General features: G+C 38.6%; 1 protein-coding gene, 1 long non-coding RNA gene and 1 pseudogene across 3 annotated transcripts; 2 read left to right on the forward strand and 1 right to left on the reverse strand.

Moving 5' to 3' along the window:
- The first annotated feature begins 3944 nt into the window (after positions 1-3944).
- LOC132008030 (uncharacterized) lies at positions 3945-27401 on the forward strand. 2 transcript variants are annotated; one of them, XR_009401529.1, is made up of 4 exons: positions 3945-4260; positions 11769-11832; positions 16216-16288; positions 26908-27401. It is a non-coding gene; the product is annotated as an uncharacterized LOC132008030 (long non-coding RNA). The 2 variants fall into 2 exon arrangements; XR_009401530.1 differs by lacking the exon at positions 16216-16288.
- Positions 20266-25674, forward strand: LOC132008031 (eukaryotic translation initiation factor 4B-like; annotated as a pseudogene).
- Positions 27402-33418: 6017 nt separating the features above from the next.
- On the reverse strand, positions 33419-35530 carry LOC132008041 (thymosin beta-4). Its single transcript, XM_059386445.1, has 3 exons — positions 35422-35530; positions 34237-34350; positions 33419-33825 (listed from the first exon to the last, which is right to left on the reverse strand). Exons 2-3 carry the CDS (start codon positions 34334-34336, stop codon positions 33791-33793), a joined length of 135 nt encoding a protein of 44 aa, XP_059242428.1. The 5' UTR covers positions 34337-34350; positions 35422-35530; the 3' UTR covers positions 33419-33790.
- Between the last annotated feature and the right edge of the window lie 36559 nt (positions 35531-72089).

Consider the following 72089-nt stretch of genomic DNA (forward strand, 5'->3'; position numbering starts at 1 on the left):
ATGATATGGAAGAAAGGAGATTAAGGAGTCAATTCCATTTACAATTTCACCCAAAACTGTAAGATATCCAGAAATAAACTTAACTAAAGAGGTATAGGACCTGTTCTCTGAAAACAATAGAACACTCATGAAAGGAATTGAGGAAGACATAAAGAAATAGGAAAACATTCCATGCTTATGGATTGGAAGAACAGATATTGTTAAAAATGTCTATGCTACTCAGAGCAATCTGCACATTCAGTGGAACCCCTATCAGAATACCATCAACATTTTTCACAGAGCTGAAACAAATAATCCTGCATTTTGAATGGAACTGGGAAAGATCTCAAATAGCCAAAGGAACATTGGAAAATAAAACCAAAGTGGGTGGCAACACAATTCTGGACTTCAAGCTATATTACTAAGCTGTTATCATCAAGACAACATGGTACTGGCATGGTCAACTAATCTTTGACAAAGCAGGAAAGACTATCCAATGGAAAAAAGAGAATCTCTTCAACAAATGGTGTGGGAAAATTCAACAACCACGTGCAGAAGAATGAAACTAGACCACTTATTATACCATACACAGAAATATATTTAAAATAGATGAAAGATCTAAATGTGAGGAAAGAATCCATCAAAATCCGTGGGGAGAACACAGGCAGCAACCTCTTGACCTCTGCTGCAGCAACTTCTTGCTAAAAACATCTCCAACATAAGGAGAAAAAGGCAAAAATGAACTATTGGGACTTCATCAATTTAAAATCCTTCTGCACAGCAAAGGAAATAGACTGCGGATAGAGTGAGATAAAATTTTTGCAAATGTCTTGTGAGATTAATCTCTACTATCCAAAATCTATAAAGAAATTCTCAAACTCAACATCCAAAAAACAAATAATCTAGTCAAGAAATGGGCAGAAGACTTGAAAAGATATTTCTCCAAGGAGACATACGAAGGCCAACTGACACATGAAGAAATGCTCAACATCACTAGGCATCAGGGAAATACAAATCAAAGCCACAATGAGATACCATGCCACACCACTCAATATGGCTAAAATTATCAAGTTATGAAATAACAAATATTGTAGTGGTTGTGGAAAAAGGGCAACATTCTTACACTGTAGGTGGGAAAGCAAGCTGGTGCAGCTACTCTGGAGAACAGTGTGCAGGTGCCTCAAAAAGTTAGAAATAGAGCTACCCAGAAATTGCACTCCTAGGTACTTACTCAGAAGATACAAACACAGTGATCTGAAGGGACACATGCACCCCAATGTTTATAGCAGCAATGTCTGCAATAGCCAAACTATGGAAAGAGCTCAGATATCAGTCAACAGATGAATAGATATAGATGTTGAATAGATAAAGACAGATAGACAAACAGTGAAATATTACTCAGCCACCAAAAAATGAAATCTTGGGGCACCTGGGTGGCTCAGTGGGTTAAAGCCTTTGCCTTCAGCTCAGGTCATGATCTCGGAGGTCCTGGGATCGAGCCCCGCACCGGGCTCTCTGCTCAGTGGGGAGTATGCTTCCTCCTCTCTCTCTCTGCCTGCTCTCTGCCTACTCGTGATCTCTGTCTGTCAAATAAATAAAAATCCTTAAAAAAAAAAAAAAAAGAAATCTTACCATCTGCCATGATGTGGATGGAACTAGAGGGTATTATGGGAAGCAAAATAAGTCTATCAGAGAAAGACACATATGATTTCATTGATATGTGGAATTTAAGAAACAAAACAGAATAACAGGGGAGTGAAGTAAAAAAAAAAAAGATGAAATCAGAGAGGTAGACAAACCATAAAAGACTCTTAATTATAGCCAACAAATGGGGTAATTGGAGGATAAGAGGTGGGTAACTAGGTGATGAACATTGAGGAGGGCATGGGATGGAATGAGCACTGGGTGTTATACACAACGGATGCATCACTAAACTCTACCTCTGAAACTAAGAATACACTATATGTCCATTAACTGAATTTAAATAAATAAAATAATACTAAAAAAAATCAAAAATATAAAAACCCATCAAGGAGTGAAGGAAGACATGGACAAAAAAAGGAACATCAAGAAAGAGAAAAAAATTACAAAATGGGGGACTCCTGACTGGCTCAGTCAGTTTAATATCTGCCTTTGGTTCAGGGTCCTGGGATGGAGCCCAATGTCAGTCTCTTTGCTCAGCAAGAAGCCTGCTTCTCCCTCTCTCAGTAGCTTTCCCTGACATGCTCTTTCTCTCTCTGACAAATATATAAGTAAAATCTTTTTAAAAATTACAATATAAAAGGAAAAGAAATGTGGAGCAGAATGCTTGAGACAGAACATGCAATAAAAGAGTTTTAAAGTGGATAAGATTAAACAGAAGTCAACTAATTTGAACATTGGACAACTGAAATGATTCAATCTTGGAAACAAAGAAAAAGGAATACAAATTTGGAAAAGATGAAAATCTAAAGGATGTGTGAGATACCATCAAGCCAACATACATACTGTGAGAGTTCCATCAAAGAAAGAGTGAGAGGGACAGAAAGACTATTTGAAGATAATAAAATGGCTCCTGGCAAATGGGGTCTCTAACTGACAGCCCTAGTTCAGTCCCCAGACAATATCGTGGGAGTGTCCCAGTGAGAGAGACTAAATATAGACTTAAAAGCCATGCCTTTGTAAAGCAGGCCATCCATGATTCCAGAAGAAAATACATTGTTTACTCATATAGGCTCTCAGGACTATGTCCTGATCCTTGAAACTGTGTATATGTTACTTTACATGACAAAAGAATTAAGGTTGCAGGTAGATTTAAGTTACCAGTGACCTTGAAATAGAGAGTTTATTTGGTATTTGGGTAGGTCTAATATAACTACAAGGTTCTTTAAAGTGGAAAGCATAGATGTAACCATGGAAGAGAGAACCAGGAGACAGCAGTGTGGGAAGGACTTGAATTGCTGTTACTGGCTTAAAAAATAAAGTTTTAAAAAGAGAGTTTTAATGCAGGTGGTCTCCAGATGCTGGAAAAGGGAAAAGACATGGATTCTAAATCCATGAATTCTATTCTATTCTGTTCTATTCTAAACTATTCTGCCTACAATCATGATCGTAGCTGTGCAAGATTCATGTCTGACTTCTGATTTTCAGAATTCTAAGATTATAAATCTGTATTGATTAAAGTCACTTAGTTTCTGCTCATTTATTACAACAGCAATGAAAACTAAACTAGAATAGTGATAGAAAAGTAATATTAGAATACTGATTATCTTCTTAGACAAAGGGATGAGATGTTTATTGGTTGCAAACTTTTTCAAGAATCTTCTTCACTCCTCTTCACGTGTAATGATAGGCAAATTAGTATTTTTTACCCTATCCCTGTCATGAACTGTAATTGTCAATCTACTTATGCCTTTTCTTACACTTTCTATCATGTTTGTTTGCAGAGACTCATAAACAAAAGACTATTGCCTAATTTAGGCTACCAAGTTTGAATAGAGTGTATCGGACTAAATTGAAACGGAAATTCTCACTGAAGGAAAAAGTGATGTTGACAGATTTCAACTCAAAATATTTTGGACAAGTAAGACATGTATGGTGAAATGGGCCTCTTTACTATAGTGTCAACCTTTTCTGAAAATAATTGCTTTCCCTTATGCTTACTTTTAACATAAAATGAGAGGTAAATGATGGAAGCCCCATTTGTTTGAATTTATAAAAGAGTTAAAATCAGAAGAAAATTCACACTCCAAAGTAATCATCTGTAAAAGGGGGAAGTTCTGAGGCATGATAAAAGGGAAGGAAGGGCTTTATTTACTGCTTTGGACTGTACTTCCTGTTGTGAAGCTCAGTGCTATTTCACAACTAGGGGGCCTGCATTAACTGGTATGACAATGAGGAAGTGGCATTTTTAGTTCCTCCTTATTATGCAAGTTAATGACCTCCACTGGAGAGTGAAATGGATGTAGGAGGAAGAGTGGGACACTTGCACTTGCAGACAGACAGGATAGAGCTGTTTTTTTAATTGTGGAATTATTTTTTCATATATTATTATATATACAGGACAGTTTAAAAGGATAAGTACCAACATGGTCAGTCAGACTTTTAAAAATAACTTATAAATCATAGTCATTTAAGGTCAACTTCAGCAATATGAATTTGGTTTAATATTAGAATTAATGAAATTAACTACATTAACAGAAGATAGATATATTCTGATTAGAAACAAAAAAGCACTTGATGTAAAGAAGAACTTGCACAATCTGATAAAGGGTGTCTACAAGAACATGCAGCTACTTGAAGGTAAATTATTAAGTGGTATCTTTCTCTTTTGATTTATTTTTTATTATGTTTTCTTTTTAAAGTTTTTAATTTAAATTTCAGCTAGATAAAAAATAAAAATAAACAATAAATTCCAGCTAGTTAACAGATAGTGTAATTTTAGTTTAAGTAGTAGAATTTTGTGATTCATCACTTATATACACCACCCATTGTTCATCACAAGTGCCCTCCTTAATATCCATTACCCATTTAACTAATTCCACCACCCCTCATTAACCCTCATTTTGTTCTCTATAGTTAAAAGTCTGCTTTATGATTTACCTATCTTTCCCCCCATTAATGTTCCTCTTTTTTGCATATGAATGAAATGATATGGTATTTGTCTTTCTCTAACTTATTTTGCTTACTTAATACCTTTTAGCTCCATTCATGTTGTTGCAAATGGCAATATTTAATTCTTTTTAATGGCTGAATAATATTTCATTGTATGTATATACTGCTTCTCTATACATTTCAGTCCATGGACAGTAGGGTTCTTTCCATAATTTGGTTATCATTGATTATGCTGCTATATTTATTCAAAGAGACACTGCTGACACAATGTGTCTCTTTGAATAAGTATTGTTGTATCCTTTGAGTAAATACTTAGTAGTGCAATTGATGGATCATAGGGAAATTCTGTTTTAACTTTTTGACAAGGCTCCATATTGTTTTCCAAAGTGCCCCAGTTTACATTCTCACCAACAGTATAAGAAGGTTCCCCTTTCTCTGAAGCCTTACCAACACATGTTGTCTCTTGTGTTTCAACTTTAGCTATTCTGACATGTGTGAGATGATATCTCAGTGTGGTTTTGATTTTCATTTCCCTGTTAATGGATGATGTTGAGCATCTTTTCATGAATCTGTTCACCATCTGGATGCCTTCTTTCGGAAAGTGTCTAGTCATGTCATCTGTCCATTTCTTAACTGGGTTGTTGTTGTTTTGGGGGTTGTAGATTTATCATGTATGTCATTTGCAAATATCATCTCCCACTTTAAAGGTTGGATTTTGGTTCTGTTACTTGTTTTCTTCTCTGGGCAGAAACTTTTTATCTAGATGAAGTGCCAGTAGTTCCTTTTTGCTTTTCTTTCTCTTGCCTTTAGAGATGTGTCAAGAAGTTGCTACCGCTGATGTCAAAGAGGTTGCTGCCTGTGTTCCCTTGAGGATTTTGATGGTTTCCTGCTCACATTTAGGGCTTTCATCCACTTTGAATTTGTTTTTGTGTACAATGTAAGAAAGTGGCCCAGTTTCATTCTTCTGCACATGGCTGTCAAGTTTTCCCACACTATTTGTTGAAGATACTATCTTTTTTCCATTGGATATTTTTTCCTGCTTTGTCAGAGATTAGTTGACCATTGAGTTGAGGGTCTGTTTCTGGGTTTTCTGTACTGTTACAACATCTATGTGTCTGTTTTGTGCCAGTACTGTACTGTTGCGATTTCTACACCTTTGTAATATACCTTGAAATCTGGAATTGTGATGCCTCCAGCTTTGCTTTTCTTTTTCAAGATTGCTTTGGCTATTTGGGGTCTTTGCAGTGCCAGAAAAATATTAGGATTGTTTGTAGTAGCTCTGTGAAAAATGCTGTTGGTATTTTGATAGGGAATTACATCAAATGTGCAGATTGTTTTGGGCAGTAGTGATATTTGGACAATATTTGTACTTCCAATCCATGATCATGGAGTGTTTTTCCATTTCTTTGTATCATCTTCAATGTCTTTCAGTAAAAGTATTCTGTAGTTTTCAGAGTTCAGATATATATATTTTTTTACCTCTTTATTTAGGTTTTGATCTAGGTATCTTGTGGTTGTAAGTGATCTAGGTATCTTGATGTAGTTGTAAATGGGATTGATTCCTTAATTTTTCCCCCCCTTTTAAAAAAAGATTTTATTTATTTATTTATTTGACAGAGAGAGAGAGAAAGAGAGAGAGAGCGCACACACAGTGAGAGAGGGAACACAAGCACGGGGAGTGGAGGAGGGAGAAGCAGTCCTCCTGCCAAGCAAGGAACCAGATGTGGGGCTTGATTCCAGGACTCTGGGATCATGACCTGAGCTGAAGGCAGACGCTTAACTGCTGGTTTTCTCTTTCTGCTCCTTCATTATTGGTGTATAGAAATGCAAAAGATTCCTGTACATTGATTTTTTATCCTGAAACTTTACTGAATTTGTTGCTTCCAGTTTCAAGCAACATTTTGGTGTGGTCTTCTGGGTTTTCTGCATAGAGTCTCATGTCTTCTGTGAAAAGTGAAAGTTTGACTTCTTCCTTGCTGATTTGGATGCTTTTCATTTCTTTTTTGTTGTTTGATTGTGGAGGCTATGTCAAATAACAATATGGTGAGAATGGACATCCCTGTCTTGTTCATAACCGTAGAGGAAAGCTCTCAGTTTTTCCCCATTGAAGATGATATTAGCTGTGGATCTTGTGGCCCACATGTTGAAATGTTTCCTTTATCCCTACTTTGTTAAGAGTTTTCATGTAGATTGGATTTACACTTTGTCAAATGCTTTTTCTGCATCTATTGAGAGGATGATATGGCTGTTATCTTTTCCTTTATTAATGTGGTGTGTCACATTGGTTGATTTGTGAATATTGAACCACACTTGATGGCTGTGAATGATTCCCACTTGATTTTGGTGAATGATTCTTTCAATGTACTGTTGAATTGGATTTGCTAGTATGTTGTTGAGACTTTTTTGGACTCATGTTCAATGGGGATATTGACCTGTAGTTCTCTTTTTCAGTGCAGTCTTTGGCTTGAGAAACAAGGCAATGCTTGCTTCACTGCGTGAGTTTGGAAGTATTCCTTCCATTTCTGTTATTTTGGAACAGTTTGAGAAGAATAGGTGTTAGGTCTTCTTTAAATGTTTGGTAGAATTCCTCTGGGAATCTGTCTGGCCCTGGACTTTTATTTGCTGGGTGATTTTTGATTGCCAGTTCAATGTCTTTGCTGGTTATTGGTCTCCTCAAGTATTCTGTTTCTTCCTGTTTCAGTTTTGGTAGTGAATAGAATTTTCTAAATTCTGTTTCTAGAAATTTATCCGTTTCTTCCAGATTGCCCAAGTTGTTAGCATAGAATTATTCATAATATTCTCTTATAATTGTTTGTATTTCTGTGGTGTAGGTTGTGATCTCTCCTCTCACATTTATTTTATTTGGGTTCTTTCTCTCTTCTTTTTCACGTGTCTGGTATAACAATTTTATTAGTTCTCTCAAAGACTCAGCTCCTGGTTTCTATTATCTATTCTATAGCACTTTATTATTGTTGTTTTCTCTTTATCATTTCTTGCTGCTGTAATCCTTATTGTTTCCTTCCCTTGCTGGCTTCAGGCTTCATTTGTTGTTTTTCTTCTAACTTATTTAGGTGCAAAGCTCATTTATTTATTTCAGATTTTTCTTGCTTCTCAAGATTCAACTGTATTGCTGTATATTCCCTTCTTAGGACCACTTTTGCTGCTTCCCAAAGGTTTTGGATCAATGTATTTTCATTTTCTTTCCTTCCTTCTTTCCTTCTTCTCTTTCTTCCTTCCCTCCCTCCCTCCCTCCTTCCTTTCTTTTCTTTTCTTTTTTCTCCCCTAATTTCCTGGGTTGACCATTCATTGTACTTGTGGTCTTTCTAAATTATTTTTCTTGTGCTTGACTTCAAGTGTCATAGTGTTGTGGTTTGAGAATATGCATGGCAAGTTTTTGATCTTTTTGTACTTGTTGAGGCCTGATATGTGATCAAGTATGTGATCACTTCTGAAGAATGTCCCATGTGCCCTTGAAAAGAATGTGTATTCTGCTGCTTTAAGATGGAGTGTTCTGAACTTACCTGTTAAGTCCCTCCAGTCTTGTGTGCCATTCAGCACCATTGTTTCCTTGTTGATTTTCTGCTTAGATGATCTGTTCATTGCTGTAAGTGGGGTGTTAAAGTCCATTATTAGGCTATTATTATATTATTATCAGTGAGTTCCTTTATGTTTGTTATTAGTTGTTTTATATATTTGGGTGCTCCCAAGTTGGGGGAATAAATATTAACAATTGTTAGATCTCCTTGTTGGATAGACTCCCTTTACTACAATAGAGTGGGCTTCTTCATCTTTTTTCCAGTCTTCTTTTAAAAATTTAGTTTTTTGGGGTGTCTGGGTGACTCAGAGGCTTAAGTCTCTGCCCTCAGCTCAGTTGATGGTCTCAGGGTCCTGGGATTGAGAACCCCATCGGGCTCTCTGTGCAGCAGGGAGACTCCTTGCCTCTCTCTCTGACTGCCTCTCTGCCTACTTGTGATCTCTTTCTCTGTCAAATAAATAAATAAAATTATTTTTTAAAAATCTAGTTTTTCTGATATAAGTATACCTACTCTAGCTTTCTTTTGACATTAATTAGCATATAAATGATTCTCCATCCCCTCACTTTCAATCTGCAGGTGTCTTTAGGTCTTAAATGAGTTTCTTCTAGGGAGGTGAAGGGATGGAGTAAATGGGTGATGGGTATTAAAAAGGGAATGTGTTGTGATGAGCACCAGATATTACACACAAGTAATGAACCATTGAACACTACATAAAAAACTAATGATGTATTATATGTTGGCTAACAGAACACAATAATTTTTAAAAAGGAGTTTCTTCTAGGCAGCATAAAAATGGGTTTTGTTCTTTTGTTTTGTTTTGTTTTTATCCATTCTGACACCCTACGTCTTTTGATTAGAACATTTAGTTCATTTACATTCACAGTGATTACTAGTAGATGTGAATTTAGTGCCTTGGTATTACTTATTTTGTGAAGTCGTTGTTTCTGGAGATTTTCTCTGTTTTGTTCAAGTCTTTGTCGCTTTTCATTCTTCTCTCCCAAAGAGTCCCCTTTAATATTTCTTGCAGGGCTTGTTCAGTGGTCACAAATTCTTTTAGTTTTTCTTTGACTGGGAAACACTTTATCTCTTTTGCTATTCTGAATGACAGCCTTACTGGACAGAGTATTTTTGGCTGCATATTTTTTCCCACTCAGCACATTGAATATATTTATGTCCCTCTGTTCTCGTCTGCCAGGTCTCTATGGACAGATATGTTGCTAACCTTATTTGTTTCCCCTTATAAGTTAGGGAATTCTTTTTCCTTGCAGCTTTTAGAATTTTTCTTTATCTCTACATTTTGCAAATTTAACTATAATTTGTCTCAGTGTGGGCTGCTTTTGTTGATTTTGATGGAAGTTCTCTGTGCCTCCTGGACTTGACTGCCTGTCCCAGATTAGGGAAGTTTTTTGTTATAATTTCCTAAAATTAAACTGCCACCCATGTTTTCCTCTCTTGTTCTTCTGGGACTCCTGTGATACAAATATTATTATACTTTATGGAGTAGCTGAGTTCCCTAAGTCTAACTTGTGACTCCATATTTTCTTTCCTTCTTCTTTCAGCTTCGTTATTTTTCATAATTTTTTCTTCTATATCACAGATTGCTTCCTCTGCTTCATCCATCACTTGTGGTCATTGCATCCAATCAGCTTCTCATTGTGGCTACAACATTTTCTGTTTTGGCCTGACTAGCCTATATGTCTTTTATTTCTGCAGTAAGGGACTCCCTGGTGTCTACTATGCTTTTCTCAAACCTAGCCTCTATCCTTATGATTATTGTTTTAAATTCTGTTCCAAGCATATTACTTATATCTGTTTCAGATAGATCCCTTTTTGTTCTCTCTTTTGCAATGAATTCCTCTGTCTTGGCCTCTTGTCCAGGTCTCTTCTCTGTGGTAGGAAAGCCTGTTATGTTTCAGCTCCTAAAAGTAATGGCTTTTTGAAGAAGAGGTCATGAAGCCTGGTACTTCAGGACATGCCTCTGGAAAATACATGCCTCTGTGTGCACTCTGCTGTTGTATTTTGATTGGTCTATTTTTCAGGTCAATCCTTTGCAGGGTTTCTCCTTGCCTATGGTGGGGAGTGTTTGGACCTAGGCCAGACTGTGTTGAATTTTAACCAGGCGTGTTCTGGTCTGCTTGTTAAAAGAGACCTGATGCTATATCCACTAGGGCTAAAACTCTGCCGAGCTCTGTGGTCAGTTGATATGGTATGTGCAAACGGGTTGTGCTTCTGGAGTAGGGACCTGAGAAAAGCAGCATCAGCAGAGCACAGAAAGCAGGGCTTGATGTAAACGATTTAAGCTGCCACTGTTGGCATTGTGCTGCTTACTGAAGTTAGCTTATGCTGAGGGATGGGAGAAATGGCACTCACCAGCTCCTTTGTCCCCAGAGAGACAAATCCATCTCAGATCCACTCCAAGGAAGGCAAACCATCTCTCCCATGTGTCCAGGGGATCCTCAAATCATGCTCTCTGCTCTCCTTCTCCACAGGGACAATGCAGTGCCCCATGGCTCCACACCAGTCATGCTGCGGACCTTTAATACTCCAGTCTTTCACACCAGCTGGTTGTAAAAAAACTCATAAAAATCAACTACTCTCATTTATCCAGTCCATACTTAGGGGAAAGTGTTTTCTTCGTGCAATCTCCTATATGGTCCTGTTTTTCTCCCTCTTTTTCTCTTTCTTCCCCTGTCTCACCAAGACCAGGGTTGTCTCCCTTCGATAATACCCATGATCTGTTTCTCCCCCAAATCATGTCTTTGCACCTTCTACCTTCCACTATGTGGCCCTCTTCTCTTCCTCTAGCTGTGCAGTTGGTTCTGACAGTCCTTCAGGATGACTTAATATTTATCTAGCTGAGTTCAAGGGATAAGGCAAGCCTAGGTTCCTCCTACTTCTCTGCCATCTTAGCTCCTCCCCTAAGTATTCATAATTTTTTTGGTATGTACTATAATTTACTTTTTTTTCCTCTGAAAAGGGAGCATTTGACTTTTGTAATGTGATAACCATGGGAATCACAATTTCTCTCTTACCCAGGATTTTCAAGGATTTGAAAAATTATTACTTTTGAAGTCTTCTGAGTTAATCTTGAGAGTTTTCCAGGCCATTTTAGCAAAGAATATTGTCATGTGCAATCAGTGAAATCTATGTTACTTTAACTTGTGTTCAATTTTTGACAGGATTTCCTTGAGTAACAGCAGACCTCCCACTCTTCAGAGATTGATTGTTACTAAGGCACACTTCCCACACTTAGCTATACTTTCCCTGAACCCAAGGTTCAGCCTGAGATAAAAGCTTAATATCATCTCAGGTTTTTCTGAATACACATCTTGCAGAGCCCGAGTATGGTTTTCTAAATTCCTGTGTGTGTGTGTAATATAACTATACATAATATTTATATGGGTGCCTTGGAATGATTTAATTTCCCCAGCTTCTCCCAGAGACATTAATTTGTCTCCTGTATGTCTCTACTTATAATCTTTTGACGCTGTTATCTGTGGGTCTGTAGTCTGCCTTGAACATTTTATGAACAGAATTGTTTGAATTCTGAGTTAGCCAAATCATATACAAGTGCCTGCATCAAATTTTCAGGTATCTCCAGCAGGGTTAGAATACATATTCACCATAATTTGTTAATAGAGTCTGTTCTGTTTCCTGCAGTTCAAAGGAGTGAAATAGGAACATGATTGTCACTCTTCAAGACCAAGACCAGGCTGGACCAAGGGTGAGTAAAAATGCCACATAACTTTTCAGCCATTATGAATATGGACTTATTTTAATGCATATTTTCTTCATTGCTGTAAAGGTTTGACTATTTTCCAGAGCTCTGGCAAATTCAGTTTTGACAGTTAATTTTTTCCTTTTCTTAACAAAACAAAACAAAACAAAAAAACCTAACAAGAACTTGTCTACTTAATTTGCCATTTCACTCTTCATATTACCTTTTAATTGGAAGAATTTATACTTCAACCAATGATTTATAAGACTAAATCCTCTTCCATATCCCATAAATCTTTCATAGACAAAAAGGATATTTTATTTCATTTTTTTCATTTCTTCAATAGTAGTTTTAGTGAATGTTTAATATTATATATCTTCTTTGCTCCTTTTCCACTCATGCAATTTGCCCATTTTCTTTTTATGATATGCTCATAATATAAAGCTAGCTGGCAATTATATTACAAGAGCTGATTGCTGACATGTCTTAATCATTGTCTTATGTAAGGTAATAAGAAAATATACTTTAGAATATTCATTGAAAAATTGGAAACATTTGAAAAGCTTTGATTTTTTTTAAAAAAATAAAACAAATCAGCTTTGTGTCTAAATTGTTAAATTCCCCCTACATCTTCTGGGCCTCAGTTTTGTTGTGTTTAAAGTGAGTTGTTAGGTCTAGTAAGATCTATCTCAGCTCTTTAAAATCTGTATGACTTCAAAATTCCCTTTACCAATTGTTTGTATTAAGCAGGGGATCTTACTATATCATAAGAATAAAATCTTATAGACTTTATTTGCTACTAATAAGTATTATTGTGCACATCTTTAAGAGAGGAAATTGAGATATGGAAAGACCAAGTAATTTTCATACAGAGTCATGAAAGGCATGACAATCAAATTGAAATCTCAGGTACCTTGCATGATAGAGCCATGTCTTTTTTGGATCATTATGTTTAACTTCATTGTTAAAAGATAGAAAGAAACACATGTCAAAGTGAGCCCTGAAGAATTTTCAACATTGCATGCTCTAGCTTAATACAGGGCTTATTTCCCTGTTGTGAGGGAAAATTACTCCAACTGAATGTATAAATCCAAACTTGGTTTAACTTTCCTGACCTTATCCTTTATGATTAATGATCTTTTGATATATTTTATTTTTATGTTTTATACTTTTTATGGGATATTGTGCTTGGCAGCACTGAAATAAAGGTGGGGAAGAATAGGGAGATAAAAGCAGGAAATAATTAAAAGATTTTTTAAAATTGTGAAACATGCAAAAAAGAATAAAATAGTAAAAATTCTTCTAATGTCAAAATGAGTTACTTTCTGTAAAAGATCAGGATTAACATGCTACCACCAGGAAAGCACAGGCAGAAATCTTACAGAGTTTCTTTATTTGCTTAATCAAGGATTATCAATGATGGAGACTAAAGGCTAATTTTGACTAAAGTGTCATTTGACTAAGACTAAGTGTGTAAAGTCCTTGCCCAGCTCATTTCACATAGAAGGCACTCAATAAATGCTGGCCATTACCTTTATATGAGCACCCACTCACCGACAGAAGTCGAATGACTTCTGGTCCAAAAAGTACAGACAACTCAGGACATTTATGTACTCTGTGCCAAGAAGGGGCCAAGAATATTTTAAAATTTACATCATATTGAAATTGTTTTCTTCCAAGTTACTTGAAAGTTACACATTGCCAAACGGCAAAGAAACATAATGCTTAATCCCTCATCTTACTTATTTATTTCTTGTTGATGTTAACTGTTCATCTGTATTCTAGAGAAACATTTCGCTGGTCATCTTTGATTTCTCAGCCTTTCCCAGTTGACAGCATCTTATTATTTCTACATTTTTGGTGGGGAGAAGGGAGATCTAATTTTGGAAAACATTGTTCTTGAAATATAGTCTCTGGAGTAGGTAGACCTCACTATACCACCTGGAACTAATTATTCACCCCAGCATCTCTGCTTCTTTAGATGCAAGAAAGAAATAATATCTACCTCTAAGGACATTAGAAGGCTGTACAAAGCAAGGCATATAAGTGACTTAACAAATTAGGTGTCAAACCTGGTCCAAAAAAAAACCTTAAAAAAATATATATTTATATATGTATACTTATATACACACACACATATACTTTTATACAAATATATATTTTATACATAAACACACACATATGTATCATATATGTGTCATAAATAAATACATGACAGACACATATATAAATAGTTGACATACAATTTACCCATTAATTTACCTATTATCTATGGGTGTTTTCATAGCACAATTGCACAGTTGAATTATTCCATCAAAAATACATAACTTGCTAACTCTAAAATAATCACTATCTCTTTACTGAAAATGTTTGCTAATATATGGTAAAGTCCTAGGTAAACACTGGCTGGGATGAACTAGAACCACTTATAATTAATTCATTTGCTTATTAATATATTTCATACATATTTATTGAGCATTCATATAGGTTGATCATTCGGGGGGGATTCACATATGAATTGAACTTTCCAGTTGGACCTCAAATTGCAAAATAGGTATGGGAGAGGTTGCAAAATTTTAGGTATTAAAGGTGATCTATAAATACCCAGCACTCCTAGCTAGTGCAGAGATGGGGTTGGATGCAGAGTATGTCAGAGGGGTATGAACATTGGGTGCAAACATGTGTGTTTCAGGGAAAGTGGGACAGAGTGGAAGCCTCCAGAAACTGATTCTTTTTTTTTTTTTTTAAAGACTTTATTTATTTATTTGACAGACAGAGATCACAAGTAGGCAGAGAGGCAGGCAGAGAGAGAGGGGGGAAGCAGGCTCCCTACTGAGCAGAGAGCCCGATGCCGGGCTCGATCCCAGGACCCTGAGATCATGACCCGAGCCGAAGGCAGAGGCTTAACCCACTGAGCCACCCAGGCGCCCCTCCAGGAACTGATTTTAAGAGAAATCCTGCTTAGGGAGGCATGGCAAACACATGTTTATTTAATAAATGCTGTTTTAAAAAAGTCATCCACAATCCCCACCATACACAGAATGTATTCTAAAGCATAAAGCATTAAACAAGGAATAAAGAGGATAATTTGTATTTCTTTGTTTTGTATCAGTGTCCCCTACTCAGATTGCAACCTCCTTGAGGACAGGATGTCTGAGCATTTTAATTGCTATGTGTACCTGGAACACTCTTAGGCATGCAGTGGGTTGTTATACAGAAATCAATCTTTCCCATCTCCAACATACTGTGAGAGAACTGGTGATTCTTAAATAATTTCCAACATTTTCTAAGCACAAGGGAAAAGTCAGCATTACTTTCAATTCTCATTTACTTGGTGATTCCCAGATATATATCTCTTCATTTGTCTCTACTTACTTTCACATTATGTTAATTTCTTCATGCAATCTGACTTCTGTTGAAGTCAAATACTCATGCTGCATTTTCTTTAACTACCTTCACACAACTGAAGATGATTTTAAATTTGCTGATTGTGTCATATTCCCTTTCCATATTTATCACAAATATGTTGCAATAGGTCTAGTATTTAATGATAAAAATGAATTTTCTTTCCCCATATAAAATCCACAGATAATTTTTAAAGGGCACTTATGGTAAAAAAGATGCCAATTTTTTCTTTTGTTTATATATATGTAAATATATATATATGCATATATGTGTATATATACACATACATAAATATATTAAATATATAACATACATATCTATATTATATACATATATGTTTAGTATATTTGCATATTTGCATATTAAAATGCATATTTATGATATATATTACAGATTTAAATTACATATATACATATACATATTTATATGTGTATATACATACGTGTGTAGGTAGCTGGTCTTTATTTTTTTATTGAAGTCTGATTAACGTATGTAACATTAGTTTCAGGTGTACAACATATTAATTCAATAATTCTGGACATTACTCAGTGGTCACACTGTAAGAGCAGTCTTCATTTGTCAGTGAACACTGTTATTACAATATTATTGACTAAAAACCTGGATAGATGTTTTTTCCAAAGAAGAAATTCAGATGGCCAACAGACACAGGAAGGATGCTTAACATCACTCACCATCAGGGAAGTACAAATCAAAACAATGAGATATCCCCTTACACCAATCAGAATGGTTTGAATCAAAAAGACAAGAAATATCAAGTGTTGGTGAGGATGTGGAGAAAAAGAAGTCCTCATACACACTTAGTGGAAATATAGATTGGAGCCACTATGAAAAACACTACGAAGTTTCTCGAAAGAACTAAAAGTAGGATTACTGTATGACCCAATAATTTCACTACTGTATATTTACCTGAAGCAAATAAAACACCAATTCAAAAAGCTATGTGCATCCCTATGTTTATTGCAGCAATATTTACCATAGCCAAGATACAGAAGCAACCTAAGTGTCCATTGATGGATTAGTGGATAAGGATGATGTGGTAGGTAAATTATTGTGTTCTTTATTTCTTTTTGTAGATCTTAGTTTCTGTCCTATGTAACTTTCCTCTTCTGTGGATAAATTTAAATACACATATCATATAGATATATATACATATAATATACATAACATACATATAGATAAATATACAGATCATATATATAGTTAAGAAATAAATATATAGATCATATGTATACATATTCTTGACTATCCTGACCAAATATACATAAATATATACACACATATATACATATCCTTCACCATGTATACACATATATATATACATACATGGATACACTATGTATATTTGGTCAAGGATATATATGTGTGTGTATATGTCATATTAATTATAATGTATATATTCATTATATATCCATATAGACATGCATATATACATATAGAGCATATGTATATACCTTTGGCCAAATATACACATGTAAAAGATCATGTTATATATCATGTTTTGTGTTTTAAATATGTACATACATATATGATATAAATATTCAAAATATATCTAAATATACATTAAATATATTTATATTATAGATGTGTATATTAAACATATAACATACATATCTATATTATATACATATATGTTTAGTATATTTGCATATTAAAATGCATATTTATGATATATATTACATATTTAAATTACATATATCCATATACATATTTATACATAATTTACAAGGAGATAAACTATGAAGAAAATTCTTCTGTTTTCCTGAGAAAGTCTTCATTTCTCTTAGACTTTTGAAGAGTATTTTTGTAAGATACGGAATTAAGGTTGGTATGTGTGTATGTGTGTTTCTCAATACTTTATACTAATCAATGCACTCCTCTCTTTTTTGCATGACTTCTGAGAAGTTTCATGTAATTCTTATCTTTACTTTTCTATAGGCCTGGTGTTTTGTCTTCTGGTTTTTGATAGCTTTTTCTCTTTTTCCTTAAGTTCTAGAGTTTGAAGATGCCTCTGTGTTTCTTTTCAAACATTGATTCTGTTTGGTATTCTCTGAGATTTCTGGATCTGTTTTTTGGTTTCTGATATTAATTTAAATAAGTAATATTATTTATTATTTTTTCAAATATTTCTTCTGTTTCTTCTCTCCTTCTTCGTCTGATATTCCTATTATGCATATGTTACATTTTTTATATTTTTCCCAGACAAAAATAAGAATTAAGAGAGGGTAGCAAGTAGAAGTGAACATCTAGTTAGTGAAGTATTCTATATGGTCAAACCTGTGAGAGGAAAAAATGATGGGGAGATTCTCATCCCTTAATCTAAATAGGAGGAGGCAATTTTAAAACAATACAAAGAAACATGTAAGGCTAAATGAAATCAACCAGAGGTTTTGTCAAAAACTTTCTCCTTGACCAAATTTCAGTTAGACTCCTCTGAGTCCTCTTTAAACTAGGTATTATTTTGTCTGTCCTTGTTGGCTTTGTATACTCCAATATGAGCAAGAATCCTGCTAAGTCAATTCAGAAATAATCCCCATTTTTGATATATAGCAAGTTCCGTGGACTCTACCCTTGATATCTAAATTTGGGCCTGACCTCAGCAAGAATTCCGATAGACCAGTTAGCAAGAATACCCCTACTTGCTACTACTGATGACTACGCCTATTAATTTTTTCTATCTACTAACCCTTCACCCTGATCCTTAGCTATGAATCCTCACTTATCACTATTGGGTTTAGAAATGAGTTCAAATCTCTTTCCTCTGTGGTAATAGATTCAAACCCTGTTGGAACAGCCTCAAATGAAGCTTTACCACTTTGACAACTATTGCAATAATATTTTCTTTAACAGTTTTAATTATGGAAGCCTTAGATTCTTGGAGGGCTTATAGAACTGTAACATCAGCAATATTTTCCCAATCAAATAAATACAATTCCTTAGTTGCAAGATTTGTGGAAGACCACAAATACCAGGATAAAAAGAAATATTTTTCTTGATTGTGTACCATTATTAAAAGCAATGCAAATTGAAATTCAGGAAAAGATATATAAAAAAATTTCAATAGAGGAGAAAGACTTGTAAAAGGCTTTGTCATTAAAAATAGATTAATTTTAATTAACTATCTAATTTCTTTGTCCTGCTATCATCACAAAGTTAAATGGCTCATTTGGTTTTATAATTGGAGTTTTAGTTATTATAACTTGGAAATAAAGTTAAGGTTTGCAGGAAGTAAGAATCACCCAAATCTATGTGAACGGTTTTTGTTTCTAAGCCGAAGGAGAAAGAAATCTGAATTTTGTTTTTTACTAAACTGGATGAGTTATTTAAATACTGTATGGATATGTAGATATACCTATCTTAGGAAAGAGAAGTATCTAACCTTCTGGCCCTTAACTTTCTGGTTTTGAGATTAAGTAGAACTTAGTCATATTCACCTCAGAGACAAGGAGTACAGTCTAATTAAATCAATTATTGCATTATATAAGTTTTTTGAAATGCTTAGCTATTACAAGTCATAATAATGCAAGTATTAACTATAAGTTAGAGAGAACTAGCACTCCCAAGTCACCTTGGTAGCTGAAGGCAGATTTTCTCAATAAATCTTCCAAATCATAAAAGAAAAGAAAAAGTAAATGAAGAAAAGATGTACAATCTCTAAACTTCTCCTAATTTAAAACCAGACAAATAACATTATCCACCCAGGACCTTACTCAAATTTAAAAGTGATATCATTTTAGGTAGAAGATGCATCAACTCAAGGAGGAATTTTGTTCATTAACCAAACACTTGCACTACCATTTCTGTCTGTCTGGGACATAAAGTTGAATAAAATGTAGCTTCAGTTTCCCACAGAGCTAACACCTGGATTACATGTTGAAATCCTTCAGAGTTTTAAGGATTCTTATTTTCATGCTGCAGTTTCAAATGGCAAATTCAATACTACTTTTTTGTTTTTATTTAATAGCCAAATAACAGGCAGCAGAGCAGATGCTGTTGCCTGCTATTTTCAATACTTTTTTAGCAAGTCGGTAGAAAAATGTGTGGACAGGTGTTTCTGCTCTGTCTGGAAAAACTGCAGTGCAGAAGAGCACAGAAGTTTTCATTTCTTGTTAACTTTAATTGAGCAACTAAAAAAGCAATTAGAAAATGCTATTTCTGGGGAACAGAGAGAGTCACTTCCTGGTATCTTTGTTTTTTTTTATATATATAATTTTTTATTTTTTATAAACATATATTTTTATCCCCAGGGGTACAGGTCTGTGACCTGGTATCTTTGTTAAGAGAGACCACACCACAACATACATCTTCAGATAGTATTGAAGCCCACTATTTAGGACACATTTCATGAAAATACACATTTAAGTAAGGTGGAATTTTGGCTCAGCATCCTTTCCCCAACAGTCCAGGGATTATCACAGCCATAAAGATGGCACAGTATATTGATGATGATTAAAATGTACCTGTCTGTCCAGGCATTCAAAGGAGCTCTAAGGAGTCTATCCATAGACCATCTACCTAAATGACTCCAAATTGGTTCTTACTTTCAGCAAAAATCTGACAAATGTTTAGAAGGAAAAAATATCCACTCATAAAATAGCAGTAATCAAATTTCTAAAAGTTGTAACACAAAATATTTGCTTTCAGGTTTCATGACAATTTGCAATACCCATTGGTAATATGACCCCCTACTAATATCCACTATTCTTCTCCTTTTCACAAGTACAATGGCCTTCTTTCCAGTTTAAACAAACAAACAAACAAACAAACAAACCCAAAATCTAGACCTAAAGGTGAGATTCAGACAATAATAAAGGTTATCCTTTGCTACTGAAAACTAAAAACAGAGTGATGAATTGAATAGGGAGAAATACATGACTGAATGACAGGAAGTATGCCAGTTAAAACCCAGTACAGTTCAGAGGAGAAAACTGCATCTTACTGGTTGCTTGCAATTCTGTGTTCCTGACAGCAATAGTATTGGTTGTGTTTCCTCCAATAGAGATAGAAAAAATGAGCATGGGTCTGAAAGCTGACTTAACTCTTCTGAAAGCCTTTGGTTAGGCTGTTAGTAAATGGAAATTGAGTTAACCAAATTTTCTGAATTACCAATCAGTTCTATCCTATTCTTCTCTTTATAAAAATTTAGGCAACCCATTGAATGTTTTTGACCTGATTTTCCAGAAAATGAGTGAAGTATATGCATGTCAGTAGAGCTTGGAAAAATGCTTGTTTTGTAGACTTATAGTCCTTGGGATAGGACCATAAATATCCTAAGCCCAGAATCCCTCTGTGTTTCATTTGCGTGTTTAATGGTGACTTATGTGAAGTAGATATGTTATTAGTCTCTTGAATAAATAAAGTCTCTGAGAGTCCCAACAGATCCACAGCCTTCAAATAAATATGTATAACAGAGTACTAAATAAAATGGGTAGACAATGAGCCCATGTAAAGTCCAGACAATTTGTGTCTATATGTATTTCCACAGTATCAAAAACTTGGAGGTTTGGAAGCTTCTGAATTATTATTGTATTTTCCTCCAATTATTTAATGACAAAAATAGGAAAACTATATACAGAAATTCTGAAGCAAAAAATGATCTACCAATCCTAGAGTCCCTTTGTTCCAACTGCCCTTTAAAAAATTCCTATTTTATGAGAAATTTACCAACATTTGGTTGCAGCAGTAAGCATGGCATGTCATTACTTGACAATTAGGACATTACTGTGTGTTGTCATTCACTCTCCCTCCCTTCCTTGTTCCCTCTCTTTTGTCTTTTCCATAAAATTTTAGGATACTTAGCTCTCTGATTCACTCTGATAGGAACTCTGACTAGCTTTGTTAAGAATTCCAAGAATTTCACCCTCATTCCCAGGATTTTTCATCTCTTAGTCTTTCCAGACACTGCCCACATGCTAAAGATGACTCCTCAGTGAGAAGGCCTTTTTCCCATCACTAGGACAAGAGCCATTCTGGAGAATAAGATGGTGATACAGTGAGAAGACAAAATTTCTTTCTGCCCATTGTTTTGAGACACAAGAGGATTTAGGAGTGTGTATTCTCTGCATGTTAGGAAGTCTGCAATCAATCAGGGGAAACTTTGGTTTTATTTCCAAGAATGTGAGCAAATTAGAGCCCTGGTTTTGTTTTTGTTTTTGTTTTTGCAGGGGAGACATTGTGAGGGTCTTGGTTGGGTTTTTGGTTTTGTTTTTTCCCTTCTCCTCTTTGTAGAGGAAGAGATTATTATGGGCTTTTAACTTGAAGCAAGAAGGTGGATAAGAAGTTTTTTTCAACATGGAAATTATAGATCCTGGACTTGATATTTGTTCCCTTGTCTCACATAATTATCAGGATTTTGGGGAAATGTTCTTATATTTTTACTTCTCTATAGGTTTAATATTAATAGAATATATCTTCAGCTGAGGAGAAGGAAAGGACCGCCTCAGTATAACAAATATTTACCAAGTTCAAATAGTTTGTATGTAACAATACTTGGGTTAAACAAATGGTTTGAGTCTAAAAAGATGATAATCACATTAATTAGTAGACAATTATTAAGCAAATATTGTTTTCCAGATATAAATTCAAATGCCATTTTTATGCCATATGTTCTTTCACAGTATATCACATTGTGTTAAAGTACAATTTATTGAACCAGCTTCTTAATCACTACCAGAGTAAGCATTTTCAATCACAACAAGTTATTTTTCTCCTCTTGCCTTTATGCTTTAAGATCCAATATTTAATATATATATATTCAACATTATCTTTGTATTACATGAAAAGGAAGACTTAATGCCACTTACTGAGCAGTTGTTACTTAACAAGTAGCCCATATAAATAGTACCTTATATAGTTTCATACTAGTTTACAAAAGTAGGTGTTGGATTAATCTTGTTTTTATTGTTAAAACAGAGATAGGTAAGTTACTTGTGCAGTCAAAGAGATTGCATGTGGAAAACTGAGATGTAGTGTGGCTCCTTTGGACTCTTGGAGCCATGCTTTTCTTGAGCACAATTATAGTAGATAAAATTCTGTGATTACATTTATTATTCCATCCCTTTCTGTTGTACCATGACTTAGGTATATGACAAAAGTTGGTATATTATATCACTTTCTTGATTATACTACATTATGTCAAGGATGAAAGGATTTTGAAGATGTAGCTAAGGTTAAAAATTGGTTCATTCAAGTTATCAAAAGGGGAAGCAATCATCAATGGGCCTGATTAAATCAGTTGGGCATTCTGTGAAAGGATAGGTCTTTCTTCTCTTTGAGTCATAGAGATGCTTTCTTGCCGTCCTTGAAAAAACAAGCTATCAATAACGAGCAAAGCTTTTTCTTTGGAGGGGCAAAGTCGGTTGACACAGCTACCAGAGACCAAGAAGTAGAAGAGCGGCTGAAGAAGGAGCCTGAGAAGCTGCAGTGCCAGCAAAATAAACCAAAGCTAGAACGATGGTCCAGGGAGAGATACCCAAGCTGGCAAAATGAAGAGAATGAAAAATGGGAGTGGTCCAGCACAGAAACAGATCTCTATAGCTTCAAGGAAAGATCTCTATATCTTCAAGGAAATGAACAACATAAATTTAGGAAGAAAATCCTGAAACTCGTAAGAATATATCCCAAGTTAACATTCTAATTGTAGCTTATAAGACTTTAAACAAGCGTCTCGTAAGAATCTCAGACTTCTAATGGAAAGAAAGTATGAGATTATAAGTGTGTTGTTTTGTGCTTCTCAGTTTGTTGTGCTTTCTTATACAGCAATGAAAAAAATACTAAAACAAAAAAATGTCCAGACTTTCTCATTAACATAATACAACTATCAATAAATGCTTTAAGAACACAAATATACACAGACATAGATGCCTTATGTATTTGTAAATCATATATATAAAGTACTATACCAAGAGATTTTTTAAAAATAAAACATTAGACATATACAAACTGGAAATTACAAAAGACAACTATTGTCTTTAGCCATGTCCCCCATCCATCACTGGTAATTCTCTTTAATAACAAGTACTGAAGAGTTAATGCTAGCTATCACCTTGGACTAAAATATGACCCAATCAAAAAATTGCTTTTCAGAAGCTGATATAGCACTTTTAAGTTTTTCAACTAATATATAGTCATCCTTTTCAGAGGACCCCACAAGTATGTTTGGCCTGAGACACTAGATATTAAAGTTCACTGTCAGATTAGTATTAAATTTGGTGTCTCACATCTCTTAAGTCAGTCAGCAAGTGCCAGCTGGATATCTCTGCTTTCAGAAAGTATGCTTTCAGAAGTATGCCCAGAAAGAATATTTTTTGACCAAAAATATTGTCAAATACATTTTCAAACTTCTTGTTCTATCCTATTTCCATTTGTAATATGCAAAATTTAGGGTTTTAATGTGTCTATGTGTGTGTGTGTTTACTTTAATCTCAAGATTTTGTTAGGTTTATATTCCTTACCAATTCATTCTGACATATTTCATTCTGTATTTAAATTTCCTGACAATAACTTTTTTTATACTAAAGGGCAGCAAACGTTTTCTGTAATGGGTCAAATGTTAAATATTTTCATCTTTAGAAGCTATTTATTCTCTGTTGTGGCTACTCAACTCTGCCATTACAGCAGAAGTACAGGTATAAACAAGTTGTAAATGAGTTGGAGCATTGTGCCAGCAAAAGTTTATTTACGAACACTAAATTTAGAACCTCATATGATTTTCACATGCCATGAAATAATATTCTTGTGAGTTTCTTCAGTTATTGAAAAATGTGAAAACCATTCTTAACTCTAAGGCCATGGGAAAACAGCTTGCATGGCCATCTTTTGCCATAGGTTGTAGTTCCCAAATCCAAGTTGATAGATATCACAGTTAATGAATTAATCACTATAAAATATTTTCATCTCTTTGAAATAAACAAATTTTGAGTTTGAAAAAGTATTGGAATGATAAATCATGACAAATCTAAAAGAATATACTGTTTAACTTTTTGCTAATGGAAATGGTTCTGTATGTACACTTATTTCTCAGAGTCAATAAATCCATGGTTCATAAAACAGAAGAGTCAAGAAGTAGTTTGAAATTACCATAGAGTCCTTTATACTATTTGACATACACATACCAGTTTGAATAAAAAATCAACATGTGCTGGCTGAATCCTTAGGTGGATATTAATATCTATTAGGCAAGATAATTGAAGTAGGAATGGCCATAACTAGGTGTCTGTCAACTTATGATAACCATGAGTAAGTAGGTGACAATAGCTTTTGGATACAACTATGAAGATCGTTATGGTTCAGACCAATACCATGATGGATACTGGGATGGATTTTGTGATGGCACGCATTGAGATACAGTTTGATATGGAGGTGGGGATCACTACCACGTCTGAAGCAGCAGAGATTATGACAGAAGCTATGATTCCAGGATTGACAGTGTCAGAAGAGCATTTGGTAGTGGGGTGACGACTACAGAGGAAGCAGAGTCCGTTATGAAGACAGGTATGATAGACAAGACTATCGATCATGGAGCTCCAGAGATGATTACTTTTGAAATGATTGTAGATGTGACAATAGAGGTCCCCCCCAAAGACCCAAACTGAATCGAAAGCCTCTGCTAGCACTTCTCTGTCCAATTGAGTGGACTTTTTCTTTGGAGGGGCAAAGTCTGTTGACACAGCTACCAGAGACCAAGAGGTAGAAGAGAGGCTGAAGAAGGAGCCTGAGAAGCTGCAGTGCCAGCTAAATAAGCCAAAGCTAAAACGATGGTCCAGGGAGAGATACCCAAGCTGGCAAAATGAAGAGAATGAAAAATGGGAGTGGTCCAGCACAGAAACAGACTCTTCACAGAATGGGACCTCTGCCACATCTGGCAGATGTGCACGAAGGAGAGAGTGCAAACTCTCTAGAAAAAGAAACACCTCATAAGGACAAAGACTGTCATTCTCCAACTTATAAGCCTCCCAAATCTGAACAGCCTCTGAAGGTAATGCTAGCCACCCCAACAAAAGAGAATGCTTGGGTGAAACAAAATTGTAACTCTCCTGCTTGATCTCAGAGCTCTGGCACAGACCGACAGCACCACTCTACAAGCGGTGGGGGGGAAGTAGTTCTAGCTCAACCACCTGAGAAAGGATGAGCAAGAAGAGCATATGAAAAGAAAGAAGATGGGATGAGTGTCCCAAAAAACCAAAGTGTGAACTCCAGCCATGGTCCAGCAGACAGAGGGAAAAAACCCACTTATCTTTCACATAAGAAAGATGGTAAAAAGGATCAAGACTCTGATCTGCACCTGAGTCAAAGAAACCTGAAGAAAACCCATCTTTAAGTTCAGTTTCTGCAAACAAGTATGCTCTCTCTGTTGATGGCGAAGGTAAGAATGATGAAGATTACACTGAACTGCATCCTGTACTTTCTCCTACTCTCTCTACCTGAAACATTTGAGAGTAAATGAAACCTCTATCCAGACAATACAATAAAATTCAAATCACATATTTGCCTTTCTCTGCCTTATTCCACTTAGTATTAGATTCTCTAGATACAAATGTGTTGTCACAAATGGTAGGTTCTCATTTTTATTTGTTTGTATATATAGTATTCTATAGGTTCAGGTGTACAATATAGTGATTCAGCACTTTCATACATCACCAAGTGCTTATCACAAGTGCAGTCCTTAATCTCCATCACTTATTTCACCCATCCTCCCACCAATCTTCCTTTTGGTAACCATCAGTTTGTTCTATATAGTTGTTCTATATAGTTAAGTCTGTTTGCCTCTCTCTCTTTCTCCCCCCCCCCCCCATATGTTCATTTATTTTGTTTCTTAAATTCCAAATGTGAGTGAAATCATATGGCATTTGTCTTTCTCTGACTGACTTGTTTCATTTAGCATTATACCTTTTAGGTATGTCCATGTTGTTGGTCTCATTCTTTTTTATAGCTGTGTAATATTCATTGTGTATGAATCTATATTCTTATACATTGATCAATCAGTGACCCATGGTTTGCTACTGTGTCTTGGCTTTTGTAACTAATACTGCAAAAAGCATAGGGATGCATATATCCTCAAATCAATGTCTTTGTTTCCTTCAGGTAAATACCTAGTAGTAGAATTACTGGATTATATGTAGCTTTTTTCCATGGTAGGTGTCTCAATTTACATTCCCATTTATTGGAAGGTGGAGAAAGGATAGTAAAATATCCTCCAGACTTGGAAGGCTCTTTGAGATTAAAAAACAAAGCAAGCCATTCTGTATCATTTACACACAGATGTATTTTTCTGACAGGCAAGTTCAGACAGGTGATGATCCAGAGCTGTGCAGCTATTCCCTGCAAAGCCCAGAACTAAAACCACAGATTTTATAGAAGGAGGGACTATGTAAAGTTCAATAAAGGGTCTAACACTTTATAGGCCCCATGGAGCCACCTATGTGCCAGAAGAGCAGAAAGTATAGTATTTCAACTAGTTGTCTAGACAACTTTAGGGAACATCAGAATAAGTGTTCGTGCATTCTGGACAGGGTATACAACACATTTATTTGATTGTATATTCTTTTTCTATTTTCTATATTTTATTCTAAGGGAATTTTATATACTTCTTGATAGAGCTTTGCTATCCTGAGGGTCTCTCTGCAAATCTTATTTTGTTTTTCTTCTTTTCACATGTAGGGCATGTACGTAGAAAGAATTTGAGAAAAAGAAGAAAGAGGCTGAATTTCACATTTGGATGTTCTGAGCAAAGCACTTGGATTTCCAATGCTGGTGATAATGAACTTAAATGATAAAGAACAAGGTGAAGAAAAAGTTGATTTGTCACGTGTTTTGAATAATATTGATGCATGGTCTAAGCTGGGAAGGCAAGTATATAAAATCCTTTATAGACAGGGTGACTTTAAGTAATAATCATGTGGAGACATCTAACTAGTTAAAACTCAAAACAAAGAATCAAATAGAGTTCAAAGCAGTCATAGGGAAAGGAAGAGTATAGATGAGAGAGTGTAGATACGCACAGTGTTAGCTCCCTTAAACATGTTTAAGGGACAAATGGAAGGGGTAGAGCTAGAGAAAAGATGACAAAGGAGAAGCCAGAAAATTCTAGACAATAGAAGAAATGACTATGGCAATGGCTGAAATGACACCACTCCCAACTAAAAAATTATTTGCTAGTGAGAGAGGAGGCTTTCCAGAATAAGAAAGGACAAGTTTTGTCGGCTTCACCCTTCCAACAAAAAAATAAAAATATGTACATACATGAGAATTAACTGATTTCCCCTTAAATTAGCAAAGTTTTTTTTATGATGCTGGTACTCTTTAAATATAAAAATATTATCATTTTCATTTAATGCATGTTTAATCAGTTTATTTTTTAATTATTTTAGGAAATTATGTGTAATAGTTTATGTCAATAGAAGTATAATCCAAGGAGAAACAGGTTAGAGTAGAAATATACTTCTCATTTTATTTTGATTTCTAAACTCTATAAACGTATTACATGTCCAAAGTGTTCAAGAATATAAATATTATAAAAGGACAACTATTGCTACCCCCTCCTCAGAGAGGGGAATTTATTTTTATTATTACTATTACATACACTCTACGTAACATACTAAAATCAAACTTTTCCCCCCTTTTCCATAGGAAACAAATGGCTAGTGTGTCTTTATAAAGTGAGTGTGAGTCATTGTTTAGGTATGCAGCTATGATAATACTGGCTTCAAGCAATAGCAAATATAAGACATAAAAAGTGGAGGTGCCTAGGTGGGGCAGGTCCTGAACCCAGGGTTCTGGCATCAAGCCCCACATTGTGCTCCCTGTTCAGTGGTGTCTGCTTCTACCTCTACTTCTCTGCCATGCTCATTCTCTTCCTCTCTCTTTCTCAAATAAATAAATAAAATCTTAAAAAAAAAAAAAAAAAAAGAGGCTCATGCACACACACATACAGAAACAGCAGTACTTGGGTAAAGACATTTTTTTTTTTTTCCAGATAGCCAATGGAAAATGATGAGATATCTTGAAGCTCTCTACCTTTTTATTCCTCTCTCATCCCAGTGTAAGGAAAGTAAGTGTTTGGTAGAAGAATAGATGGTATTTGTTTAAGGATTGCTGAAGCTCAGGTACCTGACCCAGGTAATTTTGAAGTCATTTTTTTGTTCTCTAATAAAGAGTAGAAACTTTCTTCCTAGCATACAGTCACAGAAATAACTATAATAAAGGAAACCACCTATTGGTCCACTTGTATTTAGTTTTCTTTTATAATGGAAAAACTCATTGACTAATGGCAAGTAGAAATGAAACTCCGTCATCCAAAACCTCAAGACTCTGCTGTAGCCACATAGAAGTAACCACAAACAATTTCTCTGCTAGATCACGAAAAATAATATTCAAGACTGATTAAAATTAATGTTAAAGATTAGGTTAGAACAAAATGTGAATGTGATTTACACATATGCATTTGTATTTTTAAAAAATAACAACCATAACACATGAGATTGTTAGTTGTAACCAGCCCTAAGCTCACTTGTACAGATAAAATGATAGTACAAGACTGCATCAGTCATAGGTTGAAAGAGCCTTTGAAAATATTCCATCTTGGGGCGCCTGGGTGGCTCAGTGGGTTAAGCCGCTGCCTTCGGCTCAGGTCATGATCTCAGGGTCCTGGAATCGAGTCCCGCATCGGGCCCTCTGCTCAGCAGGGAACCTGCTTCCTCCTCTCTCTCTCTCTGCCTGCCTCTCTGCCTACTTGTGATCTCTCTCTGTCAAATACATAAATAAAATCTTTAAAAAAAAATATTCCATCTATCATGGATCCTCTACAATGTGAGTATCAGCTAGCAGAACCAGGTCACAGTTTTATTTTAATTTTCATGTTGTTACCACATAAAGTTTGAAATTCTGTTTTTTTAAAAGATTTTATATATTTATTTGACAGAGAGAGAGATCACAAGTAGGCAGAGAGGCAGGCAGAGAGAGGGAGAAGCAGGCTCCTTGCTGAGCAGAGAGCCTGATGTGGGCTTCGATCCCAGGATTCTGAGATCCTGACCTGTGCCAAAGCAGGGGCCCACCTCACCGAGCCACCCAGGTGCCCTGAAGTTCTATTTTTATTGGCTTCTACATGTAAAGTGGAACACAAAATAATGTCACATTAGAAAGAATGATAGAAAATCACTTTTTTTTTTTTTTGCTGATGTCATAAAAATAATGAGTCAGTCAAAAATAATCAATAAATGCCAGAGCTATTGGGTGAAAGTTTGATAAGGAACAGTAATGTTGAATCTGAAAGTATCTCCCCATGGTTTAATTACAAAATAATAATTCTATAGAAGAAACCTGGGGCAAACCAAATAAACAAGGGATCCAAGTCATTGTTAAGGAATGAGTTAAACTGATCTCTACTCTCCTCTCTTCTCTTGTGAGGCAATGAGAAGGATACAACATTCCTTATTATCTAACTCCTATTATGTAAAAACATCATGCAAGCCCCAACCTAGAGAAATACCACATTCTTAATGTATATGAATGTCTTGAAAGACAAAGAACAGTGGAAAATTGTTTCATATTAAAGAGGCAGGGCTAAGGCACATAGGTGGTTTAGTTGTTAATCTTCTGCCTTCGGCTAGGGTTGTGATCCGGAAGTCCTAGGACAGAGCCCTATATTAGAGACCCTGCTTCTCTCTCTCTCACTCCCCTTGCTTGTGTTCCCTCTCTTGCTGTCTCTCTCTGTATATCAAATAAGGAACTAAAATCTTAAAAAAAAAAAAAAAAGGTCAAGACAACGACATACAACACAGGATACTGGATTGGATTACATAATGAAGAAGAATAAAAGTGGTATAAACCACATTAATGGAAAAACTGGCACAAGTTATGTGTTAACATTATATTACATAAAGTAGCAATATATTTATGTTAAATTTCCTAGCTTTGATCATTACACTTTATTATGGAAAAAAATATTCTCATTCTTGGGAAATATAACCTGAGTTACTTTAGAAGGGCTCAGAGAATAGTTCAGAAAAAAAAAAAAAAAGGAGAGAGTAATAACAAAATGTGACAAAATGTTAACAAAAAATATATCTACATGAAGGTCTAAGAAACTTATTTTTATCATTCTTGCAACTTTTTTGTAAACTTGGAAGTTTTTAAAGTATAAGGTTAATTAATGAAAGGATTACATGAAAATTTTGTGAGAAATTTTCACACCAAACTGAGAAAGCAGTGCTGTGTTCTAAGCCTGTGTTGAGATTATGGACCCTGGAACAGAAAGCTGTATGTCATATCAGGTGTTACCATCTATCTGGGATTCCTGCATGGCAGGGAAGAGCTCAGAAATGAAAGAACAGACCTCTAGTCTTTAGAGTGAAGTCCAATATCATAGCTTGTGGTGAAAAATCAAAACAAGGGATTTCAAAGTGAATAAGGTTAATGAATAGGGAGGACAAAGTTCTCTCCTCAGTGTTCTAACAAGTATGGCCAAGACTCATCCTCATTATGTGGCCTGTATTCCTTATCGCTGAAGTATAGGAATTCATTGCACCTCAAAATTTTTCTAAAGTCCTATGGATTCCCTCTATATCCACCAAGTATCTTCCAAAGTCCATCTTCAGGATTTTTGAACAGATATTCATGAGAAAGTGAATAAAATGTGCTAGTCACATGGTATATTTTATCATTATTACTGCTATTATCATTATCTCCAGGCAACAGAAGAAAGTGAACTGATCAACTCCTTCAAACGTAATTAGCCAAAACAATAAATCCTACAGTGATAGATGGATGAAGAGCTAAATTAAGCTCAATAGTATACAAACTGTAGAAATTATTTCTTTGCTAGCTGATGAGTAACTTTGAGTACACATGCAGTGAATGTCACATCCCTGTGCACCCAAATGTTCATAGCAGCAATGTCCACAAAAGCCAAACTATGGAAAGAACCTAGATGTCCATCAACAGATGAATGGATAAAGAAGATGTGGGATATATATACAATGGAATACTATGCAGCCATCAAAAGAAACGAAACCTTACCATTTGCAACGATGTGGATGGAACTAAGAGGGTATTATAAGTCAATCGAAGACAACTATCATAGAAGTTGGGGAGGGTATAGGCAACGGTGAGTGCTGTGAGATGTGTAAGCCTGATGATTCACAGACCTGTACTCCTGGGGCAAATAATACTTTATATGGTAATAAACATAATTTAAAAAAAAGAAAAAGAAAGAAAGAGTACCCACTCCAAGCTTTTAAGTTTGGTTAAATTCCCATAGGGATTAAAAAATACCCTTAGCCTTTAGTGGTCAGGTTGGAGGGTGGGTATGAGCCTGGGTGGCTTAGTCATTTGGGATCGTGATCCCAGGGTCCTGGAATGGAGTCCCATGTCAGGCTCACTGCTCAGTCGGGAGTCTGTTTTCCTGTTTTCCTCTTGCTTGTGCTCTGACGAATACATAAAATCTTAAAAAAAAAAAAAATACCCTTAGGCCTTCTAGGAATATCCTCTCCCTCTCCAGGGACGAAAGTTTTTTTCTCCCCTTCCAAAAATTTTAAATTTCTTCCACCCACCTCCCATCCATAGTATGCAAAGTGAATCTAATTTATCCATGCAGGGGAAAAAGTGCATTGGGCCTTTTTTCAACACAAGTCTCTGGATTTTGCCCTTACCACTTATCTATTCTCTATCAAGCTAGCTTAGGAACTTCCTGTTTTAGTCACAGGCACAGAGCCCCTTGCACTGCAGATAAGCTTTTGATGGTCTGGTTGATTGTCTAAACCATAGGCAAATCATTTCCTGTGTATTTCTCAAAATAAGTGTTGAGCAAAGGAAATGAAACTGGCTTAATAATCATGAGCAATTTGCACCTTCCCTCACTCCTACCATCATTCCCCACCTGTTTATCAAGTATTTTTGAAAGTCATTATCTGGAGAAAATGTTTAATTTCTTAGACATGTACATTGCATATGTGAGATAGTAAGTAAACTACCATCTTTAAATTCGGTTGCTTTTGTATGTACACTGTTCCTCAGTTCTTAGTAAGAACTTAGTTCTTAGTTTAAGACTTAAGAACCTGAGACACCTGGGTGGCTCAGTTGGTTAAGGTCATGATCTCAGGGTCCTGGGACAGAGCCCAGCATCAAGCTCCCGGTTCAGTAGGGAGTTTGCTTCTCCCTCTGCCTAACACTCCTCATGCTAGTGCTGATAAATAAAAATTTAAAAAAGAAAAAAAAAAAAAACAACAACACAGGATTCTATTCAGGATTGTGTTTACAATTTAAACAATAAAATTAAGATGTAGGTAACATTCTTTTTCTCAAATGACCAAAAACAAAGGCTATACTTTTTTACCTACCATTGAAAGAATTTGAAATTAATGTTAATAAACCTGGAAATTAGTCAAATAGTTCATATCAAACTAAACTTAGTTCAAATGTCAGTGATTTGTACTAAGTAACTGTTCAAGATACAGGGATTTTTAATTACTCAAATTAGGAAACTCAATTATTCCAAAATTCTCACTAATGGAATGTGTATTTATCATTTTCCAGAAAGCAAATACCATTCTAATTAAAAATGAGATAATTGTGAATCACAAGTGCATTAATTCCTTTTTAAGCAATTGTTAATTTTGCTCATTTTTCATGACAAGATTGCTTGAATTCTATGTATGCCAATGCCAGCAACTGATTAAATAACCCAAGTTCAGTTTGATACCAGAAATATACCATAAAAGCTGCCACCTTTTCTTGATTATATAATTCAGTTACCTTATCAAAAATTTTAAGATTGGAAGTATTTCCAGAGACTGAGAATCAGAAAAAGCATGAAGGGTGGGGGGGGGGGGGGGTCAGAGAGAGAAGCACACTCTCCGCTGAGCTAGGAGCCTGATATGGGACTGAGACTCCAAGATCATGAACTGAGCAGAAGGCAGTCACTTAACCAAGTAAGCCATCCAGGTGTCCTGCAAGTATATTCTTGATAAAACTTTGATACTGTTCATGGGAATTAGGTCAGCATAAGAAAATGATTTCTCAATTAACTAATCTGTAGGATGTATTTTATGTATCTGAGTAAACCCATTTTCCCAAATCATCAGATGTTTGTCACTTATTTTTGCCCCATGAGACCAAGTAGTAGGTTCTCTTGCATGGACTTCAGGTGAGAATAAAACACTCTTCCCAAACAAACCACATTTTAAACTTTTTATTTGCGTATTAAAAAATTGTGCATTCCAATACTTAAAATCATTCAAAGAAAAAAATGGCACTCTGACTAAACTGCAGTTTACTGCCCGGCAAGACACCTAGGACCAGCTTAGTTTTTACTAGTTGTGTCCACCCAGCTTCTTCCTTCGCCGGCAAACAAGTTATTTTCCTTCCTCTGCAGATGTATAGGAGGTTTGGCTTCCCAGTCAGTAGTTCAGACTCTTTGATAAGAACGAGGGGACCAGTCATTTAAACTTGATCCAACCTCTTTGCATCTTAAAAGTTAAACAGCTAAAAAGAAATAAGAAGGCAATGCTTGTGGAATGTATAGTGCATATCAGCGGCGCCCGCCTCATTACGATTCGCCCGCTTGCTTCTCCTGTTCAATCGCTGTGACAGATAAAGAAAAAAAAAAAAAAAAAAAAAAAAAAGATGGAGTGAGCTCATTAGGCAGACTCAGTACAGCCTAGTGTTAAAGTGTAAGATTATCATACTTTTCGTTTACAGTTATCTTCCTATATCACAAAAATCCAAGTATTAAGTCATACCATCGTGGAAATAGGACCATTAAAAAACCATTTAACAGATAAAATGGCATAGTGCATAATATAGTATGCCAAACATCCCATCATTATTAAAAAAATTAAAGCCCTGTCGTTTGTTGGCGGCAAAAAATTCTTAATTAACCTTTCCAGACCACATTTTTACAAAAACTGTCAGCTCCTCCCCCGCACTCCCAGGTTCCCCACCCCCCCTCCCTCTCGCCCAACATTTTTCTCTGGGGTGGGGGGGGGGGCTTACTTTCTTTTGAAGGCAGTGGATTTTTCTCTTGTGTTTCTGTCTTCTTCAATTTCGACTTATCGAATTTCTCAATCTCAGCCATATCGGGTTTGTCAGACATGGTTGCAGAGGAAGCTGCATATACAAAGCCGAGAGGGGTTGAGATCGAGCGAGCGATCCACCCTTGTCTCCCCCGGCTCAGAAATGCGCTTTTGCCCTCGCATCCCCCGCCTGAAACCCCACCTCTCCCTCCTTCCGCTTTCATGGAAGGCTACAGCTCGTCCTCTTGCTACACACAAAAAGAGAACCCCTCTTCATTATTTCCAAATGCGGGGGAACAAACTGGGAAGATCGCCGCCTCATTAGGAGGCGAATCTTCCCCAATAGGGAGATTGACTATCGTGGGTGTCCGTTACAATGTCCCAAATTGAAATCTGGCTAGAAGAGTGAAACCATGTCAAGTGGGGTAGGGGTGGGGGGTGGGATCGAGGAGAAATTCTTAAAATGAGGCCGAGGCTGCACAATGCTTCCATTTTACATGGGTCTCCCCCAGAGATGCGGGCCCGTGCTGCTTTTCTCCTCTGCTCACAAAGGCGGCAGCAGCAGCCGGCACCCCGACCACCGCCCTACCGCCGCCTAGCTCGCGCTCAACAATGCAGCCGGCCGCCCACAAAGCGGCCCCACACCCCGAAAACCAGCCCTGACCTGCGTTTACCGGCAATTCGGCAACCCCAGCACCCATTCCCCTGCAAGAAGGGTTGGATGTCCGTCCTCCCCATTATGGCCCAGCCACCCTAAATCTGGACAGACGGGAGTGCAAGAAGCCATCACAGACTACAGGAAAAACGTTAATTGTCAAAGCTCCCGGCTCGGGTGGGTGGGTGTTAGAACAAAGGATTTTTCTGTTCCAGCTCCATCACCCGCTAAGAGGCAGTGCAGAATGCCCGGGGTGGGATGGGGGGGGGCAGTGGGTAGGAGAAGAAAAATGCTCCCTCGGAGCTGCACGGCCAAACGCCCGGTTTGGGGGGGTGGTCTTTAGACCACCAAGTTCTCGACCCCGTACCCCAGCATCTGGAAGGGCCTGGCATTCCCTAGGCCCCAAGGCAGGCTTCCCGGGAGGACCCCTGGGCTGGGCTGTAGGGACGCCTCCGCAGGGCGACGGGCGCGAAGGGACCGAGGGCAGCAGGCAGGGGCCCCGGGGCTCACCGGAGCGAGGAGCGCGAGCGAGAGAAGACCGGTCTGCTCAGGAGCCGCCGCCGAATGCCGGGCGGGGCGCGCCGCGCGCTGCTTTATGCACGCTCGTATGTAAATGAGGTGACGTCACCCGCTGGCCCGCTTAACTCCTTCGCGCCTGATCTCCGCCCGGTCCGGGGGCCGGCCTGGCGTTTGGGGGACCCCCGCCCGGCGTGCACCGGTGCACCCTAACCGCCACGATGGCGGAAAATTAAAAGGAGCCAAAGCCCCCTCCCCCCAGCGCTTCCTGCATCCTGCGTTTCCCCCGCCTCCTGTCTATTTTATCATAATGGATTTTTGCAACAGCCGCGCAAACCTGCTCTTGGGGACGGGGCAGGGTAACTGAGGGTTTGGCCGGTACCTAGGGGCACAGGCATTCCCTCACTGCGAAGCCGGCGTTGTCTGGTGCGGACATCCCCGGGCGAGGGCGCGGTGGCCGCGCTGGAGGGCCTCGCCCACTGCAGGGGTGCGATTCCTGTGACTCAGCTTTCGAGCGGGCCGAGGGCCTTCGCCCCACCCCGGCCCTCTTTCTCTCCTCAGCCGGCTTCTCCTGAAATTGGTTCTTATTTTTAAGTTTCCTCACGGTAACATGTATGGTTTTTTCATCGCTATAATTTCTGTGAGCACCCGAATCAAAATGTCAAGTTGAAGTTGTACGGATTTTAGGCGAGCAAGGAGGAAGTTCTTTTTCTTTTCTGTTCCTTATTTTTCTAAACATGAAAGTGATTGCTAACAAGCCCCTGTTGAATCTCATCTCTTAAAGTTGACCATTTAATTAAAAAATCAAATTCTACATTTTAAAGGGAGCATTTTCTGCAAAGGATGTTTTTGAATTTTGCTGCTCTAAGTAACATCTCTCAGATTTACATGAAAAGCAGTTTTCAAAATGGCACCGTATTGAATACTACTGACTCCTTTGCTCTTTGAACTGTTATAAATGCCGTACTTTGCACCAATAAATGGCAAATGAAAGAAAAACGACCAAAGATTCAAAAACTCCTACTTGAGATTGTTTTGAAACACAAAGTAGTATGAATAACACTCCTGAGGAAATGTTTCCAGAAACTCTTTTCCTAATCATGTATACGAGAAAATTCGTCTTGCTGGGAACCAGAGTCAAGTGTTAAGTAGACTCTTAAAACCCACTGCAGAAGCAGCTCCAACTTCCTTATTTATTCATCCATTTCATTTCCTTCTGGGGAAGGGAGAGTTTGGTGACTGACTAGTTCCCTAGTTCATGCTCTGATGGGAAGCTGCAATTCTACTATCTGAATGGGAGCACTGGACCCTTTTTCTGGACATTCGGTTTTTTTCAGACACAGGATGTCACCTCTCTGGTTACACATTTCCATAACCCTATGCTACCTAACTGGTTAGAAAGCCTATTTAAATAATGGACACTCAGAAAAGATCATGCAAGATGAATTTTTGGCCCATTTCATCTGGCAGCTACATTATATAATTTCTATAGGCTCTTCCACTTTGCCTCATTTGCCCGCAGTGAAAATGCACTTCTTTCCTCCCTGGTGTCTCTGGCTACACATGAATATCACCCATGGATTTTCTTTAGAAAGGGTTAGGTCTTGCACAGCAGTTATCTACAAAAGAAAGAGAAGAGCTGAAACTTGTAAACATCTAGAGAACTGGTAAAAAGCAGCCTTCTGGGTTATATGAATATTGACAGAATGAGTGGAAGAGAAAGAGGAGACAACTCTCTGAAAGGAAGAAAGTCTACCATACTGGGGTATGATCAGATGTCTCCACCTGGCCTGACCCACCTTTGTGTCTGGGCTTTGTTACCTGAAGCTGGTTTTGGGACTTGTCTCCAAGTAAATGAAGGGGAGCAGGAGTAGGTCCTTACAATTTGCATTACAGTGATGATGATGACAAAGAGTTAAGAAAAAGAAATACTGTAGTGTTTCATATTACTTATTTATTTATTTTTATTTGACACAGAGAGATCACAAGTAGAAAGAGCAGCAGAGAGAGAGAGTGGAGGAAACAGGCTCTCTGCTCAGCAGAGCTCAATCCCAGGGCTCTGGTGATGAGGGAGCAGGAGGCTGGCTTAGGACAAAGCAAAAGCTGGCACCCTGCATCCCCTCTCCACCTGCTCCCCTTGGTAATGTGTGTGACATTCCTCAGGCACCCCTGACTGCCATAAGTGAGAAACAAATAGTTAAAACTTGCAGAAATCATAATCTTACAAGACAGGAGTCTCCCTTTGATGAAGTTCTAGAACCTAGGTGAGGTTTGATGGGCTGAGGTCTGGAGCCGATGACCAAGAAAGGATTCTTGAGACATCTTTGGTGCAAAATGGTGGTTTATTAAAGCACGGGGACAGGACCCGTGGGCAGGAAGAGCTGCTGCCCTGGGTTGTGAGGGATGGGCAGGTTATGTACTGAGGCTGGGGGAAGGTGAGGGGAAGAGAGGTTTCAATGGAGTTTTCATATGCTAAAGAGGGCCTACAAGGTGCCAGGATGTTCCAGGCCTGCTGGAGGCCTTGCCCTTGCTGCTGGATCAATGTTGTCTTTAGACCAGCCATTAACATTAAGATAGTTGGGAGACTTTTTGGTGGGGTGTCACAATCCTGCTATCAATCGTCTTTGTTAGTGAGATTTAGGACATTTGTAAGCCAAGGGAGACTCCTGTCTAGCAGGATTGTGAGCTCTGCAAGTTAACTATTTGCTTATTGTTCGTGGCAGTCAGGGCTGCCTGAGGGATGCTACACTTATGGAGGGGAAAGGGTGAAGAGGGGGTGTAAGGCGCCAGCTTTTGCTTTGTCCTCAGCCAGCCTCCTGCTCCCTCATCACCTTGGTTTACAAATGTCCTAGAAATCTACAAACAAAGATGTTACCTTATCAATAGCACAATTTCCAGAAGCAAATAACTCAGTTCCTCAAGCCCTAAATAAAGTTAAATTTCTTCTAAACCCAAATCTCACTAACAAGAACACTTGATAGGAGAAATGTGAAACTTTATCTCTAGATCTCCAAGATAGTGTCAAGAATCATTCCCAAGCACATGGCCCACCGATATACATCTAAAAGGTTTCACAAGAAGATTTTTACTACTAGTAATAAATAACCTTTCTCCCAACAATAGCTAGACCCTCTAGCTTTGGAGACCTTGCTTCCAAAATTCCTTAGAGACTAGCACCACCCCCTTTGTTCTCACCTACCCAACTCCTGTGTATATAATCAGCTACTCCTCAGGATAACAGGGCAACAGCGCTTTCTGCCCACAGGTCCTGTTCTTGTGCTTTAATAAACCACCATTTTGCACCAAAGATGTTTCAAGAATTTTTTCTTGGTCATCAGCTCTGGACCTCAGCCCACCGAACCTCACCTAGGTTCTAGAACTTCATCACTGGGATCATGACCTGAGCAGAAGGCAGAGGCTTAACCCACTGAGCCACCCAGGCACCCCTAAAATTTTAAGATTTTTAAGAAATATTATTTCTCATAAACTTCTATGAAAATGACATAGATCTTTTGTATTTTTGTATATAAAAATAACTCCCACTGGTTGATAACTTGTAATAGGCATTGTAATAGGGGTTTTACATTTGTTTCCTGCTTTCCTGCCTGTTGTCCTTCTATGAGGAGAGGTTTAGAGATGGGGATACTGAGCTGAGAGATCCATAATTGTAATAATTCAGCTGGTAGCCACTGTATATTATTTGTGCTAATGAGTGCATAAGTTTTCACCACAGTCCCCAAGTCTGTTCCTGAGAATCATCAGGAAGCATGTGCGGTGGGAGCAGCCTGCTTTGTCTCCCATAGCACCTGGGACACAGTAGTTGCTCAAAAAACAGGGCCTTGCATTGAACTGACTTGCTTTAGTGAGGAAGATCCTTGAACCCAGCTGTGCAAAACTTTTAACCTGTGGCTCTAGGCACCTTGCTTTCTTCCCCAGACAATTCAAACTTTTCAATATTAATGTTTCAGATGTCAGAAATAATTCCTTCTCACTAAAGCTACGATTATAAGTGGGTTAGTATGCTCTGGGCACAGCCATTATGGAGGTGAGGTTTTCAATCCCAATTGAAAAGGCAGAGGCTGATACCAGCAACAGAACCACAGGGTGCACTTCCATCTTGTATCTTTTGAGGGCAAAGATGGATGAAACAACCACCAGAGGCTGGCCCAGCCTTCCTCAGTTTCATGGACCCTGGCACCCTTGTGCCAAGAGAGCCTGCCTTGGACAGTGGCCCACCTCCAAAGCCCATGCCCAGTGGAACCAGAAAGAAGGGTCTGGATGATGAGGGAGCAGGAGGCTGGCTGAAGACAAAGCAAAAGCTGGCGCCTTGCATCTCCCTCTCTACCTGCTCCTCTCCGTAATATGTGTAGCATTCCTCAGGCACCCCTGACTGGCATGAACGGATAAACAAATAGTTTTAACTTGCAGAGATCACAATCCTGCAAGACAGGAATCTCCCTTGCTCTACAAATGTCCTAGAGATCTACAAAAAAAGAAGTTACCTTATCAATAGCACAAATTTCCAGAGGCAAATAACTCTCAGTTCCTCAAGCCCTAATGTCTCCTTCCCCATCATAAATGAAACTGGAGGAGGCTGAGGTAGAAGGGAAGGTAGATGATTGCAGGATCATAACACCCCACCAAGAATCTCCCAACTATCTTGCTGTTAATGGCTGACCTAAAGAACATTGATCAAGCCACAAGGGCAAGGCCTCCTCCAGGCACCTTGTAGGCCCTCTTTAACATATGAAAACTCCACTGAAACCTCCCTTCTCCTCACCTTCCCCCAACCGCCAGGTATATAACCTGCCATCCCTCACAAGCCAGGGCAGAAGCTCTTCCTGCCCACGGGTCCTGTCCCTGTGCTTTAATAAACCACCATTTTGCACATAAACCACCATTTTACACCAAAGATGTCTCAAGAATCCTTTCTTGGTCATTGGCTCCGGACCTCAGCCCACCAAACCTCACCTGTTTTCTAGAACTTCATCAAGGATAAATTGCATTTTATTTTCCTTTCTGGGGTAGACCTGGGAAAGATTTGTACCTATTTTCAAAGCTGGAGAAATAGCCCTGGAACTCCGGGTTCTTAAAATTCATCCTATTTTTTACCTATTAAATTCTATATAGAGTACTGGCCAGAAGAAGAGAAGAAACAGAAGAAAGTGACCTCAGCAAGGCTCCCAACCCTTTGTTTTCTCAAATAAACCTCAAGTGTTTGGTCTCAGTTTCAGGGCCTTCTCCCATCTGCCCTACCTGCCTGTGCCCCACTATCCCCGGTGACCCCGCAATCTCTATCCATTCATGTAAATCCCCTTAGAGAAACAGCTCGTGGCACCCTGCCCCCACATAGGAAGGGATGTCTGTATATAACACTTCAATTCTCACCCTCTGCAGTGGGCACGACTGCCTGCCTTTCACTCCTGAAAACCCCACCTGCCTGTCTCAGGAGCCTCTGCCCACCCCTGGGGCCATGTGTCCCCAACCCCAGAGTGTCTCCAGGACTCCCACCTGCTGCACCTCTACTGGCACTCAGTGTGATGGTAACAGAAGGCTCCCTGGGCTAGTGTGCTACAAATGAGTGCAGGAGACCACAGGGGAAGGTGAGAGGAGCCAAAGGCAGCTCTCCAGCATGTCAAACTTGCCGTGCCACTCACTTTCCTATTCACTTTGTCCATCTGATGGAATCTGAATGCCAAGAGGAAATTTAAGGGTGATCCTACTCAACCCAGTTCCCTCCCCGTGGCTTGAATTCGCCTCTACAACATCCCCTCCAGGTGGTTGCTCAGTCTATGCACAGCAAGGGCAACAAGAAGACAGAAATTTTCAAGTATATGCAAGGGCTGGAGAGTTTGGTGAGAGCTTGCCTAGGCTGAGAGAAGGTGACAGGAAATTACGTTGAGAGACAGACAGGTGTGACATTGTGTAATAATAAGAGTAACAACAATAACAGCAATCGTGACCATAATAATGGCAGTAGTTATAACATTTTTTGAAAGTATATTATATTCCAAGGAGTTTCACATGTAATATCTCCTTAAATCCTCCCAGAATACTACAAGACTGGCACTGTTATTCTCCATTGCAGATGTGGAAATCCTAGAGATATTAAATGTATTGTTCAAGATCACACATTTCATCCCACACAGTTAAAGCCAGAGGCAGTTTGAGCTCTGACTAGGTTGCTCAGAAGCCATGTCATTTAAGCACAACAAATTTCTCTAATCCCAAACCAAGAGCTTTAAATTTTTTTTATGGACCAATATAAGAGTAAAGTTATAATCTGTCTCATTAAAACATTCATGCTTTCCATCATTACAACTGTAATATATAGGCATTATAATAATATTCATGTAAATTAAAATTTTGCTTGTCCCAATTTTCAAATTATTATAGAAACTAAGTCTGTTCTTTTTCCCCCCCTGATTCTACAAATACCAATGCAGTTGCAATAGGAATTTTTATCATGAAAATTGGTAGTTTTACAGAGCTTTTCATTTCTTTAACATTTTCCTAGCAGCCATTCATATTACAACTGTTTAAAAAAATAGCAGGTCCAATAACATATTGAAAGAGAAAGCATTACTTATACTCAACAGCCTACTATGTTAAAAATTATAAACTTGTTCCAATGTGAAGCAAATTATCATTTCCAATCATACATGTTTACATATTTTAATGTGCTTTTTTGTGGACATCAAAGCTGTTTCATAGAACATAGCTCCCTCATTACCAGGAGGTAATAACTGACTTTACAAAAAAAGTATCTATTATATCAGCACAGCTTAAAGACAACTGACCGAAATTAAATCCAAAGGAAGCCAAGAACAAGCAGGGCTCTTGGTGTGGCTTAATACTCTAGTGACACTCTCTTAAAATTCTTAATAATTTTGAGCAAAGAGCCCTGCCCTTTCATTTCAGAGTGTGTCCCCATGTTATGAAGTCAGTCCTGCCCCTCTCACTCTCATTCTTTGTATATCTCCAAAGCCCCCTGGTTTTCCCTAGAATGTAGGAATGGCACCTTCTCCTGCCTACAGTGCATCTCTGATCATTGCCATCTATGCTGACCAAATATGGAAATACCTGTTCTTGGTTCAGTTGAGAAGGAGGTAGCAATTTGTAAAGGGACTTTTTATGAAGTAACAGGAAAATAAATTAAAACAAACACAGATAAAAAACAAAAACATCCAAGCAAACAAACGCTGTCTTAATTGCTGTAGAGTATAAACATAGATTGAGTTGACTAGCACAGTTCAGACTATAAACATAGATTGAGTTGACTAGCACAGTTCAGAGGTTATAGGATCCTGGTTCATTTAATCATTGTTAGGGCCCATGGGAGGAGGTGCTGATGCCAGATGAATGCTCTGAGAAGGCTGCGTCCAGTACAGCCTTAGTGGGATTCTTCATTCCTTCATTGATTTTTACCAGGACTGAACTATGCTTGTGCCCAGAAGTCACCTCTAGGCAATCCTGGTCTTTTACCTTTGTGAGAAAGGAACTTCCTTCTATGATCTGAATGGTTTCTTTTCTCAGTTCTTAGGCTGCTTATTTTGACCGTGCAATGAAGGTTTTTGACTGTCTTAGAAGTTTTCCAGATTCCCCAATTTTGATCTATTTCTTGTGCTGGTATATTGATTTGAGTGTACATGGGATGGTTTGGCCTCTTCCCTGTATGGTTAGCTTCAGTCTGAGCCTGGTTGCCCTGGGAACCATGACCTGTGACAGTCAGTGTATTTTTCTAGGCCCTGTTCCAGGAGCACTCCTCCTTTCCTTCCTGGATGTGCATGGGATTTCTTCATCTCTCAGCTTACTTATGAATGAAACTTGACTGGCTTGTACCACAGCTAATGAAGAAGATCCTGACCATAATCTCCCTTCACTTCCCCAGTTGTCTTGGATGTGTGCAATCACAGGAGCCCTCTCTGAGGAAAAATTCCATAGACATAATTTTCACCAAAGCAAGAAGAGGAGGATGTGAGCCTTTCACACATAAAACAAAAAGGAGGTCAATGAAAGCACCAGGAATAGGATAACTGCATAACTAAAGAAAGACACAAATACAGTTTCTGAGAGATAATTGAAGAGCTGGTATAGCTATGAATAAACAGGATAAACCACTGAATAATTTTAATTTTGCAGTTTTTCCTACCATTTATTTCTGCATATTCTATTTGTGGCCTTAATTCTGCAGTCTATAACAGCAAGTTATCTAGAAGTTCATAAGAACAAACAAATTGGATGACAGTTGGAGGTAACTAGCTTATAGGTGTTACTTACACTTTAGGATTTAATAATTCCTTATATGATTCATATTTATCTGGTGTTTATAATTTATTTGCTGTATTTTCTCATCTTTTGTGGCATTTTATTCTTAATGCTTTAAGGATATATAGATAAAGAACATTGGTATGACTATTTCATATAAGATGAAGCAGCACAGAGAGCTTAAATAGCTGAGTGAAGACCACAAAGGAAAACTCCTTGTTTTCAGCTGTGGGCCCATACTTTGTTCAGGCATGATTTTAGGGCTAGAGTTCACATACGAAATGTAGCTTAAGAGGAAAACTATATATGTAGGAAAATAAAGAGCCAAATCCAATTTTTTAAAAAAGATTTTATTTATTTATTTGACAGAGAGAGAGATCACAAGTAGCCAGAGAGGCAGACAGAGAGAGAGAGGAGGAAGCAAGCTTCGTGCTGAGCAGAGAGCCCGATATGAGACTTGATCCCAGGATCCCGAGATCATGACCTGAGCCGAAGGCAGTGGCTTAACCCACTGAGCCACCCAGGCGCCCCCAAATCCAATTTTTATTTATTTATTTTTTATTTTTATTTTTTTTAAATTTTATTTATTTATCAGAGAGAGAGAGGGGGAGAGAGCAAGCACAGGCAGACAGAATGGCAGGCAGAGGCAGAGGGAGAAGCAGGCTCCCTGCTGAGCAAAGAGCCCGATGTGGGACTCGATCCCAGGACGCTGGGATCATGACCTGAGTCGAAGGCAGCTGCCCAACCAACTGAGCCACCCAGGCGTCCCCCAAATCCAATTTTTAAAGAAATTCACTCATCGAAGAGTCATATTTTCTTAGCTTTAAGACTTTGTGTTGATACTTGTATTGTTACCAATGCTAAAAAATAATAGCAAACCTGGTTTTGATGTAATAGTGGTGGTGATGCTGGTATATTTTGTTAGTCATTGTCTCCTATACATCCGTTTCTCAGGTTTAGAACTGCTTGGCTTCCAGATTTGCTCTTTTTTTTTCTTAGATTTTGTTTGTTCAACAGAGTGAGAGAGAACACACAAACAGAGGAAGCAATAGGCAGAGGGAGAAGAAGCAGACATCCTCCTGAGCAGAGAGCCCCAACAGAAGCAGGGCTCTATCCCAGGATCCTAGGATCATGACCTGTGCCAAAGGCAGAAACTTAACTGACTGAACCACTCATATGCCCCCCAAATTTAGTCATTTTTAAAACAGATTCCCAAGATATTTCTATTTCTTTAACACTCATAGTCCTGGACACAGAGAGTGAGCATACATTTGGCCTTAAACATGTATGTCTACTTTTCTACATATATATATTTCATATATATATGTATTTCTACATATATATTTTTTCCACACATATATATGTATGTATGTATGTGTATATGTATCCCATATACATATGTGGGAAGATAGGTTAATAATTCAGTTTGGGTGAAGAGATGTATTTTAATGTCTAAATTTTGTATTTGGACTTTAAATTTGCATAAAGGTCTTAACTTTATTAGTATATTATATTTAGTTTATAGAATGATATTTATTTATTTTTTAAGGTTTTATTTATTTATTTGACAGAGAGAGATCACAAGTAGGCAGAGAGACAGAAAGAGAGGAGGAAGCAGTCTCCCCACTAAGCAGAGAGCCTGATGTGGAACTCGATCCCAGGACCCTGAGATCATGACCTGAGGTGAAGGCAAAGGGTTTAACTCACTGAGCCACCAAGGCACTCCCAGAATTTTTTAAAACTAGAAAGATACATAGACAGAAGCCAGTATTTTATCATATTAAACCAATATCAGATATATTATTTCATTTAATCCTTCATCAAAACACTTAAGGTGGGCACCTGGGTGGCTCAGTGGGTTAAGCCACTGCCTTTGGCTCAGGTCATGATCTCAGGGTCCTGGGATCGAGTCCTGCATCGGGCTCTCTGCTCAGCAGGGAGCCTGCTTCCTCCTCTCTCTCTCTCTGCCTGTCTCTCTGCCTACTTGTGATCTCTCTCTGTCAAATAAATAAATAAAATCTTTAAAAACAAACAAACAAAACAAAACACTTAAAGGTAAATACTATTATCCTCAGTTTCACCTGGAGGAAAACCATGGCTCAAGATACAAAGTTAAATTGGTATTTTAATAAAGATTCCCAAACGCACAGAAACACTTTTGTTGAAAGATATACATAGTCAAAACTGTCAAAACTTTTTGTTAAATTTCAGTACTTCCAATCTGAGTTATGTTTTATAGCATGCCCCCTCAAAAACAACAACAACAACACAGTTGATATGATTCCCTACACTTAATTTAAAAAATAATTTTCCCCATTCAACAAATATTTATTGACAGTAATTTATAACATACAGTGTTCTAGTAACCAAGGATAAATCAGTAAACAAAATGTACACACTTGAGAAATTGGCTTCATAGTGGGAGAAAAAGCATATAAAATTAATAAATATGAGATGACTAATATTTACTTTATTAGAAGTTGTACAAGAAAAAGTGAAGGAATGAGTTGAAAGTCTGCACAGAAGCTTCATTAACTATCATCCAAAGCAATACTTCAAGAGAACAAAGTGAGTCATACAAATGTCTGAAGGAGGGTGTTCAAGGGGAAAGTTATAGCCAATTCTAAGACCTGAGAAGGACTTGTGCCTACACATGAAGGTCAACATTGCAAAAACAGATGGAGATCCAAAGATGTATAAGGTCTGAGATCAGACAGGGAAGTTTATATTAGGGGAGCATGGGATGACTTGTGAAAATCATGAAGGATTTTCCAGGTTATTTTAAGAATTTCAGTCTTCTCTTTTTGCATAAATTACAAAGTAATGTATGAGACATAAATACTGTGATTTCATTTAGGTCAGAAAAGGATAGTACTGATAGCAGATTTGAGAGTAGAGCTGATCACCTCAGAGGTCACTGAAAAGATTCAACTGTAGATGATATGTACTCACATACTAGATGCAGTTTGAAATCAGAGCCTGTATAATTTGATAATTGATAGGATCTAGGTTTAGAGAAGATGAGAACTCAAGTAACTGAGGATTTTGTTCTTGACAATTAGAAAGATGGAGTTGCAATTCACCTACCCTTGGGAAAGCTGTGAAGGCATTTTAATGAAGATTTTTCTTCTGTCTTCGTTTATTCTGCATGTTGCCCTGCAGAGAGGATATCATGACTATCACTTCCAGTAGGAATGTGAATCACTGGAATTGGCACTGAGATGACTCTGAGTAATTACTTGGCAGCTACTGGGTAGTAGTACATGTCAGTTAGGCAAGAGAGACTTAAAATTTCTACTAATTTTTGTGTTAAGGGGAATTTGAGAAAAAAGAAAATAATTACTGGAAAATAAATTACTATTTCTATTACTATTCTAGAAAATAAATTACTATTATATTATGTATAAGAATATTAAATTTCCAGTAGAGGGAGATGGGCATGAAACTGGTTAAGAAGGAATGGAAGAAAGGAAGCTCTCTGCACTAGAGTCTAAATACAAACTGCAGGCAGAGTTCCTCTCTCCTCAAAGGACCTCATTCTTTTATTTTTTCTTTCTTAAAATTTTCCCCAACTGAATGAATGAGAATTGTGTCCCTAGTAAAAAAGGTAATATGCTTCATTCAAACTCTACTGATTAAATGTTATGTCTGAAAAATACCTTTATAGTAACATGTAGACTAATATTTGGCCAAATCAAGGGAAACAATACATATACAATACACACATTAAATTACCTACCACACCATAGGAGAGGAACCATAACTTTGTCTCTACTTTTTTGTTCTCCCTGAGACCCCTGGGAAAACAAATGGATTAATAAGATAAAGCACACAGAAATTTATTAAAAACTATAACTCCTGTGTATGTGGGGAATACCCAGGAAAACTGAGTAAACCAAAGAAGTGATTTAAAATATAGGAATACATAACAATTTAACAGGGAAAGAGTAAATTACATTTAGGAAAGATGATTGGTACTTCAGAAAAATACAAGACAGGTAAATTAGTTTGTGACAATGTTGTCTGGGTGTGCTGTGTTGTAGTGTCCTCTATTATGACAAGAGTCAATCTTCCCTACTTTATAAAACTCCCAGGAAGGGGATTTAATGACAGTTGAGTTCCTTCTAGAAGATCTGCATTTAGTCAGATAGGGGAATTTTGAGAAAGCCTCTCTTTGTACATGCTATTTTTTCAAACACCTTCAACTTAAAATAGTCTATGTAACAAAGTGTTACATTTTGGGATGACATGATCTGCTACTTTTGAAACACTGTTTTTCCAAACCTACCAAAAATAAGTTATAAATATACTTTAATTAGAACATTTTAATGTACATATATCAAGAAAAGCATAGTTTCTAACACAGCTATAGATCAATTGTGAAAACTAGGAAAATTTATATTACTACAATACTGTTATGTAATCCACAGACCTTATAGAAGTTTTGACTATTAGCCTAATATCAACCTTATAACATTTTCTTTTACTTATGCAATTTCCAACATAGGATCATACATCACATCTAATTGTCATACTCCATCATATGAATCAGTTTGTCCTATTATTGGGATGTTAAGTTTAATCACTTGAATAGGTGTTATTTGCCTAGTGTAAAAATTTTTTTAGGCTATTCTCTTTAAAGTGCCTGTATTGTCTACATGTTATGAGTTTTTTAGGTATCTTTAGGGAGAGCTCCTGGCTCTGTAATGATACAATTAATTGCTGCCTCAATGGAGTTGAATTAGTTTCCTCAGCATGCAAAAATCCAAGTGAGATTATGTGTAGGATTAAATGTCCCATTTGGACGTAATTTAGCTCTCTTTTGAGCAACACTACAGACTTCAGCGCATATACTGGTTCCAAAGAAAAAATTTTAAACTTTTTTTTTTTTTAATTTATTTGACAGACAGAGATCACAAGTAGGCAGAGAGAGAGAGAGAGAGAGAGAGAGAGAGGAGGAAGCAGGCTCCCTGCTGAGCAGAGAGCCCGATGCGGGACTCGATCCCAGGGTCCTGGGATCATGACCTGAGCCGAAGGCAGAGGCCTTAACCCACTGAGCCACCCAGGCGCCCCAAAGAAAAAATTTTAAAGGGTAAAATAGGTCAAAAATCATTCACAGAATGGTGTATTTAAAAATATATACATATATATAATTGTGACGAAACACTCCAAATAAATTTACTCTTGTTATATCCCTCTGAGTAGACAAAGTGAGTCTTGAGTCTAAGAACAAGAAATCTTTCCAGACAGTATTTTCTTATGTTCCACCGGTAACGTCTTGCAGTGGTTATATATCTAGAAGGTTTTAATAAGCATTTTTTAGTTGAAGAGCCTCTACTCTTCACCAGTTGTGCTGGAGGATATTGATGAATAGTTTGGGGGAATCCATGGCTAAAAATAACATCATCTACATAGTGCTTGTCATAGGCACTATCCCAAGTGCTTTAGATTTACCCCAGCATCTCTCTTGTGAAGGTAAAAATCTTATTTTTTGGAGGAAAAAACTAAGACATATAGAAGCAACACATGCCACGTCTCTCAACATTTAATATGTAGTTTTAAGTTTTATTTTTAGGCATACCATTTGTATTTCCCCCCACCTCAAACAGGGGCTGCAAATAAAGAAAAGATCTCAGATACTACAGAACAAAGTCATCTGTCATAATTAAAATTGTTTTGCAGGGGTCCCAAGATGGCAGCATAGGAAAATTCTGAACTAACCTCTTCCGAGAGACATGTCAAATCTTCACCTACATATAGAGCAACTCCTTCTAAAGAAACACTGAGGGCTGACTAAACATCTGCACAACAAAGGAAGAAGGAACCATATAAAGAATGTCAGGAGAGACATAGGTTCACAATGGCAATGTCCTTCCATGATACTGTGAACTGCATTTGGAGGAATAGAACTATGGAACTGCATACTTTCCCAAATTGGAACTGAGAGAAAACAAAAACAAAAAGAACAAAAACACACCATATTTTGAAGGTCAGCAAAATTCTCAGTAAACCCATTTATTGACCCTAGAGAATTGAACCCATAGAGGGGAAACTACTAGAATTCACGCCAGATTTGGAGGTGCTAAAGAGTGCCTTTGTTTATATACCTCTTCTATCTAATAGTACAGATGGAAGCAGGACCCAAATTTTATAGCTGGCCCATCACCTCACTGAACTCTGGACTTATAGGTCACACCAGTGCTAAGAGTCTCCTGTTGTAGCTCCAGCATGGTACAGAGGATAGCAAGATACCTCTGGGCCAATCCTGCTTTAACTCCTATCATTTTCATTTTTTGTACTATCTTTATGTGGGTTTGATATCAAGGTATTGCTTATAAAATAAATTGGGAAGAATTATTTCCTGTTTATTTTTTGGAAGTCTGAGAACAGTATTCAGTCTTCTTTAAATATTTGATAGACTTCATATGTGTCAGGACACTTATCTGTACCAGAATCTTAGCATTCCCCAGGATTCCCTGTAGGGAGGCATGACCATGAAACACCCCAGGCCCAACCTCAACCTGTGTCTCATGTACCTCTAGCCAGCCAACCAAATCCACCAGACACATGCATTCTACAGAAGTAAGACTGCTACACAAGCAATTCTTTGAAGTTTAGAGAACTAGCTGTTCTGCCTAATTCATAAACAGAAAATAAAGTACTTTTTAAATAAGGAAACAGAGGAACATGTTCCAAACAAAACAATAAGTCAAACTTCCAAAAAAGAGCTAATGAAACTGATGGTTGGCAAATGGAGGGGATGGACCAAGATGAATAAATAAACTGACACCACTGAAATACAAAGAATTATAAGAAAAGTATGAAAAATTTTACACCAACAAGTTCAACAACCTAAAAGAAACATAAATTCCTAAAAACACACAATCTTCTGAGACTGAATGAGGGAGAAATAGAAAACCTGAACAAACCAAATAATAGTCACATAATTGCATTGATATAGTAAAGGGGGGGAAAAAAAAAAAAAAACCTTGCAACAAAAATAGTCAAAGACCTGATGACATTAGATTTATATATATTCCCTACTCAGGATACTTGGGTAACTCAGTCAGTTAAGCATCTGCCTTCACCTCAGGTCATGATCCCACCATCCTAGGATTGAGTCCTACATCAGGTTCCCTGCTCAGAGGGGACTCTGCTTGTTTCTCTGCCCCTGGTCTCTGGTCATTCTCACACACTCTTTCTCAAATAAATAAATAAAATCTTAAATATATATGTCTATGACATATAGACAGATCTCAAATATCTCCTAACCAAAAAAACTTTACTGAAGACAACTGAAGCCAACTGAAGACAAGTTTGCAGCAGATATACATTTGTACAGATGATACTTTTCAAGGCTGGTATTAGTTTGCATCTGCTAGCTCATGGTTGCCTCCTGGAAGTTCTAAAAGGATGCAGGGGCATGTGGCATTCCACTTAAAGTAAAGAAATGTGGCACAGGGTAAGTTACTTGCCTACAATCTCTGGGCATATAGTGAGGCCTGAAGTGGGTCCTAGTATAACAGATTGGCAGGGGAGGAGCTGCGGTTTCCTAGATTTCATCATCTATTCCTCCTGTAATATTTAATAACACTTTTCACTGATAGTTGGAAATCTTATGGAGCTCCATCCAGACCTACTCTGGCTGAGTTCTCAGCTCAAAAAAGGTAGGGGTACCATTCTGAAGAGACTAGGGTTGCCAGAGATAGCTTAGAGCTCAGCCCACTGGAGAATGTGGAATATAAACCCATGTAGGAGGAAGATCCACCCTAGTTTCTAGGTTCCCAAAGCAGTCACAAGTCTTGTCTCAATCTCACCATGATATTGTCAGTAGATGACAACTTCATTCCCCTGGGGATAAAAAAGTAATATTTATGATAATACAATAACTCTTCATAGATATTTCTGATCTTAAATGTCATTCAGGATCATTATAGAAAATCTGGACAGTATGATGATAACTGGTGTTTATGCCTTCCTTATTGCAAGTTAGTCTAGACATTTAATCTTCAGAAAAAGGTAACATCGTTAAGAACAAATAATATTATTCCACTTTAGACAAGGGAACCAGATCATAACTTGTCCAAAGTCTCATTGGTAATAACTGAAAGCTGGATTTGAAACCTAGGCAGTCAGACCACATATTCTACTTCTTGTATACCTGACAAATTTCAGGAAAGAATCTAGGAAAGATTGGGATAGTTTTTAGTTTTATTTTCAATGCGATTATTTTTAAGTGTAGTAAAAAGCATATATAAACTTTTTAGCATCTTAACCATCCTGAAATATATAACGCAGTAAGTATCAAGTATAGTCACATTGTTTTGAAATCAACATCACCACTACATGAAACCTTTGAATTAGTTTTTTTCATATTCTTTGGGTAAATAACAATTGCAGGGTCATAGTGTAGCTGTATTTTTAACTTTCTGAGGTTCCCTCCATGCTGTTTTACAGAGTGGCTGTACCAGCTTGTAAATTCCCACCAACAGTGTAGGAGGGTTCCCCTTTCTCTGCATCTTCCAAACATCTCATTTCTTGACTTGCTCTGTTTACCAGCATAATGGTTGATTTTAATGTGACTGCCTCCCAAAGCTTCCTTCTCTACTATTTTGCATGACCTTATTATTATGTCTTTTAAAACCAATATTATATAATTATCATAGACCCATTTTAAGATTAAACTGTGCCAAAGTGCCGTAACTCATTAAACTTTTTTTAGTTGTAGTTAGAAACTAGTTAGCCTAGTTTCTTGGAAATAGAAATAAAACCAAAAATAAAAATTTGCAAATATGAAGTGCTAACTTAAATGCAAGTAAAAGGCTATAGAAAATTAAACAAGTTAAAAACCTCTAGATTTGGGCACCTGGGTGGCTCAGTGGGTGTTAAGTAAATGGCTTATTGAAGCACTATTTATAATAGTCAAGTTATGGTCATGATCCTGGAGGTCTGGAATTCAGTCCCATATCAGGCTCCCTACTCAGCAGGAAGTCTGCTTCTCCTTCTGATCCTCCCCATCTGCTCTCACTCTCCCTCATTCTTTCTCTCAAACAAATAAAAAATCTTAAAAAAATATTAAATGGAATCTCAATATTAAAATAAAAACCAAAAAAACTCTAGATTTTTCTGGGTTTATTTATAGGCAATTTTTATTAAGGCAATTACACAGAGTAACAATTTGATTGTATCTTAGTAAGCAAAGAGTCCTGACAAATGAAAACAATAACAACATACAAGTACAGTGGGAAACTTCTTGAGAATTCTGCCTGTGCACATGGAGAGAATTCATCCTCTGGGCACATATGTCAAATGTGGCCATGCTTCCTCATCCATTCGAATACCATATGATTTTAGCCTACTTAATGCAACTAAAAGATGAAATTAAACTTTTCCCTCTTAGTCACCTCACCATTTGTCCTTATAAGTAAACGGTGGCTTTTTCTTTAAAGTGCACACTAAATTCTTCTGTTACCCTCACCTAAGGGTATTTCCTAGTATATGCAGCCAGTTGATATAAAAAGAGAAATAAATAATTTCAAAATACCATTTCAAAAAATGAAGTCATATCTCAAATAATAAAATTAGTAATCCCCTTTCCTTTTTTTTCAGGATTCAAGAACACTGAATTTTTGTGTTCATTTGTTTGTTTATAAATTATAGTTAACACACTGTGTTACATTAGTTTCAGGTGTACAACATAGTGATACAACAAGTTATGTTTGTTGGAGAGTACTACCATCTTTCAACAATACAACACTCTGAAATCCCATTGTTCATATTCCCTATGCTGTACCTTTCATCCCTGTGCTTACTCATTCTGTAACTGAAAGCCTCCCACTCCCCTCTACCCATTTTGCTCATTATCACATTCCCTCTCCCCTCTGGCAATCATCAGTGCATTTTCTATATTTATATGTCTGTTTCTGCTGTTTCTTTTTAGATCCCACATAAAACTGAAATCATATAGTATCTGTCTTTCCCTTTCTCACTTATTTCACTTTGCCTTATATACTCTAGGTCCATGCATGTTACTGCAAGTGGCAAGATCTCATTCGTTTTTAGGACTGAGTGATATTTTATTGTACATATATATCACTTCTTTATCCATTCATCTGTCTATGGACACTTGGGCTGTTTCCATACCTTGACTATTATTAATAGTGCTTCAATAAGCAAAGGAGTCTATTTGTCTTTTTAAGTTACTCCCCCCCCCCCCATTCTTTGGGTAAATACCAAGTAGTGGAGTTGATGGCTCATATAGTGTTCTGTTTTTAATTTTTTGAGGAATCTCCGTACTGTCTTCCAGAGAGTGGCTGCACCAGTTTGCATTCCCACCAACAGTACCTGAATGTTCCTTCCTCTCCATATCTTTGCTGTTGTTTCTTGTGTTTTTGATGCTAGCCATTCAGACTGGTATGAAGGGATATCTTGTTGTGTTTTGATTTTCATTTCTGTGATGATGAGCATCTTTTCATTTCTGTGATGATGAGTGATGTTGAGCATCTTTTCATGTGTATTTTGGTCATCTGTAGGTCTTCTTTGGAAAAAGTCCCCATTTTTTTAAACATTTTTTGGTGGGGTACTTCAGGGTTGAGTTTTATAAGTTCCTTATATACTTTGCATATTCAGTTCTTCTCAGACCTTCAGTGCAAATACTTTCTCCCATTCTGTCAGTTTCCTTTTTGTTTTGTTGATGGTTTCCTTCACTCTGCAGAAGCTTTTTAGTTTGGCAAAGTCCCAATTGTTTATTTTTGGTTTTGCCTGGAAAACATTTCTAGAAAAATGTTGCAAAGGCTGTTATCAAAGAAATCATTGCCTGTGTTTTCTTTTAGGGGTTTTATGGTGTCAGTTCTCACAGTTAGGTCTTTAATCCATGTTGAATTCATTTGTGTATGTAGAAAGTATCAAGTTTCTTTCTCTCTCTTTTTTTTTTTTTGTTAAAGATTTTATTTATTTGACAGAGAGAGATCACTCCTATTCATGTAGTCTCTGAAATGTTATCACAATGTAACTTAATGTTATCACATTGTAACTTAGTGTTCTTGACAATGCAACTTTTATTATCCTTTCCACTAGCTGGTGAATTTTGGCAATCCTGGAGTTGACCTACAGGCTTAAAAATAAAAACAGTTACCATGTTGTTACCAAGAAGCACAGGCAAAGTAAAATGATTAAGAAAGGATGAAAGTGGGAGGGAAAGGATGAAAAAACCCCCCACATAAACTAAACATGGCTGAAAATGGAAAGCATCATCTGAATGTTTCCTAATTGGGAAACATATAAATAAATAGCTTGTTATGCAAATATGATTTTAGACTAGGTTAAAAAAACTAGAGTTTTAAGAAATTTACAGAACTCTTCTTATTGGCACAGTGACTGGGAAAACGGTGATTAGGAGACAGAGGCCAGGAGCTCCTCAATCCCCTTGCAATGCATGATAGTAAGCTATACAAATGGGAGAGAAAAGATAATTTCTCTATAGAGCAAAGGCTTCTTTATGAAGAAAAATAAGAAAGAAACAAAAGTTTATACAACCCTGCAAAAAAAGTTACATATAAATTATGTGTGTGTGGTATGTACTGTGGTATGTACCACATACTGTGGTATGGTTAGTATGTATGAACAATGTAATACCACATTGTACAAAGGGAATTTAAGGTGAAAAGTCACCAACAGTGGGAAACCACTATGTAATGATTAAAAGAAGAAGAAGAAGAAGAAATAATAGAGATTTTTTTTTTTTTTTTTTGACAGAGAGAGATCACAAGTAGTCAGAGAGAGACAGAGAGGAGGAAGCAGGCTCCCTACTGAGCAGAGAGCCCGATGCGGGACTGGATCCCAGGACCCTGAGATCATGACCTGAGCCGAAGGCAGTGGCTTAACCCACTGAGCCACCCAGGCGCCCGAAATAATAGTTAAATAGCTATTTGTGTCAAATATCCTGAGCCAAATAAAAAAGACAAAACCTATTAGAAGTGAATGAAGGACTTGATAATTTAAACAAATAAATGTGTGAATTTAACTTTTTGCCTCAGGGAACATTAATAGTAACTGGGTACTGGTTCTTTTACAACATGGATAATGGTGAAGATGCTAATTATATGATGGAAACATATAAATTGGAAAGATAGCTTAGACAACAAGAAATAAGTTGAAATTATTATTTTCAGAGTTAAAAAATGCAAACCACTACTATTACATAAAAATTAAGCGGAATGGGCTAAGAATAATGGAAAGCATCATCTGAATGTTTCTTTTAGGGGTTTTATGGTGCTAAGAACAAGTGCTGAGATGTGGTTTTGTAGCAGGATATATACCACCTAAATTTTCAGTAGAAGATTAACATTAACACACACAAAAAACAAGACTACTGTCCAAGGATTATTGCCTGCAGGCCAAATGTGGAAAACCACCATTTTTTGGTTTGTTTCTTTGTTATTGGTAGTGTACTATTAATGGTTTCTCATGACTGAAAAAGAAGCAATTTTACTTTATGTGAAAAACAAAAGAAGCCATGCTATGAAATTTATGCAATTCAAATTTCAATATCCAAAACTGAGGTTTATATTGGAATACACCATATGCATTCACTTATATTTTCAAAGACTATCTTTAAGTTACAGTAGACATAAGTTGTTGCAACAGAAATCCTATGAGCTAGAAAGTCAAAAAACTTACTGCATTAGAGAAAAAGTCGATGACCTCCCCCAAATATATACATACACATATACATGTGCTAAATTGTATCTTAAGGGATGAATTCACTTGTGGACATGATTTTTTTTTTAAGATTTGTATTTATTTATCTGACAGACAAGAGATCACAAGTAGACAGAGAAGCAGGCAGAGAGAGAGGAGGAAGCAGGTTCCTTGCCGAGCAGAGAGCCCGATGCAGGGCTCGATCCCAGGACCCTGAGATCATGACCTGAGCCGAAGGCAGCGGCTTAACCCACTGAGCCACCCAGGCACCCTGGACATGAATTTTTAATGAGAAATTAAGTGAGTATCTTATATTCAGCATAAGGTGTGGAAACGCTGCTTGGCAAAGTAGGGCTTAAAAATTTAAGGAAATCTTTAATAAATTTTGTTTGTATATGAAAGGATCTTGTGTGATATTTCAGAAATTTATATTGCGTCAGAAAATGAATTCAGGAGATAAACGGAGGCATGCTAGGGAAAACCTTTTACCAATCAATTTCCATATCACATAGTAGTAGAGCATATAGTAAACTGGAAAGAATCATGGAGAACCTTCCCAAACATTTATTCACAACTGTATAATAGAGATAATAAACTCAGAGTTCATTCCTTTTAAAGTTCTCCTCAAACTCCAATTTGTCTGATTTATTTCAAAGTCTGCTTAATTTTTCTAGATATTATTAGAACCTCCTCTATAATGTTATTTTTAATTAAAAGAGTAATTCAATAGTTATTCATGTTTTTGAAAGGTTAAAAAAGAGATGTCATCTTAAAAATGGACTTTAAAAATTTGCAGATTCTGATAAGAGTTTTGAGAATGTATACAGAGATCTCTCATGTAGTCTTTACCCAGTTTACCCCCATTATTACCCATTATGGTAATCAGGGTATTAACACTGGTGCTTGGTAATTGGCCTTATTGCAATTTTTCCAGCTCTGCTTGTACTCTAGTAGAGAATATGTATCCTTTTAGTTCTATGCAATTTTACCACATGCATGTTCATGTAGGTACAACCCACTACAATATAAACAAGTTTTATCATTCCAGGTATGAGAGTTGCATTTTAATACCTGCAGAAATATGCAGCTTAGGGGTGCCTGGATGGTGCAGTCTGTTAAGCCTCTGCCTTGGCTCAGGTCATGATCCTAGGGTTTTGGGATGGAGTCCTGCATTGAGCTCCCTGCTCGGTGGGGAGCCTGCTTTTCCCTCTCCCTCTGCCACTCTCCCTGCTTGTTCTATCTCTGTCAAATAAAATCTTAAAAAAGAAGAAAGAAAGAAAGAAAGACGCAGTGTTTCTTTTTCTTTTTTTAAATTAACTTTTTAATTTAAATTCCAGTTGGTAACCATAGAGTGTAATGTTAGTTTCAGGTGTGATTGAATACTTCCATACGTCACCTAGTGAATTCAAAACTGCACTTCTTAATCCCTATCACCCATTTTCCCCTTTTCCCCGTCCAGCTGACTTACCAAAGACCAACAGGGTGTTCTCTACAGTGAAGAGTCTGTTTCTTGGCTTGTGTCTCCTTCTCTTTTTTTCCTTTTCTTCTTGTTTCTTTCTTAAACCACACATATGAGTGAAATTATATGCTATTTTTTTTTTCTTTGACTTCTGGTAGAATTATACTTTCTAGTGACATCGGTATTGTCATAAATGGCAAGATTCAATTCTTTTTCATGGCTGAGTAATTGTCCCTTGTATCAATATATTACATTTTTACCCATTCATCAGTTGATGGCACTTGGACTGCTTCCAATTTGGCTATTGTAGATACTGCTGCTATAAATATACGGGTGCATGTATTCCTTTGAATTAGTGTTTTTGTATTCTTTTGGATAAGTACTTAGTAGTAGACTAATTAAAGTTTTTTAAAAAATTGTTATTTACATTGCAGTTAGTTAACATACAGTGTAATATTTGTTACTGGAATTCCTAGCCTCAGTGATCAAACAACAAAAATGAAACAAAGGTATCAGAATAGCAAAAGAAGAAGTACAATTGTCTCTAGTTGAACGGGACATGATTGCATACAAGAAAATTGTAAACATTCACTTTTAGGAAGCTGTTAAGTCTAATCAGCCAATTCAGTAAATTTGCAGGATACATGGTGTTTCTAAACCCTAATAACTATCTAAAAAGGCAAACAAATTATCCATTTACAAGAGCATAAAACCCAACACCATACCTACTTATTAATTTGGTTAATTTAACACCAAACATTCCCAAACTTTTCCAAAAAACTGCAGATGATGAGGACTGCATCACCCTGACACCAAAGACAGCCAAAGATACAAAAAAAGAAAAATACTCACCAGTTTCCCTGATAATACATAAAAAAAACAAGGAGATGAGAGTCACAACACTGAAAACTACAAGACCCATGATAAAAAAAAAAAAAAAAAAGAAAGGGAAAGATATTTAGTGTCTGTGGTTGGGAGAATTAATATTGCTAAAACATCTCTTTTGCCCAAGGACATGTACAAATTTTCGCAATCCCTAGCAAGGTTTCAGTAAGTTTTTTTTTTTTTTTTTTTTTACAGAAATAAGAAAAACAATGTAAAGTTTATATGAAACCAATGATCCTGAGTATCTAAAACAAGTCTGAAAAAGAGGAAAATGAGAGGCATCACACTTCTTGATTTCAAGGTATATTATAAAGCTATCGTAATTAAAACAGTATGGCTCTGGCACATAAAGTCACATATATACCTATGGAAGAGAACTGAGAGCCCAGAAATAAACTTGGTCAATTTACCATTTGACAACAGAACTAAGAAGAGTCACTGGAGAAAACATGCTTTTCTACAAAGGATGTTGGGATAATTGGATATTTCCTTCTAAAAGAATAAAAATAGATTTGTGTAAGAACACCCACAAAAAGTAACTTGAAATGAAAGACTTAAACGCAAGACCTGAAATCACAATACTCTAGGAGAAAACACATTTAAAAAATTTTAATTATGTTGGTCCTGGTAATTGTTTTTTGGATACTGTACCTATAGCACAAGGAATATAGGCAAAAATAAAGAATGAAGAGTATATCAAAGTAAAAAGCATCTACGTAGCATAAGTAACTTTTAAGAAAGTGACAAGACAATGTATATAATGGGGCAAAAATTACAAACCAGTTATGTGATATATGGTTACTATCCAACATTTTTGAGATGATCCAACTTAATAGCAAAAAAAGAAACAACCAAACAAAAACCAATCAAAGAAACAAAACCCAAAAAGCCAACTTAAAAATGGGTAAAGGGCCTAAATAAAAATATTTTTACAGAGATATATGAATGTCCAACAGGTACTTAACAAGTTGCTCAACACACTAGTGATCAGGGAAATGCAAATCAAAATTACAGTGAGCATCTCTTCACAGTTGTTAGAATAGTGATATGAAAAAGAGAAGAGATAATAAATGTTGGAGAGCACTGGCTATTAAAGGAAATGAACCTTCCTTGGTCATTGGTCCTCAACTAGGGAGTCGAGTTCAAAGCAGAGTTCAAAGAAGTTAGAGAGGGCGGGGTGTGAGTGGTGCGGTTTGCGGGGGAAATACTTCATTAACAGCGTAACCAATTGGACATGGTCATAATTAAGGCAATGCTCCAGGTCCCAATTAGAGGCTGTCACAGTACATCCAATGAGAATGTACTATAATTTGAATTCCTAGTATAGTCAATGGACTTTTGTCAACAACAGCCTTCCTAAAGCTCTCTCGGTTTAGAACAGGGTTCCTGTGTTGTGTTCATGATTTACTTGTGGTTCTGCGAAGTTTGTGTGTGTCTGATTATAAATCTCTACTATAATCGAATAAACTGATTTTTCCTAGAAGACAAGTTTTGGTTTTTAGGTAAACATTACAGGTAATAGAGGCAGCATTTCAGTACGATTAAGGAAATTTTTAAAAAATTTCATTTTCAAAATTCGAGTTATTGCCCAAATCAGTACTGTTTTTATTTTCATATGCGCATATGTACTTTGCTTGCAAATTCGTTTTTTCATTAGAATCAGAGCAGCTCGTAATTGTTCTGAGGCCATTTGTTTCTTACACATTTAAACATAGGTAGTATTTCCTGCTTGGTCTGACAAAGCACAACCTAGGATAGGAGCAACAGTCGAACTAAAGAAAAACTGTGACTTAGTTGGGAAAGGGACACACCGGAGAGGTAGTGAGTACTGATCACATTGGGGACTCAACATCCCTCCTCCCTGGGCTAACCTACTCCTGTTGCATCCTGCCTTGCCCTATCGTCCTTGAACTTTTCCCTGTCCTGCCCTGCTAACCAGCTCCGGCCACCGACCACTGACTATTTGGCCCCGCCATCCGGCAACCACTCCCCGCCACCTTGTTTTTCCCTTTGTATTGGAACTGGGCACAAACACTAGACAATAGCAGATCCATCCTTCCCTTCTTTTCTCCCTTACGAATCAGTCTTTTCCCTACGGTGTTTTTCCAACTGACAGGGAGATGAGCTGTGACTCCATTCCTTATGGGTCATATTTGTATGCTCAGGTTTTTTAGCCACTGCTTTCCTGCCTATTAAAAATACCTCTTTTCTTTTTTAACACGGATATGTTAGACCAAAGCATTTCCTTAATGTTGGGCTGGCAGGAAGGGGGCTACCAAAGATGGCGAAAGTTCCCGCCACAAGACCTGAGCTCGGACAGGAGAACAAAGGCCCAAGCAGGAATCTGAGACCCCCGCCCCGGGCTCCTGTGGACCAATGGGATCCCGATGAGCAGGCGGGATATCCAAATAAGGGAAACTTCCAAAAGACCCCTGAGCTTCCTCCGAGACCCCTTAAAAGCCCCCTCCTCCCTGCCTTGGGTGCGACTTCCGCCGCTCTGCTTTCCAGAGTGGCGGAACCTCGCCCGAGGGTGCCCACCTCCTCCCGGCGCAACTTTCCTGGCTCCCCTTCTCCTGAGCCCTGAAACTTCGCCGGAGAGCGTTTTTAATAAATCTTGCCTTGCACCCACTCTGCCTGGTGTTGTGTTTATCTCGCCGGAAAAAACTTTACATTTGGTCCCGAGACCCGGGAAGGAGATTGAGCCCCCACACAGTGGGGAGGCTCTCTCCTTTCCCTGGCTGAACCGGACCTGCCTTTCCGAACGCCACTTCCGAAGCTGTGGTGAGTTTCCCCGATTCCGCGCCTCCTTCCGGAAAGCCCTGCCCTAATCGCGGCCGCGTCAGGGTGGACCCCGCTGGTCACCAGGTGACCTCCGTGACTCCGAGAGGCTGGGAGACGTCCTAACCTCTACGGCAGTCGACACAGTTTTTCCGCAACCCAGTGGTGGACGAGGGGACGCCTTCCTCCAGCCCTCGGGTTGCCCGGCAATGAATCGTGGGGATCTCCCAATCCAAATTCCACCCTAAAACATCCCGGGGGTGTTTTAGGCCTGCTGGCCAATCTTAAAACCCTGGAACTGGACCAGGACCTGCGAAAACGACGTTACTGTACTGTCGCTTGGCCACAATACCGATTAGACAATCAGTCCCAATGGCCTCCGGAAGGCACGTTTAACTATCAGACTTTCATGGACCTAAATAACCTCGGCAGGCACCAAGGCAGATGGGCCAAGGTCCCTTATGTCCAGCTTTCTGGACTCTGCACTCTCGCCCCTTCCTCTGCTCTCACTGCTCCACCTCTCAGGTCCTCTTGGCCCGCTCCCCTCCCCCTACCCTGCCACCCACTGCTCCCAAAGACTCGGACCTCTCCTCCCCGTCTCCTCTCTCTGAACCCCCGGAGAGCTTCACCCATCCACTGACAAGAGGGCCTCTGGTTCCTCCTCCTCCTCCTCTTTACCGCGATCCTTCACCCCAAGGTCCCTTAAATTCAGGATTTCTGAACCAGCGCTCTCGTCTACCCCTCCTTCTCCCCCTCCCACTCCTATCCGAACTCCTGACAAATTTATCCGCAGTAAACGGGAAACTCCAATCAAAGTTTACTGAAGGTCAAGTAGGCTCTTGTTATTTGTTAAAATCTGCTAGCAAAGAGATGACTAGAACTGCTGGTTAATTGTGTGTCTCGGAGTTTTAATGGGTCATTCTTAAGGTAGCATTCAAAGTCTTTGGTAACCTTTAACAGAATGGGATAAAATACCCGAGCGCTGGTCGCCAGAACTAGGTTTACGCTTTTGAAATCTGTTGGTAAACACCTTTTGCGCTTAATTGAATTCTGTTGTAACAGCCGCAGGGCTACTGTTTGAGCTAGATCCTTTCGTAAAGAATGGAAGGGGAGGGTGTCCAATCTGTTTGAATCTGAAGAGCGCCTGACTGCGTGAATGTGTCTGTGTGGCTCCAGCCGCACTAGGGCTCAAAAGCCCCCCGCTGAGTTAGTCTGCCTCCCAAGGGAGGTTGCTGGAGCTGAGGAAGTTTGAGTTCATGCGCCCTTCTCTCTACAGGACATTTCCCAAATTGAGAAACGTTTGGGCTCCTTTTCGGCCAGTCCTGATAACTATATTAAAGAATTCCAATATCTGGCCCAAGCCTATGACCTCACCTGGCATGATTTACATGTGGTCCAGACCACCACCCTCACCATAGAGGAGAGGGAACGCATCCAGGCTGCTGCCCGGAAGCACGCGGATCAGGTCCAGCTCACTGATGCTGGAGCCCGGGCGGTCCCAGCTGTAGAACCAGGTTGGGATTATCAGGATGGCCAAGATGGCCACTGGCGCCGCGACCGCATGGTCCAGTGTCTCATAGCCGGCATGCGGGCAGCCTCTAATAAGGCCGTTAATTACAACAAGATTAGGGATATTGTCCAGGCCCCTATGACAACCCCACCATGTTTCTTAACCAGTTGACCGAAACTTTAACCCAGTACACTCGCTTGGACCCTGCCTCTCCTGCGGGGGCCACGGTACTGGCTACTCATTTTATCTCTCAATCGGCACCGGATCTACAGAGAAAGTTAAAGAAGGCTGAGGAGGACCCTCAGACCCCCATTTCTGACTTGGTGAAAATGGCATTTAAGGTCTTTAATTCCCGTGAGGTGGCGGCTGAGCTTAAACGACAAGCCAGACTCCAGCAAAAGGTTCAGTTGCAGACCCAAGCCTTGGTAGCAGCCCTGCGGCCGGCCGGCTCCGGGAGCCAGCAGAGAGGGGCAACCAACCGCACCCCCCCGGGGGCCTGTTTCAAATGCGGGGCCGAGGGACATTGGGCTCGCCAGTGCCCCAATCCAAAGCCGCCAACTCGGCCTTGCCCTCAATGCCATTTGATGGGCCACTGGAAATCCGACTGCCCTAACCTCGGGGTATCTTCGGCGCCTCAACGTGGGGAACCCCCCGAGACAGTAAATCCGGTCTTTCAACTGCTTGGATTGGAGGACGACTGACGAAGCCCAGACTCGGCCACCCCTCTCACCCAGGCCGAGCCCAGGGTTACGCTCCAGGTAGTGGGTAAGTCCATCTCTTTTTTTGCTGGACACGGGGGCTACCTACTCTGTTCTGCCTTCCTACTCGGGACTTACTTGAACCTCACCAATTACTGTTATGGGGATCGATGGGACCTCCTCCAATCCTAGGGTGACCCTTCCCCTTACCTGTAGCCTGGATGGGTTTCCCTTCCCCCACTCGTTCCTATGATTCCTTCCTGCCTGGTCCCTCTACTGGATAGGGACATTCTCCAGAAACTGAGGGCAACTATCTGTCTCTCACCTTCTTCTCCTCCCTCCACCTCAACCCGCCTCATCCTACACCTCTCTACTCCCTCGACCCCTGCTCCAGATGACCTACCTACTGTAGACCCTCAGGTGTGGGACATCTCAGTGCCCATCATCACTTCCCACCTTACCCGGGTTAAAGTACAGCTTAAGGATAACTCTTAAGTTTCCCTCTCCAGCTCAGTTTCCTATTTCCTTAGCCCACCGCCGGGGCCTGAAACCTATCATAGAACAGCTTTAACGTCAGGGACTCCTGATACCCATCATTTCCCCCTGTAACACCCCATCCTCCCAGTACACAAGCCCTCAGGGGCTTATCGAATGGTACAAGACCTTAGGCTTATCAACGAGGTCGTGGTCCCCCTCCACCCAGTCGCTCCTAACCCTACTGTCTCGCGTTCCCCCAAACACGTCTCACTTTACTGTACTGGAGCTAAAGGACGCCTTTTTCACCATCCCTTTGCACCCTGATTCCTATTTTCTTTTTGCCTTCACCTGGGAGGATCCTGACACGCATGCTTCTGGACAACTAACTAGGACTGTTCTACCCCAGGGGTTCAGGGACAGCCCTCACATTGTCGGCCAGGCCTACAGACTTAACAGCAGTGCGTCCTTAAGGCCAGGACTCTACTACATATGTGGATGACCTCCTCCTCTGCAGCCCCTCCCTCTCGGTCTCCCAAGGCGACACCTCCACCCTACTTAGCTTTCTGGGGGCCAAGGGATATCAAGTACCCCCCTCTAAGGCCCTCAACATGACCTTAGGGCAGCCCATCACGGTCTACTCTCCCCACCGACTCACGGACCTCCTTAGCCACCGATCTCTGGCCCATCTGACTCCTCGTCTCCAGCTATTCCATCTGCTATTCCTAGAGAACCCGCATCTTTCTCTCTCTACCTCCCCCCGCTTAAACCCTGCAACTTTACTGCCTATCCCCTTGCCAGATAAGGGGTGGATCTACATCCAGGACAGGATTGCCCTGCCAGGCAATCTGGTGCACACCTTGATTACTGACATCCACCAATCCCTCCATAGTGGCCCATAGGCTCTCCACTAATTTCTTCAGCCATTGTTCTATCATCCTTCCTTATCTAAGGTAATCGAAGTTGTCCACAGGGCTTGCAAAACCTGTTCCGCCATGAATTCACAAGGAGGAATCCAGGGCCTAACCAACAGCTCTGAAGTCATCAGCCGGGGGAAGACTGACACCTGGACTTCACTCCCATGCCTCACCATAAAATACATTCACAGGCTGGATCGAAGCATACCTCATGGCCCGGGAAACAGCGGATGTAGTGGCTACAATACTCATCAAGCGCATCATCCCGAGGTTCGGATTGCCCCGGACCCTCCAGTCGGACAACGGACCTGCCCTCATCTCCAGTGTAACCCAACAGGTAGCTGAGAGCCTCAACATAACCTGGAAACTTCACATCCCATACCACCCACAGTCATCGGTAAGGTAGAAAAGGCCAACGGGCTGCTCAAAGCCCAACTCACCAAACCTACCCTAGAAACCCATCTTTCCTGGCCTACACTTTTGCCTATGGCTCTCACCAGACTCCTGGCTACACCCCGCGGGTCTTCAGGCTTAAGCCCATTTGAATTACTATGCGGCCAGCCCTTTCTTAGAAATCATAGCCCTCCAGCCATTTCCCTGCCTCTTTTATCCTATCTACCTTACCTCACTCTAGTCCTGGGGATACCCCTCCCTATTGACTGGCCACTCCCCAACTTCAGGGCCACAAATAATACGGTCCATATGGGCCCCATCGGGGGAAACATACATACTATTAATGTGTCCTCCCTTACCACCGCAGCTGCCATATCACTAATTCCTCCCTCCTGTACTGTACTCCCTCGGGAATATTTCTCTTGTGCCCTCAGGGAATCTATCGCTGCCTGACCACTAACGACTCCCTGGGCTGTATATTCATTCTACTATCTCCTTCTACCACCATCTACTCTGAATCCCAGCTGCTGTCCATCCTACCACCATCTACTCTGAATCCCAGCTGCTGTCCATCCTATTTCCCCAACACCATGGAGGAAGGGCTGCCTTCCTCCCATTCATAACAGGGGCAGGAATAGCCACAGGGGTGGCAACTGGAACAGCGGGGATAGGAACCACCATAGACTTTTTCTTACAAACTCTCCCAAGCCCTGAATGATGACACGGAACGGGTTGCTGACTCCCTCACAGCCCTACAGATGCAAGTCACCAGCCTGGCAGCCTTAGCTCTACAGAACCGACAGGCCTTAGACCTTCTGACCGCCGATAAAGGGGGGACCTGCGTATTATTAAATGGAGAATGTTGTTACTTTGTTAACCAATCATATAGTTACCTCCAGGATCAAAGAACTCAGGGATCAGATCCAAGCACAGTGGCGAGACACATCCTCCTGGGGCCTGGACTCCTACAACTGGGTAACCTGGCTGCTCCCTCTGGCGGGACCTGTATGCATAATCCTCCTCCTAATCTCAGTTGCTCCCTGTCTTTTCCGGTACTTGCAGGGTGGCCTACAAGAACTTGCCTGAATATCCGTCAACCAACTACTCCTCCGGCCCTACTCTCACCTGCCCACTTCCGACTACCCCTATGACAACGCCCCCTGTCAGCAGGAAGTAGCCAGAACCGAGTGGACGCCCCTGACACCATTATATTAAGCAAAAGGTCAGAATGTTGGGCTGGCAGGAAGGGCTACCAAAGATGGCGAAAGTTCCCGCCACAAGACCTGAGCTCGGACAGGAGAACAAAGGCCCAAGCAGGAATCTGAGACCCCCACCCCGGGCTCCTGTGGACCAATGGGATCCCGATGAGCAGGCGGGATATCCAAATAAGGGAAACTTGCCAAAAGACCCCTGAGCTTTCCCCAAGACCCCTTAAAATCCCCCTCCTCCCTGCCTTGGGTGCGACTTCCGCCACTCTGCTTTCCAGAGTGGCGGAACCTCGCCCGAGGGTGCCCACCTCCTCCCGGCGCAACTTTCCTGGCTCCCCTTCTCCTGAGCCCTGAAACTTCGCCTGAGAGCGTTTTTAATAAATCTTGCCTTGCACCCACTTTGCCTGGTGTTGTGTTTATCACGCTGGAAAAAACCTTACACTTAAGTTATATTATATTGTTTATCATACTTACCATGTGTACTGTTACCATTTTCCCATACATTTTCAAATTCATGTTTTTCTTCCTGAAAAATTCATATCTTATGACCTTTCCCCATTTCTTAGCATTTTACTACTCTCTTCCAAAATTCAAACTTATACTGTCTCCACTATTCCAATTTTTCTTCAGTAAGTGTTTTAAATATGTTGTGTAGTGTAACTAACATTTTATAAGTAAATTTATGATTGGTCCTTAAAAATGAAAAGAAACTACAAAAGTTTGCCTTCCTCTTTAGGTTAGCAGTTCCATATGAATAAAGCTGTTCATTGTATCAGTTCAAGGTCAGATTCAATTAGTAAAATCTGTAGGTGGAGAAGATAATGGGAAGATAGAGTAAGTAATAATTAGAAGTCTTGAGGGTGTTATAAGTTGTACATACACATAGACTACATAAAATAAATGCAGGTACAGGCATACATTGATCATTTCTTCAGAACCACTCTTGAGAAATCTAAAGAAACCAATTTTACTCTTTTCTAGGTACATATACAAAAAGCCAGCCTATGCAGCTCACACACACATCTTTATTTCACATATAATTCTAAAAAATTCATTTTCCTCCTAGAGATCAGGTTTTTCAATAAAGCATCTTCTTTTTTTAAAAATTTTTTATTTTTTATAAACATATATTTTTATCCCCAGGGGTACAGGTCTGTGAATCACCAGGTAATAAAACATCTTCTTTATCTGTGCTGTTTACTATAGCTTTGTAGCATGAGGCTTGTGGCAATTTTAAAATTAAAATTATTTAAATTAAATATTCAGTTCCTCAGTTGTACTAACTGTTATGCCCCAATAATGGGTCCGTGATTAAAGGAGCGAGACTGATACAAAGCGAAGGTCAAACAAAGCTTTACTTCATGCCAAGCATCAAGAATCTAACTGAACGTTCGGTGACGCACCTCTTACAACAGAGGGCGACCCTTCTCTGTGTCACAGACTAGCTTTTAAGGGCAAAGGCCATGTGACCACACACAGGTGGTCAAAGAGATTGTAACAAACACAGGAAACTCCACAGTGATGCTAGGTGACCAATTGAGTTAAAATTTACCCTAGTAGACATTTGAACCAGCCTGTTACACCTTGATTCAGATAGGCGCCCAGAGGGTGGGGCCCATACTACTTGGTAACCAGGGAGACAGTATGCATCCCCCCCACTGTTGGGATGTCTCCACCTGGCCTGACCCACCTTTGTATCTGGGCTTTGTTACCTGGAGCTGGTTTCTGGGACTTGTCTCCAAGTAAATCCCGTGGGGGAAGGGGAGAAGGGACAGTTTCTAAATAGGTCCTTACACTAACCACAGTTCAAATGCTAAAAATGCAGTATTAGATGGCACAGATACAGAACATTCCTGTCATATCATAAAATTCTGTTGAGTCTTTGTGCTCTGTGCTTTTGAGATGGTTTAAGATTGCTTTTTATTTTTTGCCTTCCTACTTGCTCCCTTGCCACTCCATCCATCACTATTAATGAGTAGGTAGCACTACCTAAACAGACATTTAGCACTACCTAAACAACTTTGCTTTGAAGCAAAGTTGGTTATTTGTATGTCCTTAATTAGATTACAATGAAAATGAAAATATGACTTGTGAAAGAAGATATTTAAGTAATGTGAGCTCCTCTAACATAACAATAATGTGGTCTGCTTTTTGCAGTTCTTTCCTTAGAACCATCTCTGTTGAGGTAATGTGCATTAGATCTCCAGATAACTTATTTTACATGACAAGTCTTTTCTTCAGTTTTCTTTCTAAAACTTTTCTCCAATTTTCTCTTGCTTAATTCCCTTTGTTGTTCTTGATCTTTTTCTGTAGAGATAGCACCTATCAGACTTAATGACTTCTTTGACTGGTTTCCACATTATTTACTCCACCAGCACAATCAGAAAGACCTTGTAAACAGTCAAATTTATTATGGTTTGAAAAAAACACCTAAACAGACATATTAGCTTATACATATATTTCATTTCAAATGAAAAAGAGAATTGTAAGGTTATCCATGGCTTTGTTTCCTTGGTTAATTTCTTTGAGCTTCAGTTTTTTTTTTTTTTAAGATTTTATTTATTCATTTGACACAGAGAGAGATCACAAGTAGGCAGAGAGGCAGGCAGAGAGAGGGAAGCAGGCTCCCCGCTGAGCAAAGAGCCTGATGTGGATCTCAATCCCAGGACCCTGAGATCATGACCTGAGGCTTTAACCCACTGAGCCACCCAGGAGGTCCTGAGCTTCACTTTTTTTAAGGTAGGAAATCTTTTTCTGCATAGGTCATTCAAGATAAGATGATAAAAGGAATATATAAATTAAAAAAAAAAGTTCCTAGATTGAAAACTGGAGTGGTAGTTTCAATTTAAGATTGTGGGAGTGAAAACTACAAAAGGAGTGTGAAATAGTGAAAAATACATGAATTGGTCTTCACCGGTGGTTTTTGGCATAGACCTCTTAAAATCCTGCAATTTCTTAAGTGATACCACTAAGACCATTTTTCCCCCTAATATTTGGTCTTAGTTCCTGGTTCCTGACACCCACTTTCCAAATTCTTTGGAATTTCCAGAGTAAAAAGTATATCTTTTGTTCTAGTGAGGTGGGGGGCAGATTCTGGGGGCACCAAAAAGACCAAGCCATGATTAACCTCGCACACATATTTATGCTTTCTCCAGAAAAGGACTTACTGGGGTTCATGGGGTTAATGACATACCTCCATGAGGAAGCCTCCATAAAATCAAATAATTTGGGTTTGGGAGCACTTCCAGTTTGAAGAACACATGAAAGTGTGGGGAGAGTGGTGTAATGTAGAGGGCATGGAAGCTCTATGCACCTTCCCACATACCTTGCCTACACATCTCTTCTATCTGGATGTTCCCATAAGTCTTTTTATAATAAACTGTGTTAGAAGATTATCTAAGACATAGTATCAATTATAAGAGTTTATGGGAGCACAATTTATTTGAATTGGGCAGTGCAAAACTGGAAGTAGTAGTTAGGAGCTCAAGGAAAGACTTTTATTTATTTTAAAAATATTTATTTATTTGACAGAGAACAAAAGTAGGCAGAGGCAGGCAGAGAGAGAGGAGAGAGCAGGCTCCCCGATGTGGGCTCAATCCCAGGATCCTGGGATCATGTCCTGAGCAGAAGGCAGAGGCTTTAACCCACTGAGCCAACCAGGCGCCCCAAGGAAAGACTTTTATAGAGAAAAACACTTTTATAAAGAAAAAAGACTTTGATAGTGGTTAGAAGCAAAGCAAGACTACAGTTTTAAAATAATTACTACATTTATAATTGCCCATTTGTAACTATAATTACTAATTATTTTATAATTACAGTTATTATTACAAATTACTGATTGATAGTGTAAGGAGTTGGTTTATTTGGAAAAGTCTACTACTGTATGATTGACTTCCTTTAGTCTTTTTTTTTTTTAAGATATTTATTTATTTATTTATAAATAAATAGAGACACAGTGAGAGAGGGAACACAAGCACTGGAGTGGGAGATGGAGAAGGGGCTTCCCACTGAGCAGGGAGCCTGATGCAGAGGGCTCTATCCCAGGACTCTGGGATCATGACCTGAGCCATGGCAGGCAGATGCTTAATGAGTGAGCCACCAGGCACCCCTCTTTTAGTCTTTAATTTCATAACCTGGAGGCATTAAGAGGGTTAGGGGTTTTGGTTTTCTTATGTAGGTGGCTAAGGCATTAGAGACAAGTTAGTATAATAGCCTCCTTGTTTAATGGAATTAACATCCCATAACCTAGTATGCAATCTTGTTTATTGGTTTCCTGAGTTCTGGGAGCATCTCTAAGAAATTAATTGAACCCAGGGAAGAAGGAGGTTTATAGTTGGTAAGAAACACTTGAGACAACCTGAGTGTGTGATTGGAATCTAAAATAAGAGGAAAGTCATGTGGGACTGACAACTTAATGTTTGGCATCTGATGCTGTCTTCAGGTATATCGTGTCAGAGCTGAGTTAAATTGTAAAACACCCAGCTATTGTTGCAGAATTCCCAGGTATGAGAAAAACCCCATATATCTGGTGTAACAAGTATTGACTATGTGAGTAAAGAAGAAACACAGAAATGTTTTTCTTTACAAGGAGTTATGGAAGATTTGTTGCCAAACAGCTTTGAGAGAGGGAGTTTATAAATCCAGTCCACTTATAATTTGGCAGTTTATTATAGGAATGTAGCAGTTTTTTAATGCTTGTGAATTTCCTTTTGTGGTCAGTAGTACTTATTCTGAAAGTATTTTTCTTACTAGATTTACCAGTGAGAAATCAAATTTTTGTTCCTTGTCACACATTTTGGTAAACCTCAAAAAATAGAGTCAAAACTGATGTAATAGATAAAGAAAATTGTAAGTAGAAAAGGTACAATATACTATAATTCTTTTTTTTTTTTTTAGGATTTTATTTATTTGACAGAGAGAAAGATATCACAAGTAGGCAGAGAAAGGGGGAAGCAGGCTCCCTGCTGAATAGAGAGCCTGATGTGGGGCTTGATCCCAGAACCCTGGGAACATGACCTGCACCAAAGGTAAAGGCTTTAACACACTGAGCCAGCCAGGCACCCCAATATAATACAATTCTTAATCAGAGAAAAGGAGAAAGTTATTCTTTGGTCTCAGTATGGCACTTAATAGTTGTCTCATTATGTGCAAAGCACTGTACAAGATGTTTCAGAACAAAAAGGGACAGATATTTTTTTTTTTGAAAATGATAGAATGGGAGAATTATGAACTTACCTTGTTCTATGCACACATGAAGGCAACAGCTGCATCTGTGTGACTAACTCTTAAATACAACCTAAAGAAAGGCAGAACAGATCATTTACAGCTAATTAGAGAAAGAAGACTGCATTTAAAAGAGTAGGAGGGGCAGAG

Source organism: Mustela nigripes, unplaced genomic scaffold (assembly GCF_022355385.1).
Source record: "Mustela nigripes isolate SB6536 unplaced genomic scaffold, MUSNIG.SB6536 HiC_scaffold_20, whole genome shotgun sequence".
Classification (NCBI taxonomy): domain Eukaryota; kingdom Metazoa; phylum Chordata; class Mammalia; order Carnivora; family Mustelidae; genus Mustela; species Mustela nigripes.

What these genes read in the sequence shown, in the direction of transcription:
- LOC132008041 (XM_059386445.1), bottom strand. Translation starts at nt 34,336, where the DNA reads ATGTCTGACAAACCCGATATGGCTGAGATTGAGAAATTCGATAAGTCG. An exon ending in TCCACTGCCTTCAAAAGAAA is followed by an intron (nt 33,826 to 34,236) that starts GTAAGCCCCCCC and finishes TATCTGTCACAG; the next exon opens with CGATTGAACAGGAGAAGCAA.